At 39.6% G+C, this 60,948-nt stretch overlaps 1 protein-coding gene across 1 annotated transcript; it reads right to left on the bottom strand.

Moving 5' to 3' along the window:
* Positions 1-347: 347 nt before the first annotated feature.
* On the bottom strand, positions 348-28,722 carry alas1.S (5'-aminolevulinate synthase 1). The gene is given in 11 exon segments (NM_001092582.1): positions 348-714; positions 1,669-1,831; positions 3,462-3,730; positions 4,814-4,978; positions 6,592-6,771; positions 11,186-11,370; positions 13,453-13,675; positions 15,667-15,813; positions 17,221-17,406; positions 27,051-27,265; positions 28,713-28,722. Coding segments are annotated over 10 exon segments (1,872 nt in total). The 5' UTR covers positions 27,244-27,265; positions 28,713-28,722; the 3' UTR covers positions 348-553.
* Positions 28,723-60,948: the final 32,226 nt, after the last annotated feature.

Below are 60,948 nucleotides of genomic sequence, written 5' to 3'. Positions count from 1 at the left end.
CGACCTTCTCACTGACCAAAGGGAACATTAGCCACTGTTTATTTCTTTTTTTTTTTCTTTGTTCAAGCCAACAGTCTCTTCACTTCCTTATCAATGTCAATGTCTCATGGATGGGGTGACAAAGTGCATCAGTAGATTAAATTTTCAAACATGTTTGATCAAGTGACCGATATTCATGGCACATAGATATCAGTTTGGATTGTCCAGCCAGCATTAGTACCCAAAATTGGTATGAAATTATTTTATTGTATGAGCAGCTAAACAATCCACTCCCCTGGCCCTGTATCATTAGAATGTTTCTGGATGTTCACTGCATTTCACCAAGCGGAAGAAGAATGACAGCAGAGTTTTCATGGTTTGCCAGACAAATCTTTTTAATTCATTAACAAAAGATAATTGTGCTCTAATAAAATATTTATTATGTAAAACACAATTACAATAATTGGACAAGATACCCAGTGTGACATAAACGTGTATACCTGTTTGACTACAATACATTATTACATCTCTATATAAATGTTTAATTTCTTTTGTTATAAGGACAGGTGAAGTGTCAAGCTCTTGCAGAGATCAGTTTACTCAAGCCGGTGAAATAGGATTTCTCTCGTTCGCTCATCACCTCGAAGTGCAGAGGCTGCCTGCAAAAGTTACATTCGGCTGTAGAATGAGGTTTCAGCTCCAGGTCGACACTCTTCCAGGTGATCAGCAGCTTGTCTGTGGTAGAGAACAGCAAAATAATTGGACTTTTGTCACTCATCATTTTCAGAAGCACACAATTTAACTAATGGGAAATATAGTACAATTAGCACACAAATAACAGAGATAATCAGGAGACATTGGTCTGTTTTAAATAATAGTATGGCAAAAAGGCATTTATTTCCGTCACATGCGATTGTCGCTAGCGTTTTGTCGCGTTTTGTCCGTGTAGTCCTACCCTTACATTGCTTAAAAGGTCACTTCACAGCTTTGCCCATTAATTGATGTGATATAACACAGTTTTGCCCATTAATTGATGTGATATAACACAGGGAGGGTTATTTACTAAAATCCAAATTTTTCTGATTATTTAAATAAACAAAGTCCGACCAAACTAGAATCCACAATTGGACCTTATTTATTGTTTAAAAAAGTACAATTTAATTGGAACGGGGAAAAACTCAATGAAACTGAGTGGAAAAACTGTATCGTACGTTTTTTTTTTTTTTTTTGAGGTTTGCCAGAACTGTACAATTTTTCCAGGCTTTTCCGCTGAAAAGCCTGAATTTTTCAGATATTTGCCCAGATTTTCAGGATTTCAGTGCAAACCACAGAAACTTCCAAACAGGGTAGGGACCTCTCCCATTGACTTATATACAACCTCGGCAGGTCTGAGATGGCGGATTTTCAGATTCTGACTTTTAGCAGCATCGGACTTTAATACATTCTGAAAAATTTTAGTTTTTGTACCAAAAATCGCAACCGGACTTTAGTAAATAACCCCCCATAAACTGCAATAAATGCCTGATATCTGTGTTACAAAGGAAATAACAGCTAAGGAGTAACATATGGTTAAAGTATGGTAACTTTAATTAGAGGTAATGCAATATTCCTGTATTCAGCTAAAAAAATATAAATACTGGGTTAAACAGCTGAAATATATGGATCAAAGCAGTGCAGAAAAACACCTACCCAAGAAATAAGTCATCATCTGAGGATTGTGGTGAGGTGTGGGTGCAATCCTCAGAAGTTCCTCTCCACGTGGAACAGTGGGGTAGTTAATAGCTTGCACATAGATGTTATAATCTCTCATCAGTTTATCACATATCTCAGTATTTTTAGCAGCATCAGAAACCTGTAAAAGAACAAAAGAAAATCTACCTAAACATGTCTTGGTCGTTTCAGAGAACGTACATGTCAGCAAGTGGAAACAGAGAAATAATGTTAAGAGACAGGCACCCTTCATGGGGTAGATACCAAAGGAAAAGAGCAGGGGAAATTAAGTACTAAAAGGGATAGTGTCATGATTTTTATGGTTTAGTGTTTATTTCTAAATTATACTGTTTGCATTGCAATGAATTTACTCTACATTAAAATTTTATTCTTGAACCAACAAATGTATTTTTTTAGCTGTAATACTGGTGTGGAGGCAACTAAAGGTGACCATACACGTAGAGATCAATGTCTCCAAACAAACGGATCTCTCCCCGATATGCCCACATTGAAGTTGGCAATATTGGGCTGATCCGATCGTGGGCCCTAGGGATGGATCATAATGGATCCGATATGGGCGGTCGGATCGCGGGACGACATACACGCACAGATGCTGGCCGGATTTTCTAACCTGCCCAATCAAGATCTGCCCGACTTTCGGCCAGATATCGATCGGGGACGCCCGTCGGATGGCCCCACACAGGCCAACAGGTCTCGGTCTGTCTGCAGCTTGTATCGGCCCATGTATGAGGGCCTTAACTCAGTGCTTTGTGCCTGATCCTGAGCTTTGAAATGGAGCCAGAATTTTAGGATGGAAATGCTTGAGACAGCTATTGTTTCTCCTCTACTTGTATTTGACCACAGCCAATTTTCTCAGTTGGGAGCCTTTCATTCAGCAACCACTCCCAAGCCTAGTGGTATACATGAGAATAACACTCAAGCAGGAAAAAGCAGGGTATTCTCTGCAATCTGGTTTGCTGCCTGTTCCTCATCAGGCAACTTCGGAAAACGAATTGCTCTGAGTGTCATCCCGCCGCGATTTAGATTTTAGCCTGCAGGAAGGCAATTCGGGGAAATTAGTCGCCCCGAAGAAGAGTAGTTCTGTTGCCGGGCGACCAATCTGCCCGAATCTGCCTGTGTGCCCTACACCTTAAAACCTATTAACTGATGCATTTTGGGGAAAAAAACATGTCTTCCTGTAACAGAATCCCTTTAAAAGAGAACGAAAGTCTAAAAAGGAATATGGCTAGAAATGCTTCATTTATTCTACCAGCCCTGGGGTTTAGCAGCCCTTTAACTATACTTATCCAGACATTTAAAGTTGTCCAAAGGAAAACACCATATTGGATTTAGTAAGGCCGTCCTTAGAGTGACAGTGACATTACACATGCTTAGGGTTGCCACCTTTTCTGGGAAAAAAATACCAGCCTTCATATATATTTATCTTTTTTCCCTATTGGGATCAGCCATCATTCTTACCGACCAGGCTGGTAAAATACCGTCCAGGTGGCAACCCTACACGTGCTCTGTGTGGTTTGTGTAGTTCTTGAGATGCTAAACTTAAGGGTTGTTGGAAATCATCAAGCAGAAAATGAGGTTACTCAGTCATAGCAGATTCTACAGGGCTGATTATAACATTTGTAAGCAAGTTGCACTGGTGCCTGTGCTGGCATGTAATGCGACATTCCTGTACTATACTAAAAACATATCCTTATAAAAATAATCCCATCCCACACATGCAAACTGCACTTGTATTTCAATTATACCCTTACCCTAATGGGGATAATATGACTGGGACAATGGACTACAGGGAGCCCCGAGTCCATCAGCATTTGTCTCATGAGCTTAACATTCCTCTGGTGCTGGCGGCGGAGAGCTTGACCTTCTTCACTCTTCAGGACTCTCACGGATGCTATTGCTCCAGAGAGAAGCATGGGGGGTAAAGAGGTGGTGAATATGAAGCCAGCTGCGTAGGATCGAATGGTGTCTATCAGGGCACTTGTACTAGCCACGTATCCGCCAACACAGCCAAAGGCTTTTCCTTTAGTGGGAATAAAAATAATGAAGGAATATCATGTAAATTTGAAACATTTATATCAGTAAAACTAAATTATCACTGAATTCAGTGTACCAGGATGAGTGCTTATGTAGAGCACCTTAAGGGGTTGTTCACCTTCCAAACACTTTTTTTCAGTTTAGGTTTTGTTTCCAAAATTGAAGTTTAAATTTTAGTCTTCATGTCTCTGATGTTTAAGTCTGGCAGCTCAGTGATCCAGGAGCAGATTTTGAACTGTTACAATTTGCTACATTTAGAGGCACATTTGTCAAGGGTCGGATTTCAAATTTATAAACTCCCGTGAACTCGAAATTCGACCAATTGAAATGTATTATAAAAACGGAATTCTTTAAACTCGGGTGAATAGGATTGACCCGAAAAACTCGAATCAAATTAGATTCGAATTTTAAAAACTCGAATGACAGGAAGGCTGCAAACAACTCCTAATTGATCCCTGGATGTCTCCCATTGACTTAAACAGCAATTTGGCAGGTTTCAGGTGGCAAATAGTCTAATTTGAGTTCTTAAAGGTTCAGTGTATGATAAATATAGAAAATCAAATTTTTTGAAAAACTCTAATCAAATTTGATTAACTCCCTAGTAGAATTTGACTGTTTTGAAAACTTGAAAATTCAAATTTTCAATTCGACCCTTGATAAATCTGTCCCTTGGTGGCTACATGAGTTGATACATTTCTCAACAGTATCTGTGGAATATTAACTATTGTATCAATTCTAACAGCTGCCTTTAATGAAACTCAGAGATTCTGCTCAGCAGGGACAAATATATATTAACTTAATGTATCAATTTAGAACAGTTAAAGAGTCGGTGATCCCCCTTCCCAGAGCTGGTTTAGAAGGTGAAAATGACACTTTACACTCCAATATTAGAAAAACAATCACAAATAGAAAATAAAAAGTAATTAGAAAAAGTTTTTATTTCTGATGAACTATCTGAACTGAAAAAGTGTTGGGTGAACAACCCCTTTAATATCCCTCTAGAGACAGTAAACGATACTCTAATACTTATGTAACAGGAAAGGAGGAATATTACAAAAAAACCTCATACCGAGCGTTCCTGAAATGATGTCCATTTTGTTCATTACTCCATCGCGGTCTCCTATGCCTCCTCCCTGCGCGCCATACAATCCCACAGCGTGCACTTCATCAACAAATGTTATGGCTCCGTATTCATGAGCCACATCACACATTTCCTCCAAAGGACAGACTGCACCTGTAGAACAGAATGAGAGAAACCTTAACAAATTGAGCTTAAAGGAAAAGTAAACCTTTAAAATAAGCGAATGTAAAATTAATGAGGGTGCTACTCTAGGATATTTTGCAATGTACGTTAATTATTTATTTTGGTTTTATTCCAAAATATTAAGGGATACATGTACTGTTAATATGAATTAATTTTGTTACAACATCGCCACCTGCTGGTCATTTTCCCACCAGTCTGACCACCAAGTAGTCAAGGAAATTGTCAGGAGAGAGAGAGGCTGCTCTGATGTTCTTCTGCTTAGGAAGGATTTGAGAAAGTTTTTTATTTTTTTTTTCTAAGCAGAAGAACATCAGAGCAGCCTCTTTCTCTCTCTTGACAACTTCCCCCTTGCTTATTGGGTATTATAGATGAGGCAGTACCCCTACAAAAATGCAGAACACTTTTACTATCTATTTTGTTCTAAGCAAAACAGTTAGTAATAATGAAATGGATAAACCCCAACCCCCCTCTACACTTCAGCAATGGATCGACTTAATAAAAGGCACATTGCCTCTAATCAAACTGACGTAAAATGATAAGGGAACACCCGGGACATTTGAGAAGTATGGGAACCTTGTTTAGATGCCAACCCTCATGTATCCCTACCAGAGGACTGAGCTCTAGGTTTGCCCCGAAGCAGTAAAACCCTGAACCAGTAAATATGTTACATGCTCCTCTACGTTTTTAAACTGTCACTATGCATACAACTAGGGTTGCCACCCGGCCGGTATTTTACAAATTTACCGGCAATGTAGCTGCTGGTAAATTTGTAATACGATCAAAAGGAGCCCTCGGCCTGCCCCCTGCAACTTACCTTTTTTTTCCCTCTTCTAGCGTCCGCGGGTCTCCGTCGCGTGGCCCCGCCCCTCTGACGTCACGCCCCACCCCTTTTGACGTCACGCCCACCCCTTTTGAGGCCCCGCCCCCAGCAGCCGGTAAAAAAAATTATAAAAGGTGGCAACCCTACATACAACATAATTGTGAACAGTATTGAAGTAAGTTTGTTGTTTGCTTTATTTTTGGTTTTCTTGTTTTGAAAATGCAAAATAAAAAAACTTTTAAAAAAAAATAAACAATAAAAATCCACAAACTGAAATGTAAAGTCACATGCTCCTAAACACACCTGCCACAAGCCATGGCAGCCACCAACCTCACAGATTAGCTCTGTATTTTTGCTAGGGATGCACCGAATCCAGGATTCGGTTCGGGATTCGGCCTTTTTCAGCAGGATTCGAATTCGTCCGAATCCTTCTGCCAGGCTGAACTGAATCTGAATTCTAATATGCATATGCAAATTAGGGGCAGGGAGGGAAATCACATGACTTTTTGTCAGCAAACAAGGAAGTAAAAAAAAGTTCTCCTTCCCACCCCTAATTTGCATATGCAAATTAGGGTTCGTATTCGGTTCGGTATTCGGACGAATCTTTCACGAAGGATTTGGGGGTTAGGCCGAATCCAAAATAGTGGATTTGGGGCATCCCTTAATTTTTGCAGATGTACAGTGGGAGCAATGCTGCTTGGTGCAGCTAGTGTGCTAGTTCTATTACATTGCCTCCCCAAGAATTGTATCATTAGCAGCTTACCATCCATGGAATGGACAGTTTCAAAAGCCACAATCTTAGGAATGGATGGGTCGGAGTTCTTGAGGAGCTCACGAAGATGGCCGACATCGTTGTGACGGAATACATATTTGGGCACTCGGCTGTTTCGGATGCCTTGGATCATGGAGGCGTGGTTTCCAGCGTCTGAGTAGATCTCACATCCTAAGTTGGAAAGGAAACCAGATGCAGGTTTGAATATTTATAAATATATATAAATGTATTTCTGTCTCTCCTCTACATTTTTATTTATAAATATATTTCTGTAGATATTGTCTCTCCTCTACATTCTTTTCCAGTGTCTGTCTCACAGAACAAGTCACTCATTCAGAAATACTAAAGGTAAAATTGTAATTAACAGCATTACATGACTGTACGGCGAAATCACTTTTGGGACTAGCACAAATGGTTAAACTCTATATCAGACATGTCCTCATACACCTCATCCCTAATTGCACCTTATTTACTGCTCTCTGCTCATTTTTATCACAAAAAAGCAGCAGGATTGTCCTGCTAAAACACTAAGTCAGGATTTGATTAAACTGCTGCAAAAATATAAAATGTGGTAATCGGTATACTAGGAGGTTGTGGAACTTGAACTCTCATGACTTTGCAAGTGTTATATTAATATAATTACTAAAACAGAAAAGATAACTGGCAATACACTCCAAGTTTGCTTTTTGGCTTGGACTTTTTTTTGGGGGGGGCTACAGACGTGGAGGTTCCACCTTTGAAGGAAAAACTTTTTTGAAAATGTTTTTGTTGGAATTAATTTTTTATAGTGTTATGAATTGTGGTCAGAAATGTGCATGAATTTAGGCCCCTCATTTACTGTATTTATGCTGTGTTTATTTACTGTTTTTAATTTTTTATGAATTAGTAGACTGGCCAGTCACTGATTATTTAGGTCATTGATTATATTGAATTAAAGAATATACATTTTAATTCCACTATCTGTTTTAAGTCCTGCTAAAACAAGAAAGGAATAAGGTGTAACCTGGCCATGTTTCTATTCCAAGGTAACCTTTCATGATCAACCACTGGAATCATCCCTGAGCAACTAGTGTGATGGGTTCTGAAATATCCAAGTGCTGCATAATTGCTTACTATATTAAAGTGAGATCTGATTTCTGGGAGCCACCCATAGCTTTAGTGAAACAAACCAATGTAATGTATGTGTAGTAATGAGTTGAGGGGTGTCATTAAAGAAAATATTCCTGTTGCGACCTGTTCACCCTGTTGCCTTGCTGTGATCCAATAGTCAAGTATACTTTTGCACATTATAGTTAAAACAAAACATCTGGAACTTCAAATACTCAGGAGTGAGTCTCTGGGAATCCTCTATGGTTTAAGGGATTCTGTCAAGATTTTTATGGTGTAGTTTTTATTTCTAAATTACACTGCAAATAAATCACTCTACTGTGTAAACTTTCATTCCTAACCCAACAAGTATATTTTTTAGATGTAATATTGGTATGTAGGAGCCATCTCAGGTCATTTTGCCTGGTCATGTGCTTTCAGAAAGAGCCAGCACTTTAGGATGGAACTGCTTTCTGGCAGGCTGTTGTTTCTCCTACTCAATGTAACTGAATGTGTCGCAGTGGGACCTGGATTTTACTATTGAGTGCTGTTCTTAGATCTACCAGGGAGCTGTTATCTTGTGTTAGGGAGCTGCTATCTGGTTATGTTCCCATTGTTCTGTTGTTAGGCTGCTGGGGGGGGTGATATCACTCCAACTTGCAGTACAGCAGTAAAGAGTGACTGAAGTTTAATAGATCACAAGTCACATGACTGGGGGCAGCTGGGAAACTGGCAATATGTCTAGCCCCATGTCAGATTTCAAAATTGAATATAAAACAATCTGTTTGCTCTTTTGAGAAACAGAGTTCAGTGCAGAATTCTGCTGAAAAAGCACTATTTTTTTCCTATGACAGTATTCCTTAAACCGCTTTACATGTTCACATTTAGCTTTCCCATCTCTGAGTTAGTGTAACTGCTGCCAAGGGGCAGATTTATCAAGGGTCAAATTTCGAATTTTCTAGTTTTTTTTTATGGCCAGAACTGTCAAATTCGACTAGGCAGTTATCCAAATTTTATTTGAGTTTTTTTTTTTTTTTTTAAATCAAATTCGATTTTCAAGATTTAGCATACTCTGGCCCTTTAAGAATTCAAATTCGACTATTCGCCACCTACAACCTGCCGAATTTCTGTATAAGTCAATAGGAGAGATCCAGGGATCAATTTGGAGCCTTGCTGACATTTTTCGGAGAAAAAAAACTTGAATCGAGTTTTTAAATCTCGTATCTGAATGGATTTTAATTTTATTAGAGTATTTGGGTCGATCATATTTACCCGAGTTAAGAAAATGCGATTTTAATAATAAATTTAGATTGGTCGAATTTAGAGTTAATGGGAGTTTTAAAACACTCCCATGAATTCTAAATTCGAACCTTGATAAATGTGCCTCTAAATGTTATAGAACAGCAACGCAATGCCCAATGTTGCCATATGGAGGTCAAAAAATGCACGCCTCTGGTTGTAGGATTGCTAATCTATGCAATACTTGGGTGTTTTCAATGCTAGATTGACAAAACGTGTATTTTATTCTTCATCATGTGAACCATAGTGATGACAGGGAGAAAACGATTAGTCTCCGTGTTACCCCTAAAGCTTGTCATCACCAGCTGAATCATAGTGTGTTGTGTATTACAGCTGCTGCAGGCATGTCTTTTTAGGGTAAGAGCAATGCTTTAGCTGGGGTGAGTTACAAAGAATATTGGCAAAATAATAAACTTAAGGTGGCCATACACGGATAGATCCGCTCGTTTGGCGATGTCGCCAAACGAGCGGATCTCCCTCCGATATGCCCACCTTGAGGTGGGCAATATCGGGCTGATCCGATCGTGGGCCCTAGGGCCCAACGATCGGATCCTAGCGTTCGCCAAACGGGCGGTCGGATCGCGGGACCGCATCAACGAACAGATGCGGCCGCGATCCGATGGGATTTTTAACCCCATCCGATCGAGATCTGGCCGACTTTCGGCCAGATCTCGATCGGGGAAGCCCGTCGGGGGCCCCCATACACGGGCCAATAAGCTGCCGACTTGGTCTGTCGGCAGCTTTTATCGGCCCGTGTATGGCCACCTTTAGACAGTGTGTATAAGCTGTGCGCTTTTACAGGTAATTAATATGCAAAAAAGTAGCGCTCAAGCCTCAATGGCCTCATATCCTATGATTAAGTGCCCAGTTAGTTAAGAAGCACATTATGCTTTTTTTTTCCTTTTCTATTCCATTTTCGAATGATATTTTTGGTCAAAACTTACAGGTACAAAATGGGAATAATCCAAACTAGATTCAAATTTTTAGATTTTTCAAACCTTGACCCTGGGAACAATTTGAATTCGACTACTTGCCAAGTTCATGTAGAAGTCAGTGGCAGAGGTGCAGTCACCTATTTGAAGATGTTAAAAACCTTGCTGACGACATTCAAGATTATTTTGGAGAAAAAACTCAATTCGAGTTTAGTCTAATTCAATTCGCTTCGAGTTGGTAATACTGGTATTGGACTTGTTATCCGGAATCATCGGGACCTGGGGCTTTCCGGATAACGGGTCTTTCCGTAATTTGGATCTTCACACCTTAAGACTACTAGAAAATCATGTAAACATTAAATAAACCCAATAGGCTGGTTTTATTTCCAATAAGGATTAATTATATCTTAGTTGGGATCAAGTACTAGCAACTATTTTCTTGCTACAGAGAAAAAGGAAATCATTTTTAAAATTTTGGATTATTTTATTATAATGGAGTCTATGGGAGACGGCCTTTCCGTAATTCGGAACTTTCTGGATAACGGGTTTCCGGATAACGGATCCCATACCTGTATTCATTTGAGTTTTAGACGTTCAAATTTTCTTTAAATAACCTCCCATTTGAATTATTAGAGTAAAAAATAAATTCACATGAATTCGAAAATCTTCCCCTAAATGAATACAGGCCAGAATATCACTAAAGAAAGATATAGCTCCCCCAATTATCTTCCCCTGTGAAACGTGTAGTAAAAAGCCAAAATTGCTCTCCAGATTGCCAAGCGATTGCACATTATAGTAGTGTTGAAGGGTATTGTTGCCAGTAAAACTAGCCATTTCCCTGTGGTCCTCCAGCTGTTACAGAGTATCCACCCAGCATTCTAGGCGGGGCTACTATTATGATTGAAATCTGGGAAGCGGCAGGTAAGGTATTCACAAAACTTTATAGAAATCCCCTAAAGATTTTTCCATATTCATTAAATAATGATTTTCCTCAATTCTGCAATTTTGTACTCTTCCCTGTCTTTTTCTATTGGCTGCCCTCCCTCAAAGGATAACAATATAATAGCTTTTCAGCCATTTCACAAATCTTTATACAACTATTCATGTTACAGTGTGTTTTGCTTGTCTTTAATACTGTTATGCGAGTAATTCACAAGTAGCTCCTGAATTACGCCCATCTGCCTATTCATGTACTGCTCTGTCTCAGGCCCCTGTATCTAACATAACACCTATGCACCATTGTAATGATCTGCAATTATATTCCTTACCAGGCAACATTTTGGCCAGAGTGAAAAGTGTTGAGTCATTGGCAACAAAGCAGGAAGAAAACAATAAGGCGGCATCTTTGCCATGAAGGTCTGCCAGCTCATGCTCTAAATCAACGTGAAATTTACTAGTTCCAGAGATATTCCTGGTGCCGCCGGCCCCCGCACCGTGCTCTTTTAGTGTTTCCCTGCAAAAAAAGATAAGTAGCATTAGTGTTTCTTTATACAGTTATGGAACCTGTTATCCAGAATGCTCAGGAACTTGGGTTGTCTGGATAAGGGATATTTCCATAATTTGGATCACCATACTTTTATTAAAGTTTGAATGCCGAAAACACCAAAAAAAGCTAGAATTTTTAATTTATTAAACCCAGAGGGTGTTAAAAGTCCAAATAAAAAAAGTACTCCAACTCTCAATGAGAGAAATCCAGAAGATATCCTGAATTTGTGCAAGATTTTTTGTGATTTTCGGGCAATAATCCGAAAAAAAAAAATCCATTTTCAGGCGTCAAAACCGGAAAATTGATAGGATTCAAATTTGACTATTCGCTACCTAAAACCTACGGAATTGCTGTTTTAGTCAATGGAAGACGTCCTGGGATCGATTTGGAGTTGTTTGCAGCCTTCCTGACATTTTTCCGAGAAAATCTCAAATAGAGTTTTTAAAACTCGAATCAAATTCGATTCCATTTTCGATTTGAGTCGATCCTATTCACTCGAGTTTTGAAAATTAGATTTTTTTTTTTTTTAATAAATTTCAATTGGTCGAATTTCGAGTTCATGGGAGTTTTTAAAAACTCACATGAACTTTGATAAATGTGCCTCTAAGGGATTAATAATTAATAATTACTGAGAAATCCTGAGTTTTTCTGTGATAAGAGGCAATGACATGAAAATAATGACCCTGAATTACACAGCAATGATGAGAATACAGATATCAGGACTACGTCACCATGGCTGTGTAAACAAATGACAAATCATTAACTTAGGTTATAAATTGGGCCTGCATGCCTGTCATCAGTTGTATATTAGTTTAACTAACCAAGTCACGCAAAGAAAAACATAGAATAAACCAATATTGCACAACATCAGTTTTTGTCCTGCCTTACAATATAGGTATAGGACCTGTTATACAGAATGCTCGGGACCTGGGGTTTTCTGGATAACGGACCTTTCTGTAATTTGGATTTCATACCTTAAGGGGCCGATTCACTAACTTCGAGTGAAGGATTCGAAGTAAAAAAACTTTGAATTTCGAAGTTTTTTTTGGGCTACTTCGACCTTCGACTACGAATCGAAGGATTCGAACTAAAAATCGTTCGACTATTCGACCATTCGATAGTCGAAGTACTGTCTCTTTAAAAAATACTTCGACCACCTAGTTCGCCATCTAAAAGCTACCGAAGTCAATGTTAGCCTATGGGGAAGGTCCCCATAGGCTTGGCTAACTTTTTTTGATCGAAGGATATTCCTTCGATCGTTGGATTTAAATCTTTCGAATCGTTCGATTCGAAGGATTTAATCGTTCGATCGAAGGAATAATCCTTCGATCGTACGATCGCACTATTTGCGCTAAATCCTTCGACTTCGATATTCAAAGTCAAAAGATTTCAATTCCCAGTCGAATATCGAGGGTTAATTAACCCTCGATATTCGACCCTTAGTGAATCAGCCCCTAAGTCTACTAGAAAATCATGTAAACATTAAATAAACCAAATAGGCTGGTTCTGCTTTCCAATAAGGATTAATTATATTTTTGTTTGGATCAAGTATAAAGTACTGTTTTCTTATTACAGAGAAAAAGGAAATCATTTTTTAAAATTTGGATTATTTGGATAAAATGGATTCTATGGGAGACGTAATTCAGAGCTTTCTGGATAATGGGTTTCCAGATAACGGATCCTATAACTGTATTATGCACCTCAGACCAGAACAATAAAATGTTGTACTCTGTACGATTATGTTGAATAGCAGGACACTATTTGGGATTCAACTGGTCAGTATAACAAATCACAGAATGAAAAAATATTATTATTATTATTATTATTAAATTGAAAGCATGGGCACATTTTGATCCAGAATCAAAAACAACGGGGCCATTCAAGACTGACTCCCAATTTTAACTGAATTGTGACAGAGTTTATGGGGCAGATTTACATTACTGTATCCAGCTCTGTAGAATAAACTTCTGCTGGAGACTTGGTAAATGTACTGCAACTTCCTTTGACTTGTTATAACCTGCCCCTAAAGGGGTACAAATGGCCACTTACATCACTGCTCCCACCACCTTAGGATGGCGACTCATTCCCAGGTAATCATTGCTGCACCAAACTGAGACGGTTTTCTTGCTTATTAAAGTGTCTGAATAATCGTCGGCCATGGGGAACACTTCCGCACGCCGGTTGACGGTTTTGAAGACTCGGTATGTATGGTCGTTTTTCTTCTCTTCGATTTTCTTTTCAAAAAATTTGTCATACTTGAAAGTCTGTACAGCTGGGAGGAAAAAAAAACAGTTAAACAAGAAAATTCATCATATGTTAATTGCACTCCGGTGACATGGAATAAACACAAACGAAAGATGAACAGCAATCTACACAGTGTTCTGACAATATTTACTTTGCCAAATACACTTTTACCCAACTTCACATTATTTATTAACAGATAAGAGACTAAGATTCTGGCTTTTCGCCGCATGCACGACAACTGTGCTTGTGCCGAAATTTTCATGACTTTCGGCACGTGAAGTGGTTTGCGACCTGAAATTTACTCCAACTGCGCTGCACCGAAACTTCTGAAAAAGAACGAAGAAAGAAGATGGCTGCCGTGAACTCCAAGACCAGAATCTGCACGGAGGGGTGTGTGATTTGCCCGGGGGGTGCAGGTAGGCTGGGGGGAGGTGGGTCTAACCAGGGTAGGGGAAAAGGTTTTTTTTTTTTTATTACAGATTGAATTCTCCTTTAAGGTTTTATCAGATTAAAGGAACAGTAACATCAAAAAATAAAAGCATTTCAAAGAAGGAAAGGATAAAAGTAAGTAAGCTTTATCAGAAAGGTCTATATAAATACACCAGTAAAGCCTGAAAGTAATGCTGCTCTGAGTCCTCTGTCAAAAGAAACACTGCATTTCTTTCCCTCTATTGTGTACACATGGGCTTCTGTATCAGACTTCCTGTTTTCAGCATAAACCTCCAGGGTGTGGGCTTGAGCATGCTCAGTTTGCTCCTCTCTACCTCCCTCTTCCACTCCCTGCTGTGATCTGAGCACATAACTATGAGTGAGCAGGGAGAGACTCAGGCAGGAAGTGATGTCACACCAAGCTAATATGGCAGCTGCTTTTTAGAAACAAACAGAGAGCTTCTAGATCTGTTTACTCAGGTATGGTAAAGCATTCTGCAGAATAATTATAATGTTCTAGCTTGCACTATTGTGGCTAATTGATAACAATAAACTGCTTTGGTAGCTTTCCTTCTCCTTTTAAGGAATGATAATATATTTTACTGTTCTCTGTGCTCTGCACTGGTAAAAACTGGTATGCTTGCTCCAGAAACTCTACTTTAGTTTGCTGTGTAGCCATCGGGGCAGATGCTAATTGTGCTGGGTTCTGTTCTGCCATTATTTATAAATCAGCCTTGTGTTGTGACATTAAGGGGCCCATTCACTAAGCTCGAGTGAAGGATTCGAATGAAAAAAATTCGAATTTCGAAGTATTTTTTGGGTACTTCGACCATCGAATTGGTTAAATTCGTTCGAATACGTACGAAATCGAACGAATCGAACGAAAAATCGTTCGACTATTCGACCATTCGATAGTCGAAGTACTTTCCCTTTAAAAAAAACTTCGACCCCCTACTTCGGCAGATAAAACCTACCGAAGTCAATGTTAGCCTATGGGGAAGGTCCCCATAGGTTTGCTAACCTTTTTTTGATCGAAGGATTTTCCTTCGATCGAACGATTAAAATCCTTCGAATCGTTCGATTCGAAGGATTTAATCGTTCGATCGAACGAAAAATCCTTCGATCGATCGAACGAACGTTTAGCGCTGAATCCTTCGACTTCGATATTCGAAGTCGAAGGATTTCAATTCGAGGGTCGAATTTCGAAGTATTTTTTACTTCGAAATTCGACCCTTAGTGAATCTGCCCCTAAATGTAGTCAGTATATTTTGCATCTGTCTCTAAGCTCAGTAAGTGACAGCAGCACAGAGCATGTGCATTGATTCAGCAGAAAAAAAGATGGGGAGCTACTAGGGCATATTTGGAGACTCAGATCTTTACTGCTAAAGGACTGTGGTTGCCTTGGGCTGGTACAGAAGCCCAAAACATAATGTACAACATTTCTAGCTACTTTCGTTCAGCTTTCTTTAGTTCAGCTTTATTTCTCCTTTATGAGACAGTTTCTCTTTTTATTATTATTAGTGGTTTCCCTTTTAAGAGTTAAGCATTATTTTTATGTGACTCCCTTTCTGTGGCCAGAGAAATACTTACCTTTGGGCATATTATCCTGGAGAAGGTGGGAAACTATTGCAGGTCTCTGATGAAGCACACTTTCTTGAAATTTTTCCAGGACACTACGGTTATTTTGCAGGGTAGTTTTTGCTGCTCCGGAATCTTTGGTGAGTGGCCCACGCAAATCTAGAATAAGAAAGGTCAGTTCATTTTTGGAAAGAAAATAAGTGTTATCTGCACACTGCACTATGAATTTGATCATATAGCTCAATTATGTACACAGAGCAACAATTGTAAATGTAGTTGTAGTTCTAGATTCTACTCCAGTGGATTTACATCCTTGTAGGCATCTAAAATGCTGTGTTACATCTATAGAAAAGAAAACAATGGAATTTCCATTTATAGTTATTTCATGTCTCCTTGCAGGGCTGTGATTGTGATATAAGGAAGTTATAACATGCAATCTGATATGCCTGTGTGACAATAAGGTTTTCTGCAACAAAGAAAACAAACGCCCTAATGAACCCCAAGCTTTAATTATGACATTGGGTATAATCTGATATGCAATTTTTCCACTGACAAAAAAACGTATTTTTGCCAAGTTGAAGGCTGTCCTAATGAACACAGTGCAGACAGCATCGAGTATATCATATCATAAGCCTGGGGTTAGGAGGAAGATTTCACATGGTGCTTAAAGGAATACTGCTTCATTATGAATTCAGCTATACTGCAGCCAAATAAGTGTGGAATAAGATACTTATTGCTGAATAGTTCGAGGCATTTTCCTCGATACCACTCACTAGTCAATAAGAGAAAAGCAATACTGTAAATTACCATCTTAGAAATATGTTATATCATTAAAGGGGTACTATAGCGAAAATGAAAACGTAATATTAGCTGCAGCATACTGAAATAAGAAACTTTCTACATATAATCAACTAAAAATTCTGTACCGTTTCTGAAATAATCAAGTTTATCTTCTCTATGCCTCTGTTAGCATCTGTTTCTCTTAATTCTCTCTTCATTCAGGAGTTGGGTGTCAGATAATCATTGACAGTTAGATCCAATATTTCTTAAAGGGGGGCTCCTTTTCACTAGAAGATGTATTAGATCTACTCTATTAAAATCACCAGACATCATGTCTCTCTACATGCCGAATTTGTGCAAAAGGCAGTTATTTTGTTAGATTTTGTTTGTACTGGAATCAGTTATTTAAGTGAGCTCTAACTCATCTGCATTTAAAAGGAAGCCCTCCTACAACATACTGTATATTGGGTGTAACTGAATAGTAATGAATATCTGACACCCAACTCCTGCATGAGACAGAATGAAGAAAAACAGATTCTGAGAGAGGGATAGTGAACATAAACTTGATTATTTCAGAAATGATGCAGAATATTTGATTAGAACGTTTCTTATTTCAGCATGATGAAGGGTATATTTCATTTTCATTTTCGCGATTTTCCCTTTAATATATTGTGCTTTATGGAAAGGTGTAATTTTCAATCCTTAAAGTGATCTGAAGCAGCCATTCTGATCAGCACTATAACAAATATAGCCAAGGAACAAGAGCATAAAATCAGAGCAGTATACCTTTTCTCATTGTTTGCATCTTCTGTACATCCTCCTGTGTTTCAGGGCTGGCCTTGCGTATGACACTGCTGTTTTCTTGTATCATCTGGGCCGCCAGAAAAGGACATTTTGATGCACTCTGCCCACTAACCATGCCTGGGTGCACTGGCACTTGGGATCCCTGAACCTGGGGCCCGTTGAGTGGTGCTGAAAGAATTGAAATATAGAATTTAGATAACTGTTGTAAGTATGTCATAGGTAAAGTATAAATATGCAATAATGTTGTGCAAATATGCTAGGGCCAAACACATGGAAAAATGTACAGGTGCATAACTGCATTGGGAAACTAAAGATAAGAAAATATCCCACTATCCCGAATTATTCCAGATCTTCAAAAGTAAATTCATAGGGGTTGTTTGGGCATATTTATTTTATATTATGATCAAGTGAAGTCCTATGTGAATATATTATACCATTCCCCTAAGCTGCTGTAAAATTATTTCAGTGATCACGATGCACATTGTTTATTCACATGGAAAGGAAACAATGTGAGTTTATCAATATATAATACACAAAAGCCATGAATATCCTGTAAATGATATCCTTATAAACGGTGAGTTCTGATGTCATCAGTTATAAACGGTGAGTTCTGATGTCATTTCTGTCACATGACTCACTGAAACTTGTGTATTATAATAAATAAAGTACCCCCAGTTGTAAAATATGAGGATATTATAAGTTACCTCGGAGTTCCATGATCTGTATAAAAACACTCGGCCTTCGGCCTCGTGTTTTTATATGGTCATGAAACTCCTCGGTAACTTATAATATCCTTATATTTTACAAGAGGGGGTACTTTATTCACTATATAATACACAAAAGCCACGAATCTTGTAAATTATTAGGGATGTACCGAATCCACTATTTTGGATTCGGCTGAACCCCCGGATCCTTTGCAAAATATTCGGCCAAATACTGAACTGAATCCTAATTTGCATATGCAAATTAGGGGTGAGAAATGGAAAACATTTCTTACTTCCTTGTTTTTTGACAAAAAGTCACATGATTTCCCTCCCGCCCCTAATTTGCATATGTGGATTCGGTTCGGCTGGGCAGAAGGATTCGGCCTAATCCTGCTGAAAAAGGCAGAATCCTGCCCAAATCCCAAACCGAATCCTGGATTCGGAGCATCCCTATAAATGATATCCTTATAAACGGTGAGTACTGATGTCATCAGTTATAAACGGTGAGTAGTGATGTCATTTCTGTCACATGACTCACTAAAACTTGTGTATTATAATAAAGTACCCCTTGTTGCAAAATATGAGGATATTAGAAGTTACCTCGGACTTCCATGACCTTCGGCCTCGTGTTTTTATATAGTCACGAAACTCCTCCGTAACTTATAATATCCTTATATTTTACAAGAGGGGGTACTTTATTTACTATAGAATCTACTTTTTGGTCATTTCCCTATGGCACCAAACTGTACCTGCAGCTTTCCCTCTGCTCTTCACCCAGATACAGACTACAGGAAAACTATATACATTGATATCAGCAAGGAATACAAACGCAAAACAGATTGATGGGTGGCATTTTATTAAACATAGAGCAAAGCTAGAGATCTTCACAAGGTAGTACATTGCACACAGAAACTGTAGATTATAATGCATAATGTACCCCTACTTTAAATGTATAAAGAGATTAGTAGTCACCTCGGAGTTATGTGACCTTTATAAAAGCATTTGGCCTGCAGCCTCGTGCTTTTATATGGTCACATAACTCCTCAGTGTCTAATAATATCTTTATAAATTCCAGTAGTAACAGTTATATAGTATAAACACTATATAATAGTGTTTATACTATATAACTGGCTTTTGTGTATTATATAAACACTATATAATACACAAAAGCCATGAATATCCTGTAAATGATATCCATGTGAACGGTGAGTAGTGATGTCATTTTTGTCACATGACTCACTTAAACATGTGTATTATAATAAATAAAGTAACCCGTTGGAAAATATGAGGATATGAGAAGTAACCTTGGAGTTCCATGACTTGAATAAATGGTTATGGAATTCCTCGGTGGCTTATAATATCCTTATATTTTACAATAGGGGGTACATTAGTCACTATATTATTTAGTAGACAATTTTTATTCCAAAGCACTGTCTATGAAGGCACATAACATTGACACAGAAACAGAAGGTCCACAAGATAGAGTCCTGCAGCGGGTCGGGTACCCGCGGGTAACCCGCAAAAACCTGCGGTACCCTGTGGGTTGCGTTTAGAAGTTCCAGGTGCGGGTATACCCGCGGGACGGCGGTTCTGCAGGTTGTGGGTCGGGCTGCGGGTCTTCTAAATATCGATATTCACTCCTTTCTTCTGGTCACGTCTACTTCCGATGATGTCACTTCCGGTTTACAATGACAGCACTTCCTGTTTTACTCCTTTTTTCCTGATCACGTCTACTTCCGATGATGTCACTTCCGGATTACAATGACAGCACTTCCTGATTCTTGATGGTCTGCGGGTCCGGGTTGCGGATAAGGTACTTGCCGGTAGGGTCGGGTAGCGGGTCCAAGCGGGTAAGAATGCCGGGTTGCAGATTGCAGGTTGCAGGTACGGGTCGGGTCCCAAAAAATGGACCAGCGCAGGACTCTACCACAAGAGCTGATAATCCACAGTAGTATGTAACTGTATTCACCTTTCCTACGCTAACTCATTCATTTGGTTACAAAAGTCTAGAATTCACATATAGAAGCTTATATCAAAATGACATATTTATTTTCCCAATGTGATCCAAATTTCTACATTGTTGCAAATCTGCTGTAGTGCAGTCTCTTACAACGTAAATTGTAAAGATACTGGTACTTATTCCTCCTTCATTTGATTTAAGTATCGCCGCACCTTGCTTCCATCCAAAGCCAGTAATAGTGGTTCAAAAGAGATAGGTGTCGATACAAAACAGCGCAGAGGTACTGCTGCAAAAGTGCCTTTATTAACACGACATGTTTCGAGCACCAAGGCTCTTTATCAAGTGTATATAAGCCAAACCAGTGTACATCATTAAATACAATAAACCCCACCCACCATCCATCTGATTGGTCACTTCAGCAAGTGCTGAAAGGGTTTGCAGCTTAGCTGCTTTAAGTCAATCAGTCATTAGGAATCCCAGGTGATGAAACCAAAGTCCATGGTTTGTTAACTCCAAGTGAAATAATAAAGTCTTAAGTCGCTGTGTCGTTTCTTTGTGAGGACAAACAGGAGAATCAACTTGTAACACGGTGGGTGTTGTGTACATGTTAAAATGCCCTTGCGGAAAGGTATATGTTGGCCAAACAAAACGACAAATTAAGGCCAGGATTAAAGAACATAGAGGTGACATCAAGAACTTTAAGCCTAATACCTACACTGATACCCCTGTTTCTCGCCATTTCAACCTCGCTAGGCATAATCTGTCACAATTAAAATGGTTGGTCCTGGAGGTTATCCAAGAACCCCAAAGAGGAGGGGATAAAAAGAAGTTACTTCTACAAAAAGAAGCCATTTGGATAAAAAAACTAAATGCTTTGGAACCATTAGGCCTGAACGACCAATGGAATATGGTGTGTTTCCTGTAGAATATATAGTGAATAAAGTACCCCCTCTTGTAAAATATAAGGATATTATAAGTTACCGAGGAGTTTCATGACCATATAAAAACACGAGGCCGAAGGCCGAGTGTTTTTATACAGGTCATGGAACTCCGAGGTAACTTATAATATCCTCATATTTTACAACTGGGGGTACTTTATTAATTATAATACACAAATTTTAGTGAGTCATGTGACAGAAATTACATCACTACTCACCGTTTATAACTGATGACATCACTACTCACCGTTTATAAGGATATAATTTACAAGATATTCATGGCTTTTGTGTATTATAATTTATTAACCTTGTTCCCTTTCCCTTAACAGATAAAGCTGCCATTGAATTTTGAATTGATTCTCCTGTTTGGTAAGATACCATAGTAACTTTTCATAGCTACATTTAATTGCTTGGCAGCATTTTCACTTTATGGCTACATTGTGTAAATAATTGTTAGTATGTTCAACCTTGTAAATTATGTTCCGATTAATGTTGTCTCCAGCAGGCTTTAAGTAGCAGTGCTGGTGCTCATTTGTAAATAGTTCTTATTCATTTTACAGTCCTCACAAAGAAACGACACAGCGACTTAAGACTTTATTATTTCACTTGGAGTTAACAAACCATGGACTTTGGTTTCATCACCTGGGATTCCTAATGACTGATTGACTTAAAGCAGCTAAGCTGCAAACCCTTTCAGCACTTGTTGAAGTGACCAATCAGATGGATGGTGGGTGGGGTTTATTGTATTTAATGATGTACACTGGTTTGGCTTATATACACTTGATAAAGAGCCTTGGTGCTCGAAACATGTCGTGTTAATAAAGGCACTTTTGCAGCAGTACCTCTGCGCTGTTTTGTATCGACACCTATCTCTTTTGAACCAGTCTCTTACAACATTGATGCTTTGTGGCATACAGTGACTGAGAACTATTTGATCAGCTACCAGACACGTGAGGAGTGAATGGAAAGAGACCTTTGTGATCATTTTCAAGCTATTCTGACTCGATTATCTCGATTTCAGACGCACCTTGCTCAGAATAGTCACTCCTGGGATTTTTCCCTTTGCTCTAGTTTCACAAGAGTTTCAGGGACAATTGGAAAAAAAACTCCATTCACCTTGCACACAATGTGCATGTCAATGTGTGTGTGTGCATGACAAGAAATACATCAGGTTAAATAGGAGATGTAATAAAACCTATTTCGTTTTGGTGTGTTTATTATAAGTCAACACAAAAACATCTCAAGAGGAAATGTTAGAAAAGCTGTCGGCTGTAAAGCACATGAAAAGCCAAATACCTGAACATAAAACATGGGAGGAACAGAAGTGATCGCAGCCAGACTGTGAGGGTAATTGAGACTGTGTGTTCTTTGCCAGAAATCATGTTTAAACACAAACGCCTTAGTGATTATACCGCTGGAAAGCCCATTCTGATCTGAGGAGATGCCCTTTCCAATTCTGAATCTGAACTGCTGAAGGGTACTGCCGCACCCAAGAAACAGAACTTACTACTCCCATGGAAGGAGCATCAATTCTTTTATATGCAGTGAAGGACACTTAGGAGGTTACATAGTAAGTTAGTTTGAAAAAAAGACACATGTCCATCAATTCAATCTTTTAAGTCTATATATAACCTGCCTAACTGCCAGTTGATCCAGAGGAAAAAAAAACCATTTAAACCCTCTCCAATTTGCCTCAGAGGGGGAAACAATTCCTTCCTGACTCCAAGATCAGACCAGTCCCTGGATCAACTTGTACTATGCGCTATCTTCCATAACCCTGTACTCCAACTCAGACCTGCCGAGTTCATGTAGAAGTCAATGGGGCAAATTTACTAAAGGGCGAAGTGACTAACGCTGGCGAAAATTTGCCAGCGTGGCGTCATTTCGCAACTTCGACGATTTACTAACGGTCGCTGGCGTAACTTCACTAGCGAAGGAGATAGACTCTAGCTGTACTTCGCTCCCTAACGCCAAGCGAATTTGCACACTGTCGAATGGACGTAACTACGCAAATTCACCAAGATGCAGATTTTACTGAACGTTACCTCTTGCGCCAGACTTGCCTTCGCAAGCTCAGACAAGGCGAAATTCAATAGAGTTGATAGGACTTCCTCAAAAAACGCTAGCGTCTTTTCCTTTTTTCAGGGTGATAGGCTGCAAAAGAGCGTAAAATATTTTTGGGCTAACCGGCTTCCCCCCTACATTTCCTAACATATGGCACAACTATCATGTGTAGGGCATTATAACAACTTTATTTTCTTTATTAAGGTCGTGTAGTGTAATGTATTTGCTGCAACATATACGTCCATTTAACTTGAACTTCCCACCGTATGCAAATAAGTCAATGCTAGCGTAACTTCGCTTTGCTTGGCACAGTAATGCTAGCGCAACTTCACAAGCGTTCGGCGTCCTGGATGCAACTTCGGATTTTAGTGAATTAGCATTGTCCTGGCGAATCTACGCTTGGCGAAGTGTTGCGCTGTGAGGGAAGCCATCGCTGGTGAATTTTCAGAGGTTAGTAAATTTGCCCCATTGTCGGATGTCCTGTTGACATTTTGATGATATCCTGATCTACGCTGGAATCCGAAGATTTTGTGGTTTTGGGTGTCAAGTCCAAAAAAAAGTAACATTTTTTGGCAACAAAGCCGAAAAAAAAACCTGATGATTTGGATTTTTTCACAATATTATCGAGTCTTTTTCCCCCAACAAGAAACTTTCATGAAAATGTATTGATGAATATGGGGGAAAGTGTGTGCGGATATGGTTGGATGTATATGGTTTTCAGAAACAGAAAATTTCGGATTTCGATAAATAACCCCCTTAGTGTAGTGTTCCGTGCACTTATCCACAGGCACAAACACTAAATATTTAGGTAACCACAGGAAGCGGGGCAATACACACATCAATGGGGTAATTAACTGACCAGGGCATATACTCTGGGAACATTGAGAAGAATATGTTTGTGAAGATTCTCAATCAACAAGGTCATCCAACCAGGGCCGGGCCAAGGTATTTTGGCACCCTAGGCAAGGGCTTCTACTCTACCTGTACCTAGTTCAGGCCCTGCATCCAACTAGCTTTCTCAATTCAAATCAAATTGAGAAAGCCAGTTGTGTGACACAGCAAGTCCAGTTGATTTGACTTATTTCTACAGATATTTACAAGAATAAAAAGATAGTTTTGTATGTTGTGTTGCCTTACTTAAAGGGATACTGTCATGGAAAAAAATATTTTTTCAAAATGAATTAGTTAATAATGCTGCTCCAGCAGAATTCTGCACTGAAATCCATTTCTCAAAAGAGCAAACAGATTTTTTTATATTCAATTTTGAAATCTGACATGGGGCTAGACATATTGTCAATTTCCCAGCTGCCCCAAGTCATGTGATTTGTGCTCTGATAAACTTCAATCACTCTTTACTGCTGTACTGCAAGTTGGAGTGATATCACCCCCTCCCTCCCCCCCCAGCAGCCAAACAAAAGAACAATGGGAAGGTAACCAGATAGCAGCTCCCTAACACAAGATAACAGCTGCCTGGTAGATCTAAGAACAACACCCAATAGTAAAAACCCATGTCCCACTGAGACTCGTTCAGTTACATTGAGAAGGAAAAACAGCAGCCTGCCAGAAAGCATTTCTCTCCTAAAGTGCAGGCACAAGTCACATGACTTGGGGCAGCTGGGAAATTGACAAAATGTCTAGCCCCATGTCAGATTTCAAAATTGAATATAAAAAGATCTGATTGCTCTTTTGAGAAATGGATTTCAGTGCAGAATTCTGCTGGAGTAGCACTATTAACTGATGCGTTTTGGAAAAAACATGTTTTCTGATGACAGGATCCCTTTAAGGAAAGAATAATCACAACACATAGCTTATACATTTGGCAGGGCCAGTATAAGAAATCTAATTTTCCCAGTGGGCCCTGTACTGGTGTAAAATCAAACAACATGAAATGTAACTTTATAGGCCACTGGTATAACTGAATCCTTTAACCTCTCTACTGTTTTATAGTCGTCCTGACTTTTGGCAGTACCCACCACGCTTCCCTGCCACAGGCAGAAAAGTTATTATATTTACAGTACATGCCATTCTGACTCTCACATTTCTTTTGACATGATAGCGCCATGTTAAAACCAACACAAAGGCTGGCAAGTTACAACTAAATCAAACAGACACCTGATATAAATACCACGAGTCTTCCCAATGCATTCATTATACATTATTATGTACATAACGAAGTTGTGCCCGACTCATACATACGGTAATATTAGATGGGAGAAGCTAGAAAAAGTTCAGCAAATCTGTTTAGAATCTAAAGCAAAATGCAAAACAGTAAAGAGACCTGGGCTCTGGCCCATTTAGGCCACATTTTAAATGTTTCCTTTGTTTTTAGTGTGTAAGTGATTATTATCTGTACCTTAGTCCTGAAAACTGTCTCAACTAGAGGACACATTCCTAAACACGAAATGTCAGGTTATGAAAGCCAGAGAACGTTTAACTTATGGGCATAAATGAGGAATGAAAGGAAGTTGTGTACATGGGGACCAGCACCCCAGTAGAACTGCAGTAGAACAGACACAATTAAGTTCACAATAACACTGTGAAACTGGGTTAAAAAAACGGGGTTCATTTATGCACGTAACCCAGAAATTCTTGGTGACTTACCCCTAGGTATTAGGAGTATATTTTCTGAACACTGGCTTTAGGGCAGAGAATAATGATTACGTTTCTACAACTAGAGACATCTCCCACTTAGATTGTAAGCTCTGAAGGGCAGAGACCTTCTTTATCTTATCTCTTTAACACTCAGCACTTCATTTTGGATGTAACAACATTCGTGCTATATAAACATACATACATTTGTATTTATTTATTGTGATTGTACTCTGTTATATATTGTTCCAGTGCACAGTGCTGCATGTATAAGTGGTATTATATAAATACATACAGTTTTAAACTACCAACCTCTAGAGCATGGTGGGATTTGAGTACCCAGCTGCTTAAAGGAGAACTAAACCCTAAAAAATGATTATGGCTACAAATGCCATATTTTATATACTGAACTTATTGCACCAGCCTAAAGTTTCAGCTTGTCAATAGCAGCAATGATCCAGGACTTCAAACTTGTCACAGGGGGTCACCATCTTGGAAAGTGTCTGTGACACTCACATGCTCAGTGGGCTCTGAGCAGCTGTTGAGAAGCTAAGCTTAGGAGTCGTCACTAATTATCCAGAAGAAAATGAGGTTGGTCTGTAATATAAGCTGATGCTACAGGGCTGATTATTAAATTCTGATGCTAATTGCACTGGTTTCTGTACTGCCATGTAATAATTATCTGTATTAATTACTAATCAGACTTTTATATTCTATGTGTACTGTATATTGTGAGTGGGTCCCTAAGCTCAGTAAGTGACAGCAGCACAGAGCATGTGCAGTGAATCAGCAGAAAAGAAGATGGGCAGCTACTGGGGCATCTTTGGAGACACAGATCTTTACTGCTAAAGGGCTGTGGTTGCCTTGGGCTGGTACAGAAGCCCAAAACATAATGTACAACATTTCTAGCTTCTTCTTTAGTTAAGCTTTAGTTCTCCTTTAAAGGGGTGGTTCAGCTGTAAGGTAACTTTTAGTATGTTACAGAATGTCAAATTTCTAGCAACCTTGCAATTGGTCTTCATTATTTATATATTATAGTTTTTGAGTTATTTGACTTCTTCTTCTGACTCTTTCCAGCTTTCAAATGGGGGTCACTGACCTCATCTACAAAACAAATAATCTGTAAGGCTACAGATGTATTATTATGGCCACTTTTTATTACTCATCTTTCTATTCAGGCCTCTCCTATTCACAATCGAGTCTCTTATATTCAGATCAGTGCATGGTTGCTAGGGTGATTTGGACCCTAGCAACCAGACTGCTAAACTTGCAAACTGGAGAGCTGCCTATAACTAAAAAAAACACAAATATTAAAAAATAAAGACCAATTGCAAATTGTCTCAGAATATCACTCTCTATATCATACTAAAAGTTAATTTAAAGGTGAACAACCCCTTTAAGATATATTATAATTGATATATGTATTAGCTACACCAACCCTAGCCACTTACAGAACACACACACGTTATTTCCTGGGGCCTCAGATGCCCTTCAAAACGGACATTGGCAAAAGGCAAAGTAAATGGACCGAGTAATTTCTGAAACTGATTAACTTACTCTTGGAATCTGATGTCTCCTTTGTCTCTTGCTGATGAACAGCCGAAGTGCTCAGCTGAGCACATGACAAAGGCTTAGTGCCCATCATCACGGGGCAGTTCTGAGCATAGGTGACCAAAGATTTGCCTGCTTTCTGCAGAAAAGTCTGGGAAACACGGGAGAGAAAGGGACAGCGGCGCACAATGGTTTCCATTCTGGATGAAGATTCTTCTAATCTGCAAAGAAGGAAATAAAAAAAATAATCACTCGTTGATGTTTAAAGTCAAGTGTCATTGGAATGCATTCTCAGATACCTGCCTGGGACCTGTTGTTATCTGAATATGGGATCGGTCCATACTTTGGATCACAATATTTAAAGATTAATAACACAACAACAGGACGGGTTTGCCAATAGGATGTGTTAGTACATCTTAGTATGATTAGGTACAAGGTTCTGTTTTATTACTACAGAGAAAAAGGAAATCCGGCACAAAATAATGTTTGCTTAAAGGGATTGTTCACCTTTGAGATAACTGTTAGTATGATGTAGAGAGTGATATTCTGAGACAATTGGCTATTGGTTTTCATTTTTTAATTATTTGTGCTTTTAGCGTTATTTAGTTTTTTATTCAGCAGCTCTCCAGTTTGCAATTTCGACAATCGGGTTGCTAGGATCCAAATTACCCTAGCAACAATACATTGATTTGAATGAGAGACTGGACTATGAATAGGAGAGGCCTGAATAGAAAGAGGAGTAGCAATAACAATAAATGTGTAACCTTACAGAGAATTTGTTTTTAGATGGGGCCAGTGACCCCCATTTAAAAGCTGGAAAGAGTCAAAAGAAAAATATCTCAAAAATGATAATATATAAATAATTAAGACCAGTTGTAAAGTTGCTAGGCATTGGACATTTTGTAACATACTAAAAGCATTTTTTTTTTTACATGGGGTCAGTGACCCCCATTTGAGAGGTGGAAAGAGTCAGAAGAAAAAGGCAAATAACTCAAAAACTATAATATATAAATAATTAAGACCAGTTGTAAAGAACTGGACATTCTGTAACATACTAAAAGCATTTTTTACATGGGGTCAGTGACCCCCATTTGAGAGCTGTAAAGAGTCTGAAGAAAAAGACAAATAATTAAAAAACTAAAGAAAAGAAAAAATGAGGGCCCCTTGAAAAGTTGCTTCGAGTTAGCAATTCTATAAAATACTATAAGTTCACTTAATGGTGAACCACCCATTTAAACAGGGCTCTACTGGAAGCCTTCTGAATGATGGGTTTCTGGATATCAGATCCCATGCAAATATATCAAATCCTGAGAACAGTTATAGAAATTGAAAGAGGCTTTTACACCACAGTCAGACTTGTCATTGGTCCCAGAACTGATGCTGTTGGTCTATCCCTGAACTAAACACCCACCAGCTCTGTATATGGCTGTCTATTAGAGAAGCATCAAGTTCCTCTTATAATATAATGACACCTATACACAAACAAGCCCTACAGGCTAGAGGTAAGGAATCTTCAACATTCCAATTGTTGCAGGACTACAACTCCCAGCATTTCAAGCAGAGCTGGTAAAACACTTATGAAATAACCTCTGCTCAAGTAATGAGGCGCAGGCGCGCAAATAACTTCTACTGAAGAGCAGAAGAGAAAGATATCTGCCACTCACTCACCAATAGCGTGTATGACAGTGAATGAGAACGGTCACCCTGGTTTTTTCCCTTCCCACCAGCTAGCGCCGCAATGTCACCCGGTAGAGTGAGAGCTTCCGGCTACTGCCGAGCCAAGTCCTCTCGCGGCTCTGCCACGCTATTGGTTAGATGTATAGCCCGCCCTTTCTGCTGACCAATCGTGTAATGGTAGTTGTATTGAGAAATACTCTCAATGCCCCTTATGCCCTTAACACGCAAGCTACTGATGTCATTGCACGCCATGAGTTTCTCACAGACATTTCCCGTTTGATTGTGTAAGAGGCTGGGGGCAGCCAGTGGCTGTACTTTTAATAAATCTTAAGTATATTATTATGACAGGAAGCAAAGGTTTCACAGAAAATAAATAAAAATTGTCTATTTGACGACATTCTTAGTAACCAAGGCCACCTAAGAGAATAAAAATAAAATATGAGGGATACACCTCACAAAGTCTGTAAATCTGCTAAATAAAGCGAAAGTAAACTCACAGAGGCCCTGGTACTGAACTTTTGCCTAAAAGGTGGCCATAGACCCACAGATTCTATCATACGAATCGAGGATTCGTACGCAATGTCGGACTGGCCCACAGGGATACCAGGAAATGTCCCGGTGGGCCCAGGTGTCAGTGGGCCCTCATGATGCTAAACTTTTGGCCTATTTCATGGCCATTCCCTATGCGAACAAAGAGGCTAAATAGGTGGAATAATAGATTATAGTATGTAAAGAAAAGAGACTAGGAGAATAGAGGTTGAGTGAGGAGAGGAAGAAAATAGCACTGAGGGTGGGCCCCTGGTCTAAAAACTTTTGGTGGGCCGCTGGTCAAATGTTTTTTGGTGGGCCCCTGGTGTCCCAGTCCGACACTGTTCGTACGATTTTCGGATCGTGTGTGGCATGTGCCGCCATCTTTCGTCCGGCGGAAATCGGTCGTTTGGTCGATCGGTCAGGTTTGATTTAGACCCGACCGATCCGCCGGAGCCCACGGCACATCGTAATCGGATCAGATTACACCCGATATAACCATGTTTGTTAAGGGCATATCGGGGAAAGATCCGCTCGTTTGGCGATGTTTCCAAACGAGCGGATCTTTGCATCTATGGCCACCTTTAAGTAGTTTTTATTCATTGTACGACAACAGAGTGACAACCCCCTCCCCTACAAAATCTTCTGCTCTGTCCCCTGGTCTCCCATTACTCTTATGTGTTCAGAGTCGGACTAGGCCGGTAGGACATCTGGAAAAAACAGTGGGCCCCCCGGCCCTTGTAAAAAATACCGCCCTTCCTATATTCTTGCCGTTTTTTCCTAATAATGACATTGGCATCAAGCATAATTTTTACCAGCTAGGCCGTTAAAATACCGGCCAGTTGGCAACCATACCCTCATGGGCCCCCGCTGGCCCAGACCTGCTCCCCTGATTAGTGCAGAGCTGTTCGCGCATGCTCGTGAGGGGCATAGATTAAAAGTCGGGAGGAGGCCCAGTAGGGCCCTTTTTGTTGCAGTCTAGGTGGGTCCCCAATGCTCCAATCCGACTCTGTATGTGTTTTCCAGATTTCGGAAGATTTTCAGTGATTTTCAGGCAAAAATCTGATAAGGGCGGTTTCTGTGGCTTCAGGAGAGGTTGTGCGCATGAATGTGACATCTCTTTCACTGACGTCACAAACCTGGGAACATTTTGTCGCTTGGTTTGAGAAGGTTGAGAACGAACGCTTGGATATCACTCGTTCATTTCAATGAAACAATCTAAAACGAACTGTTCCGATTTAAGTTGGAGAAATTAAAGTAGGAAAAGTAACAAATCAGACAGTGTCCGGGCCATTAATTTACAGGCAGCAATCGTACTTACGTACGTCCCGGAAATAGGGTTGCCACCTTTTCTGGAAGAAAATACTGGCCTTCCTATATATTTATCTTTTTTCCCTATTAATAACATAGGTATCAACCATCATTTTTACTGGCCAGACTGGTAAAATACCAGCCAGGTGGCAACCCTACCCGGAAATAGTATCACTCATGGATATGGAAAGATAGCAATATATGCAAAGATATTATCTTTATCTGACAGAAATTGACAGAAATTGTTGGGACAATTATTTGGAGCCCACACATGGTCTGAAAATTGTACAAAGCTTTGTTTCGCATCCCCCAGCAGTTTTCAGTTGGGGAATTTCAGAATGATTGGAGCATAGCAGTTTGGACAGCTTCCGACCCCAAGCCCCGTACCAGCAACAGATTTTCAGACAGAATGTGGTGGTGCAGTTTGAACGTATATTAAATGTATACTATTATAGTCTTATTCTAACTGCCATAGGCCACCCTTTCGGATCAACATATTCTTCATCAGGTGCTACTTAGTTGATGAAGGGTATGTTTATCCGAAACATGTTGTGATGGAATAAACACACTAAACTTGCTGTGGTTCTCCAGAGTTATCTTTATTGTATGCTGATCTTGGATTTGTTGTGGCCTTGACGGTGCCATCTACTCTGTTGAAAAGAACCCTAATACTTTTTGGAGTGAGAAATTTATACAGCACCCTTTTGTGTTCAAACTGTAATTCAGCATTATACATTCAGGCAGGTAGAATTCTCTTAGCATCCTTCAAACCCAGGCTCATTCATCAGACAACCTTTATGCAACGTCAGCCTTTGATTGGTATAGAGTATTGTATGCGACTGCTGGCCCATAAAAAGCCCCTGCTCCTGACGAGTAGCTCTTATACTGTCATTCCAGAGACAGCTTGGAACTCAGCTCCTAATGTGTTCCAACTGAGAATATTGTATTTTAAAAAGGGGTTTCCCGATACTTTTGGGCCACAGAGTCCGTCCAAATAAATTTGGCCACATAGTGTATATTTTATGTGCCTTACATCCCAAAAACTCCATTACAAAATCTTACTACTAAATGTTTATTCTTACCACTTAAGTCAACATTGCTTTGCAGACTGAATTATAAAGGATTTAATGCATATTGGACAATTTTATTCTTTGACTAAAGCATACTCTCACTAATACCTACTTCTATGTGTATTTACATGCAAACCTACATCAGAACTTAAATAGGATTAAACAACTTCTGCGCCTCCTAATTGGCACATTTCACAGATGTATGGAGGGTACTCAGTAACCAAAAACATTTAAAGTGCACATTCATTGTGCCACTCAGGTGGGAGGTATTACATTATTTTATTACAGTGACAGAAATTTAAAAATGTACCTACTCTGCAAAAAACCTTGCCTTGCCTTGCATAGCCTGCCATCAGCTTAGGGAAAAACATATAATCACTGAAAGAGAAGAGACCAGGCAGTTTTTTGTCTAGCCTTAATGGGTGCATATACCTCTGCAGTATCCCAGCTCTCCTATAGCATTGTAAGTACACTGACACTATGCACATACACAGACCTCACTATAGCACATCACAGTGGGATATCATAACTGGAAGGGTGTCCAAGCAGCTACACTGCAGTCAGTAGCAGAACTGCTGCCAACATATAGGCTTACAAGGTACAATGGATCAGGAGGGCCCACAAGCAGCTGAGCCCACTGGGAGTTTTCATGGTATCCTGTTTGGGCAGTCCAACACTGATGGGGAAGATATTTTGGGGGGGGGGGAGGTGTTGATGGTATTCCAATTTATTCTTAGGGTGGCCATACACAGACATATTTAAACTGTCAATTCGGGTCCTTTAGACCGTTTCGGCATCTTATCTGCGTGTGGGGCCTTATAATATGATCGTTTGGCCCTAGGGCTCAACGATCGGATTAGCCAGATATTGCCCTGCTTTTGGTGGGCATATCGGGAGAAAAAAACGCTTGTTAGACGACCTCTCAAAACGAGCTTATCTTATAGTGTATGGCCACCTTAAATCATCTCCTGGTTCTGCATAATTCTGCCTATTGACAATGACACAGTAGTGAATCGCTCCCAAGTAAAGGTGGCCATACACGGATAGATCCGCTCGTTTGGCGATGTCGCCAAACGAGCGGATCTCCCTCCGATATGCCCACCTTGAGGTGGGCAATATCGGGCTGATCCGATCGTGGGCCCTAGGGCCCAACGATCGGATCCTTCACGTTCGCAAACGGGCGGTCGGATCGCGGGACCGCATCAACGAACAGATGCGGCCGCAATCCGACGGGATTTTTAACCCCATCCGATCGAGATCTGGCCGACTTTCGGCCAGATCTCGATCGGGGAAGCCCGTCGGGGGCCCCCATACACGGGCCAATAAGCTGCCGACTCGGTCTGTCGGCAGCTTTTATCGGCCCGTGTATGGCCACCTTTACAATACCAACCCCTCAAATTGTTGCTTTATCGTGCAATTATGCTAGATTGCCAGCTGTAAAGGCTTTTAGATGCAGCAATTTTAATGCATCTAAAAAGCAAGTATTTTCAGTTTCATCACCATGGGAAAATGTGATTTCCCATAAGTTATAAAGCTCCACATATATCATTGCCACATAAAAAAAAATTCTGGTCAGAGTTTTAAAGGGGAAAAAAAGTTTTCATAGAAAAAAAACCTTGAATTTGTCATGATTTATGAAACCCCGATGATTTTAAAAGTCTGAATAAAAAAGTACTCCATCTGAAACCTGCAGAGGTCATGTACCAGTCAATGTCAGATGTCCTATTTACAGTTGGAAGATATGATCTGCACTGAGTTTCGAACAGTAATCTGAATAATTTGTGGTTTTTGGGAGATAATCCAAAAAATTCAGATTTTTTCACGATTTTATCAAGTCTTTTCCTGCACCACATTTTTTTTTATTAAATTCATTGATAAATACAGTAAAAATGTGCACAGAAGTTTGGTCAAAATGGTTTTAAGAAAATTGTTAGAATTTTTCAGATTATAGTAAATAATCCCCTTAATGTTGCCCTTTAAGCAAGTGAAAGATTCAACATCCAACTTAGATGTCAGAGAATCACTTCCATGCAATTTTCCCCCTATCTTTCTTCTAAGGGTAGGACTACACGGGCGTTTTCTGTGCGATCTGACGCGCTGCTTAAAAACGCAGGCGTCAAATCGCATGCGATGGAAATAAGGTAAGTGAATGCATTGTCAGATGGTGTTGCAGCATTGCTGTGTCTGCATCCGACAGTTGTTTTGCATCTGATCAATGCTGCAACATCATCCGACAATGCATTCACTTACCTTATTTCCGTCGCAGAAAACGCCTGTGTAGTCCTACCCTAAATATATTGCATTTTTTTGCATTCTTGTAAAAAAAATCCTAAATATTTTAATTTGAAAGGTTTTCTTGATATTATGTCTGAAATGTGAAAATAGAAAAAGAGAACAATTTGGGTGATAACTACAAAGCAGGACTATTGGTCTGTAGAAATGGATCGAAGGGCTACTGTGCCTAATTACTGCTCCTGATAACTGCAATTCATTCCATACCTGATAAAGATCAGGTAATAAGTATAGGGTGTTGAAAGCATGCATTCACCATTGTGGTACCAGAAATGTTTTTGCTTACTGTGCTTAAATAAATTGCATGTCTAATGGGTAATCAGCTCCTATTTCTGTTTTCTTCCACTGCCTTCTGTGCAACCATGTGGTATTCAGTGGAAGTCATTGGCCCTGCAGCATGTGTATTTTCTAGTGATTGCCTTTGTAAGCCTAACTTTTTATAACCTTGCACCTACAAAATCTCCATTTTGCACGGCTAACCAGTAATTTGTTTATATGTGCCCTTCATGGAAACCAATGCGGAATGCAGATTTTGCTGCTAAATAAATGAGAGACCAGCATATAGAATTTTCTCACTTTTATCTGGTCTGGATTCAGTCAGGTCACTGACTAGGAGGCCTCCTATACTATGGTTGAAACAGCAAGTGTTTTTAAAGGCTTCCTCAACATAGTCTAAGCTCACACCAAACCATATCCACAGTAGACAATGAACTATCAGATATTTTTCCTTAATTCCCCCCCCCCCAGGCTTAGATTTCTGCAGATGTGGTTTGGTTACAAATGGCTTCCATGTAGTATATCTAAAATAAAAAAATCATTGTGGCACTCCTGACAGAGTTGAGACCGATTCACAGAAGTTAACTAGAGATGCAACTTTTAATATAACACTTCGCTCAGTTCACTCTGCAATGAACTAGACTCAACCCTGCCCAAGGCCAGATTCCTGACACAAATCACTGCTCAAGGTTGGAAGAGTGGGTGGGCAGGGTGCTGCCAGAAAAACATTATGGATGACTCAGTATTACTTATGATTACTAGGCTCAGACCTTCCTGCCTGTCTCAAGGCTGCCTAATCTAGTAAGGTTAGGAGATAATTTAAGAAATCAGGGACTCTACATATAAATACAAGTTTGTTGAGCTGTGTTGATAGCCTTTTAATTAAATTCAACCAGTGCAACCCTAGCTGGATTTTTACACATTACTTGGTAACCTAAGTGTATAGGCCATTGTTCCCCAACCAATGGCACAACCAACATGTTTGAAAAAGAGAGAGAAAGATAGTAAACCCCCACACTCTCTAATGATATTAAGTATCATTAGAGAGTGTGGGGGTTTACTATCTTTCTCTCTTTTTTTTTTAAATAATTGATATCAGTAATATTGTAAACCTAAAAGACTGCCTTTTTTTGTTTTCTCACAACCAACATGTTGCTCACCAGCCCCTTGGATGTTACTCTCAGTGACCTTAAAGCAGGTGCTTATTTTTAAGCTCCTGGTTTTAATGAAAGCTTTGGTTGCATAAAAACCATGTGTACTGCCAGCAGCTCCTTTAGGCTGTCAGTCCACATAAGGACAGCCAAAAGCCAATTACAGCCAATATTTACACCCCACAGGAACATTTTGCATGCTTATGTCGCTCTCCAACTTTTCTTTATACGAATGTGGCTCATGGGTAAAAAGGTTGGGGACCCCTGGTATAGGCAGTGGGCAGTGGGATGCTCACGTAACCTATAGGCTGCTGCAGAAATGCAAAGTTGAACCTGTCTTAGTAGAAGAGACCCATGATCTCAGATTTATATTAGCCCTGTGTGAATGCCATTTGAACAAAAATGATAAAATAGAAATTCTTGGGTAAAATGCTAACAAACTTTTGAGGGAATGTAATATTGGTCGCTAACGGAAAAATCATTCATAATTAGTTCGCAATGCGAATAACTGCTTGCAAAGTCAACAATTTTACCTTTGTGAACAATTTGCCCCTCACGTGGCAATAGGATAGCGTTTGCGAATTTTATAGTTTGCAATAGTGCGCAGTATATGTAATAAAACTTCTTAATGAAAAAGTTCTTACATTTGCTCCTAAAGTTTACCGAACTTCAGCCAGGTCTTAAAGGTTTGTATTGTGCAATTAAGATTCACAATGTAATAAATGCCTAATGAAAAATAATACATTGTGACATGCAAATTTTTATTTGCAAATGAGTTCTCTTTTAGAATTTTATTACATTTTCCCCTTTGTGTGTAATACATCAGTTTCAGTGTCAAACAAAGAGCTTAGCACACTGGGTACTTGAATGCCTGGCACTGATTGTACTTTCTGTTATTCAGGGGCAGAAAACTGAGTCCAGCATTCTTTTGTATGATAGTAAATCTATTTCAGTTTAGGTTTAAAGGAACAGTAACAGCAAAAAAAGTGTGTTTTAAAGGGGACCCGTCACCCAAAACAATTATTCAAAATCCTATTTTATCACATTAGTCAAGCAAAATGAACTTTAATTATACAATATAAATTATTTGAATCTTGTTTTCTTCAGTCTGGGAATTCATAATTATAGCAAGCAGGCAGGAGCCATTTTGTGGACACAAGCCTTGCATCATCTTAGAATCCTGTTTGTGCACCAGAATGGGGGACCTGATGTCCATCCCCATGCACTGGTTACACAATTAAACGGTGAAGAGAACGGGGGAATGTGTGGAGAGCAGTGACACCTAGGAAGTGCTGAATGGAAAGTGAAAGTAATTGTCTGGCCCGTCTCTATGCCTTAAGCTGGCCACAGACTCAAAGATTTGCTCGTTTGGCGACATCGCCAAACGAGCGGATCTTTCCCCGATAACGGCATGGCTATATCGGGGGTAATTCGAACGTTCGGCCCTATGGCCGAACGACCGAATTACGATACGCCAAGGGGCTCCGACAGGTCGGTCAGTTAAAAATCAAACCTTCCCGATCAATATCGTGGCCAGATATCGTTCGGGAAGACCCGTCCGAAGCCCCGTCCGAAGCCCCATACACGGGCAGATAAGCTGTCAAATTCGTTCAAACGACTGATATCGGCAGCTTTATCTGCCCGTGTATGACCACCTTAAGGCATAGAGGAGGGGCAGACAATATTTGATTGACAGTTGAGATTTTTAAATGAGTTTACAGCTATGAATGCTTTAATAAAAAATAGAAATTGAATTTCATGTTTAATTTGAAAATGACTTTTATTATACAGATTTTTGTGTCTGGGTGACAGGTCCACTTTAGGAAAGAAAATATAATGTACTGGTGCCCTGCACTGGCAAAACTGGAGTCTTTGCTTCAGAAAAACAACTATAGCTTATATAAACAAGCTGCTGTGTAGCCATGGGGGCAACCATTCAAGCACAGGAAACTCCATAGATAACAGAATTTCTGAAGAATCCCATTGTATGCTAAAGAGCTTATCTGTTATCTGCTGTGTATCCTGTGCATTTTCTCCTTTCTCATATTTGAATGTCTGCCCCCATGGCTACATAGCAGCTTGTTTATATAAACTATAGTATTGGTTCTGAAGCAAACACACCAGATTTACCAGTGCAGCACAACACTACATTATATTTTCATTACTTTAGAACACTTTCACTTTTTGGTGTTACTGTTCCTTTAACTTTCTTGGGCAGATTTTTATAGACATTTATTTGGTGCATGAAAAAGCAAACACAAGAGTGGAAGACTTTTTGTAAGACTACCTTAATATAGCAAATAAATTAAGGTAGCAAATAAATTAAGGTAGCAAATAAAAACCACTGTACCATTTGGTTTATAACAGAAGCGGCAGAGGGGTCTCTTACTTTCTTTGATGTACAGCTCACAATAAATAAGGTAAAATCTGTACAGACCTGAAGAATCAACGCACAGACCATAACAACCACTTAAATGCATCCATTTTCATCTGTAAAGTGTAATGCAGGCCCAGACTGGCCATCTGTGAGTTCTGGCAAATGCCAGAGGGGCTGCTATAAGTTGCCATAGAAAGTCACTAATTAGTGGGCTGGTGGGGAGCTGATTGGGCCTCTGTGTATCTGAAATGCCAGGACCTATTTTGACTCCCAGTCCAGACCTGGTGTAATGGCATCCTTAAGTACTGCAGATTTTCAAAGAAGTTGTAAACCAAGAAATAAATTATTATTATTTTGAACATGTATTTATAAAGCTTGAAAATATGCTGCAGCGCTGTACAAATGAATGGGTTTAAACATGGAAAATACAGAATAACAAAGAAAGCAACCAATAACTGATTCAATGAAGAGGGCCCTGCCCAAAATCTGCAGTAAATAAGTAAACTTTACAAGATGCAATATAGTTTCATACTGCTCACTGTATTTAATATATAATCCTTTATATAGCGGAAACACATTTACACAGAGATTGTCCATCATTCAATTAATAAATGGGAAATACACTTCCACATGTCTAGTTGTCTGCTCTGCCTTTCTTTCTATCAATCAGTCTGTTACCTATTAATCTGTCCTATCCTCCATCTATGGCAGTGGCGTAACTAGATGTTACTGGGCCCCACAGTAAATTAATTTTAGGGTCCCAAACATATCCAGAGGTTGTCCTGTTCTACCAGTGAAATTGCTCATTATTTCGACCTTGTGTGGACCCCTGTACTTCCTTGCCCCTCCCTGCAACTGCAGGGTCTGCTTTCTCTATAGTTATGCCCCTGATCTATGAAGCATCTCATATTTTTTTCACTTAATATGACCTAATATCTTGGACTCAAGAAAGACAATAGTATTGTGAGTTCATTTTTCATTGAACCCATTGTAATTATATTTATTATTAGAGTTCTGTCTTCATTTGTGGACTCCAATATGTTAGGGGGTCATGTCCTGGGCACCCGCAGTGTGCAAAATGCCCTGAAACTACCACCTTGTTTAGAGGTGGCACTTGTTCTAGGGTTCACTGGCATGAATAGGGCGAATTCAGAACAGGAGGCATAAAGGATCAAGCAGTGCTGCCAAGCGCAATTATACGGAGTGCAAAGAGTGTCCTTTGAGCAAGTACCTTTACTGAATGGGATATTTTGCCCAAGTGACTGTGATAGCGGATATAAATTACTCCTGTTGTGTTGGTGCCTTTTAGTGAGCGCTGAAGTAAGTGGCGAAAGCACAATGTTATTTTGAAAACATTGTGAAAAAGTAGTGAATAGCAGACCAGTATATTTACTGAGAGAGCTGAAAAAAATCCTGTATTACGTTGACTGTTTAATTTCCCAACCAGATGGCTGTCTTGAATAGCTACAAAACACAGCTAGAAGCAAAGCATCCCAGTGACAATGGCTTTCCATCAATAGAAAAAAACAAAACAGCTTCATAGTAATCATATTATGATCTGAAATAAGGGATACACCGAATGCAGGATTTATTTTGATTGTTTTTGATTCGAAAACAAGATTTAAATTGGGCCAAATCCAGGTGCCTGGACGAATCGAATCAAATCCTTACAATCACACGTCTTACATATAAAGAAATTGTAATTTTTTTTTATGCACATGGTCGTTGTTATCCCTTCCTTGGCTTGTATTAGGATTCAGTTTAGGATTTGCCTAAATTCTTCATATAACATAGTATCATAGTAAGTTAGGTTGAAAAAAAATCACATCAAGTCCATCAAGTTCAACCCTAAGTCTATTTATAACCTGCCTAATTGCTAGTTGATCCAGAGGAAGGCAAAAAAAAAAGTTTGAAGATTTGGGGTCTGATTTGGGATTACATGAATGTCATGTAAAAGCAGAGTGTGATTCATCTAAATTGATTTGACATACAACTAAATGTAAGGATAATCTCAGATGTCCAGTTAGACTAGTGCTGTCCAACTTCTGTGGAACCAAGGGCCAGAACTTTTCTGGATGTACATGGCGGAGGGCCAATAATGGAAGCCAGTGTAAGACACTCCCTGTTTTTAGACCACACCCACTTTAAACCACACCCATGTTACCACAAGACCATGTCCACATTAATAGCACACCAAAAAAATGGTTGGTGCTCACTGCAGGGATGTCACTCATATGTGAAAAAAGTTTAGTCATTTTAAGACATACCCTTAAATCCACATGCCTCCTCCCCTGTGTATAATACAGTACCCCAGCATATGATTAAACACCTTAGGGGCCCCTAACAATAATTTCAATGCTAACAAAACCCCAGAACAAATACCAGGATTTTGTTAATAGTGAAAAATTTGAATCTTTTATCATTTTTGGGGTTTTCTGCCCTAAAACTCTGAATTTTTTTTGGATTTTTGCCCGAAAACCACAAAATCTTTGGACTATTGCATGAAACCCAGTGCAGATCAGGATATCATCAGGACTTCACCCATTGACTTATATATAACCTTGGCAAGTCTGAGATGCCTGTCGAGGTTGCATATAAGTCAATGGGAGAAGTCCCAATGATTTTTTTATGTGTGCTGGGTTTCGTGCAATACCCCGAAGTTTTCAGGCAAAACAGCATAAGATATCGGAGTTATCGGCTGATAAATCCGAGACAATCGGGAAAACTATTTTTTTCTTCAAAAAATTTTTCGGGAAAATGTAACAATAAATAAGCATAAAAAAACCCGAGCGGATTTGATCGGAGTTTGTAGCAGAAAATGTTGAGATAAAATTGCACTTTGATAAATAACCCCCTTAATTTATTACCTTCATATAAGAATCCACGCTTTAATTAGCCCTGTTCAAGCTGTATCAAACCTGTTCTCTGCTCACTGTAAAATTGCTGTAGAATTTTGCACTGACTACAAGATCAGTCTATTAACAAAAACAGCTTTACACCAGATAGGCCAATGTATATAGGGACTTGGTCAATCAGTTCATACACCTATAAGACATGAACACTAAGGTCAGCAGCACTATCCTCAGAATCCCACTGAAATGATTGTGTTGGAACTATTACTGCGCCAGAGCTTTGACTGTTAAATAAGCACCTTCTCTAGAAACCTTTAACAAAACAGAAATTAAAAGCATTCTTTTTACATAGTTATTGAAATATAACTGTATTGATTGTGAAGCTATTCTTTTATACTTTTGTATTGCGGTTTTGTGAACTTTGTTGACTTCCACCCAAGTGGCACCTGCATAGCAGCTGCTGCAACACAGTGAAGGTGTGGGATATCCGCATGAATAAACTGATCCAACATTACCTGGGTAATTCAATTCAGATAATGATACATGAACAGCATATTCATTTAAAGGACCAGTAACATGATTTTTTTTTTTAAAGGTTTAACTTTTAATTTGCAAAGCTTTTATTAAGAAATTACTTACCGCTTCTCTGCACGCGCTCCTCTTCAGAAATGGTGACAGGGCGACGATCCATTGTGCGGTGCTCGATTTCTCCTCCCTGCCTTCTATAGGAGATAGCCAAGGAGGAGAAATTGAGCGCCACGCGATGCAGCAGGGCATGTTTCCTGAAAGCAGTGAGGGTCCATGGGACTAAAACCTCTTCTTTTCTCCAGCATCTGATTTAGTTCTGAAAGTGACAGATATGTAGCAGCGGCAAGGGTCGCCATGTATCCTCAGCAGAAACACTTTGGGGTACATGTCAATCTTTGTTTCTGCTTCACTTTTTAGCCCAGCATTCATGACGGCAGCTTTAATTTTGAAAGTGTAAGTAAAAAACGCCTTTAATAGGAAATTGACCAGGTATTTTTATTTTCCTTTGTCCCAGAGAAAAAAAGTTGACTGTATTGGAGAGGCATGCTGTATAGCTAAGGAGTTATGTCTACCTTGGTAGGAAAATTGACAATACATTAAAATTAATTATAAGAGTAAAGGGGAAATGTAATTATTTTAGGTAGGGTTATAGCTGTTCATACACATGTAGATCTGCTCGGTTGGTGAGGCTATTTAATGAGCAGATCTTTGCCCAATGTGCCCATCTTGTGTTGCGCAAACAATCCTAGCAGGTGCCTATGCATTCCATTGCATGTGATCCTCTCCCAAAAGGATTTTTAAACCTGTCCAATAGATATCTTGATGGTTTTTGGCCAGATACCTGTTAGATAGGTGTTCAGGGCCCATACATGGGCAGATAAGCTGCTGACTGGGTCTGAAGGGGCCAAATGGGCAAGGTAAATTTTTTTCTACTTGTTTATGTAACTGAATGGCACAAGCAAAACAACAGTGCCCACTAGTGGCCAAAGGGTGATTATGTTTTAAACAATACAAAAAAAGGTATAGTACAGTATAACTCCAAATTTGCATCCCCAGATTTAAAGTTTTCCCACATTTTACTCTTTTTTGCACTCCCAACCAATGCATTCCTATGTTATTCCTGTGTATTATGTTTTGTTTTCCTGGATTTTACATCAAAACCAGCAAGCTGCAGCCATGCAGGAGAGCAGTACACATGTTTTAAATACATTTCTGACTCCTGTACTTATTTTCTTTGTATACTTTACATTTAAGGCTCTTTAACTCATTTAAGTTTTACATAATTTTTCCCTGGTCCCCTGAAAAACGTAAAATGGGGGTTCTACTGTATCTCTTATCCAGACAATTATTATTGAGAAAGCACCAAAAATATCTGAATCCCAAAGCCCTTTTTAAGAAAACGTACCCTGTAACTTAAGTTTATGGGTAACAGAAAGCAACATTTTTGAATTTGCTCTTATTTGTAAAAAATACCAGCGAAACTGCACCTTTTGTTGAAATACTTCCAGATAACTTGTCAAAAATATATTAAAGGAAACAGAAGTTTTATATAAAATTTTTAATGAGGTAAAGACTGGACTCTTTTTTACAATAGCTTTATATAATCTATGGCATTTCATTAACTAACGTGTATAATTTTTTATGTGTGATAGAGCAATAAAGTGTTCTCTGCAGACTGCAGATATTAAGCAAGCCATAAGATAACAGAATAGTAAGAGAAAATAGACACCGTCATGTGCATATATTTCTTAATCACCAAGATCAGTGCAGTATTTAAAGGGATCCTGTCATCGGAAAACATGTTTTTTTCAAAATGCATCAGTTAATAGTGCTGCTCCAGCAGAATTCTGCACTGAAATCCTTTTCTCAAAAGAAATCTGGCATGGGGCTAGACAATTTGTCAATTTCCCAGCTGCCCCCAGTCATGTGACTTGTGCCTGAACTTTAGGAGAGAAATTCTTTCTGGCAGGCTGCTGTTTTTCCTTCTCAATGTAACTGAATGTGTCTCAGTAGGACCTGGATTTTACTATTGAGTGCTGTTCTTAGATCTACCAGGCAGCTGTTATCTTGTGTTAGGGAGCTGCTATCTGGTTACCTTCCCATTGTTCTTTTGTTTGGCTGCTGGGGGGAAAAAGGGAGGGGGTGATATCACTCTAACTTGCAGTACAGCAGTAAAGAGTGATTGAAGTTTATCAGAGCACAAGTCACATGACTTGGGGCAGCTGGGAAATTGACAATATGTCTAGCCCCATGTCAGATTTCAAAACTGAATATAAAAAAATCTGTTTGCTCCTTTGAGAAATGGATTTCAGTGCAGAAAGCAGAAAAAAAAATTCCCATGACAGTATCCCTTTAATCACTTAAAAGAGAATGAATGCTACAGAAGCATTTTATTGCCAATACATTAGCAAAGATTTTGCTTCCATTTGAATCACTGAACTAATATTTAGTTGTATAATCAGTGTTTCTGAGAACTGCTGCACATCTGTGTTGCATGGAGTCCACCAACTTCCGGCATCTGTAAATAAAAAATAAATATATATATATATATACACACAAATTATCTACCTGGAGCATTCCTTATATATGTCCAGTGCCTAGGTGCAGGTTATATAGTAAATACAAAAATAACAAATGAAGCGCACACTGGGTCTTTTTAAAGTGAAAAAATCAAATGGTATTTATTCCAACGTTTCGGTTCCTAACTCAAGCCGTCCTCAGGATTTTTGTTGTTCTGTGTGGACTGGCAGCCTACATGGGTCTCTGTTCTGCTGTAAACTTGTCTTTTATGCAACCAAAACTTGCCACCAAGCCAGGAATTCAAAATAAGCACCTTCTTTGAGACCACTGGGAGCAACATCCAAGGGGATGGTGAGCAACATGTTGCTCACGAGCCTCTGGGGATCATTGCCTTTGTGATTTCACCTTAATTCTCCATTATAACATAAGACTACTCACAGATAGAGCCCTGGTGAGAATCAAAATGCAGCACTGCAAGGCAGCAGTACCAATCACTTAAGCTGGTCATAGATGCAAAGATTAGATCGTAAATCTCCGTTTAGTACAATTTTTGGGCCGTATGTGGAGTGTCCCAAAATTTTTTGTGAGATAACGATCGGTCGTTCAGTTGATTTGACAGGTTAGAAAATTTCTGTCGGCTACTGATAATATCTCTGCATGTATTGCTGATCTGACGATATCACTGGGAACTGTCACCAGCTTTTGTCTGGCATAACTTTCGTATGATTGCTGTCAGGGGCAGAACATTGTCTGATCTGTTCTTTTAAATAATAAATAAATATTTGGGGAGATTAGTCGTCCAGCAACAAATTGCCTCTGGGTTGTAGTCCTTTTTCAAACCCCTCTTGAAGAAACTGCAAGACTTGTGGAATATCTCCATCTTTTGCAGACATATTTTTTTGAAAACACCATTTATTGTAAGCCCTCCAAACTCTCTCATAAGAAACTGATGTGGACTTCTTTCTGGACGATAACAAGGTTTCCACCACTTTCTGAGAAAAACTTTGATCTAATAACTCTGAGCGTTCAGCAGCCATGCTGTCAACTTCAACCTGCTGAGGTCTGGAAACAACATTCCTCTCTGTGTGATTAGATTCCTCTTCAAAGGAAGTATCCAGTAATTTCCTTGAGAAAGATGTAGCAGTTCTGGAAACCAAGCCCTCCGAGGCCATCCCGGAATTATGGCAATCACTTTTGCTTGATCCTGCTTCACTTTCTTTAACACCCTCTGAATTAGAGGCACTGGGGGAAATATGTACGCCAATTGAAACTTCCATTTGATGGAAAACGCATCCAGATGTGTTGGTCTGTCTTTCTGGAACATTGAACAAAACCTCTTGCATTTGGTATTCTCCCTGGTCGCCATTAGGTCTATTTGAGGAAATGACCATTTCCTTGTCAACTGAAGAAACATTTCCTGGTCCAAAGAACACTCTCCCGGAATCACCGTCTGTCTGCTGAGCTTGTCCGCCCATTCATTGTCCACTCCTCTTATATGAATAGCCGAAATGTGTGTCAAGTTCTTCTGAACCCACCTCATCATCTTGGCACATAACTCGATTAGTTTCATCGACCTCGTGCCCCCTTGATGATTTATATACGAAACTACCGTTATATTGTCCGACTGAATTAACACATTCCGATTGACAATCTGGTCTTGGAATTTTTTCAATGCTTTCCATACTGCTTTCATCTCCCTGTAATTGGAAGATGCCACTTTGTCTCTCTGAGACCACAGACCTTGGACTGACTGCTTCTTCATATGAGCACCCCATCCTTGCAATGATGCATCCGTCGTTATCACCACTGGTGACGGGAGATGGATAACACAACCTTTGTTCAGGTTGTGACTGTAAGTCCACCAACTCAAAGATGTCTTCAGCCCTTTCGACACTTTCATATTCTTGTCCAGCCCCGAAGACTGCCGATTCCAAGCTTTTAATATGTGAGACTGAAGACACCTCATCCGAGCTTTGGCCCACGGTACCGCTTCTATTGCTGCCGTCATAAATCCCAAAACCTTCATCGCTTGGCGAATTTTGACTGTTCTGTTTTGCCTCATCTTTCGAGCTTCCTGAATCATTCTTTCTACTTTTTCTTGAGGAAGAAATACTTTCATTCTCCTGGAATCGATGACAAATCCTAAAAATTTCGCGCAAGTCGAGGGAAGTAGATTGGATTTTTCGGTGTTTAGAATCCATCCATGTGTCTTCAAAAAACGTAAAGTTATCGCTAAGTGACTTTCCATTTCCACCCGGTTTGATGCTTTGATGAGCCAATCGTCCAGGTAAGGAATGATGTAAATTCCTTCTCTTCTTAGAACCGCTGCCAAAACCACCACAATCTTCGTAAACACCCTTGGTGCAGATGTTATTCCAAATGGCAGCGCTCTGAATTGAAGATGTTTTAATTTCCCTCTGACCTGGATAGCCACTCTTAAGAACTTTTTGCTTTCTTGATGTATCGGCACATGCAAGTATGCATCTTTTAGGTCTATTGTGACCATAAAATCTCCTTTGTTGAGTATTCCTTGTACCGATTTGATCGATTCCATTCGGAAACTCCTTTTTTGAATGAACCGGTTTAAATATCTGAGATCCACTACTAACCTCATCTGTCCTCCTTGCTTGGGTACCAAAAACATCTCTGAATAAATTCCTTGACCAATTTCCGAACTCGGAACATTCTCCAGAACCTTCATCTGAATAAAGTTTTCCACATGTTCTTGCAATTTGGTATCTCTTTGTGATGATATCAAGAACCTTTGAACAGGTTGAATACCAAAATCTATCCGATAACCGTATTTTATCAAATTTAAAACCCATCTGTCTGTTGTAGACTTTTCCCATTGATCGTAAAAATGGAACAGTCTTCCGCCGACTTCCCTCGGAAACCTGGCGTCAGAAATCCAATCTTCTATTCTTGGGATTTTTGTTCTTATTATATCTGTTCTTATCCCAGTCAGTAATCCTGGATTGCTTAGGTCTTCTGAAAAAATCCTTATTTCTGTTAGGATATCTGGACTGCTTTGCCCTAGGAGATCCACTTCTCGATCGACGGCGAAAAAAGGGTCTTTTTGCTGCTCTTGGTTTATCTTGCGGCAGAATCTTTGCTTTATCTCCCTTAAGATTTCCAATCAAAGAGTCCAGTTTCGTTCCAAATAATCTTCCTGGTTCAAATGGTAATGAGCATAAACTATTTTTGGAAGATGGATCTGCATTCCACGCCTTCACCCATAAGGCTCTTCTACCTACTGATGACAACGCCATCAATCTTGCAGATAGTTTGACAGATTCCACTGCTGCATCACATAGAAAGTCCGTAGCCATCTTCACATATCTTAATTCATCCAATAAATCATCTCTTGAAACACCACTGTCAATGTCTTCTTCTAAATTATTGATCCAACATTTCAATGTTCTAGAGACTGACACTGTTGCTATTGCTGGTTTCGACATTGCTGCTGCTGCCATATAAGATCTTCTTAAGGCTGTCTCTGCCCTCCTATCCATAGGATCTTTGAGCCCGGATGTTTCTTCCACTGGTATCGTGGTCCTCTTAGATATTCTGGCGAAATATCAACTTTGGGAGGTTCTTCCCATGAAACATCTTGTTCATGTAGCGTAAACATTTGTTTAAATCTTTTTGACACCTCTGGTTTTTTAGTAGGGTCCTTCCATTCTGCCTCCATCAACTCCTTTATTACTGGATTTAATGGAAATTTATCAGGTCTTTGCTGAGAAAAAAACAGAAGAGTATCCTTCGCATTATCCTGCTTCTTCTTACCTTGATCTTCCATTACTTTGTTAACTGCCTTAATTAATTTTTGTGTTTTTTCAGGAGGGAACAAATAAATACCATCTCTTGTTTCTCCTTTAATTGAATCTGATGAGGAAGAAGCTTCTCCTGATTCAGACTCCCCCGAAATTTGATCTAGAATGATAAAATCATCTTTATCACCGGGAGATGAAGGCGCTACTGCCTGCTTCATTTCGTCAAATGTTTGGCTCATCATATTTTTAAACCAGTCAATGAAGCATTCTGACTGCTTGACTTGATCTTCTCCTATAGTTGCTTTCATACATTCCATGCACATCTTCTGATTATGATCATCTGGCAATGGCTGTTCACATGCAGTACATACTCTATGCTTCATCTTGTGCAAACGTTTTGCAGGAGATTTAGACATCTAGCCAAAATGGAATATACAAAAAAACAATTGTAAATACTTCTGAATTAATATATCATTTGCATAATGGCACCTACAGGCAAGACGCCCTTACCTTGTCCCCTAAAGCACAGTCTTCCAGCCTGGTATAGAACCTTCAATAACAGGACTGTGGTCAAAGACAAAAATCCCTTTACACAGGAGTTTAAATACCTTATTTCCTTAGAATCCAGCTTGAAAGGGAACCACGCGCACCCCAGCGCCATGATCGCGCGCGCGCGCCTTGTGATGACGTCATCCTCTTCGCCGAACCCGGAAGTACACGCTATGCATAGCGCATCTACGTTGAGCCGCACAGAGAGCAGCCTGTCGGCTCCTGAATACATGTGTTCGGCTATGCTGCCTACCATCCTCCAAGGGACGGTACTATACCTGGGAACTCCGTGTTTCCCTCAGGAGCTCACCTATCGGTAGCTGCCTGAACGGTCTTCAAGCTCCTCAGAGCCTGGATCTTCATCCGGATTTCTTCACTACCGTCCTCAGGTAGGACAGGAAAAAAACATGGTGTGGGAGGGGTTTCCAGGGGCTTTTATAGGTTAAAGATTGATTAATTGTTTTGCTACCTGTCCTACCAGGGAGATTCGGGGAGTTAACCCTTCATGTGCTGCCTGTAGGACGGAATGGAAGTTGATTTACAGTATGTGAACTGTATATTGTAGAAGGAAATGCATTATTGTAACCCCTGGCTCTTCTCTTTCTCCTGTAATGGCTATTTTTTATATCTTGAATATAATTTCTAAGTGACTTAAAGGAACATTAACTCCAAAAAAGTGTTTTAAAGTAATGAAAATATCATGTAGTGTTGCCCTGCTTTGGTAAAACTGATGTGTTTGCTTCAGAAACACTACTATAGTTCATATAAACAAGCTGCTCTGTAGCAATGTTGGACATTGAAAAAAGGCTATATGGCTCAGGTTAAATAGGGGATAACAGATAACATCATTATGTTCTACAGAGCTTATCTGCTATCAGCCGTGTAACCTGAGCTTTTTCTCCTTTGAATGGCTGCCCCCATTGCTACACAGCAACTTATTTATATAAACAATAGTAGTATTTCTGAAGCAAACACAGCAGTTTTAACAGTGCAGGGCAACACTGCGTTATATTTTTATTACCTTAATAAAATTTCATTTTTTATTTATGTTACTCTTCTTTTAAACCTGTACTGAGTGGGACCTTAAAGAAAAAGTAAACCTTTCTCTGTTATTCTGGGGGCTATTTAGAATAATTTTAGGGGATTTTAAAAAGAAAGGCTTACCTATAAAAAAAATTCAAATGGAAAAGGTGTGTAGAGTTTTATTGTAGAGATGCACCGAATACAGGATTTGGTCTTTTTCAGCAGGATTTGGATTCGCCCGAATCCTTCTAGCCGAACGAACTGAATCGGAATCTTAATTTGCATATACAAATTAGGTGAGGGAAAATGCATGTTTTTTTGTCACAAAACAAGGACGTAAAAAATGTTTTCCCCTTCCCACCCCTAATTTGAATATGCAAATTAGGATTCAGATTTGGATTCGGCTGAATCTTTCGTGAAGGATTTGTGGGTACGGCAGAATCCAAAATAGTGTATTCGGTGCATCCCTATTTTATTGTAATATATACTGTATGAATGAGTGGCCAAATGTGTTTGTTTACAGGTAGCTGACCTAGAGCCTCACAACACTGAGATGTCTGTAAAGGATAGAAGTTCTCCACTTCGTTATACATCCCATTCTGTTGATCAGCCTCCTCCGCGGGCAGAGGATGGAAATCTTTGTACTGTTGCAAGCACTTTGGAGCATATTGTTGGACAGTTAGACATTCTTACACAAGTAAGTACCTTGAGTTTAAAGGGGTGGTTCATCTTTAAGTTAACTTTTATTATGTTATGGAATGGTCAGTTCTAAGAAACTTTGCAAATGGTCTTCATTATTTATTTGTTATAGTTTTTTTAATTATGTGCCACCTTCTTCGGCCTCTTTCCAGCTTTCAAATGGGGGGTCACTGACCCCATCTAAAAACAAATGCTCTGTAAGGCTACAAATCTATTGCTATTTTTTATTATTCAGATTTCTATTCAATTCCTGTCCTATTCATATTCCAGTCTCTTATTCAAATCAATGCATGGTTGCTAGGGTAACCAGATTGTTGAGATTTCAAACTGGAGAGCTGCTGAATAAAAAGCTAAATAAGTGAAAAACTACAAATCATAAAAAATAAAAACCAATTGCAAATTGTCTCTGAATATGACTCTCTACATCATACTAAAAGTTAACTCAAAGGTGAACAAGCCCTTTAAGTGCTGAATCCTTCCAAATCTGCATGAACACATAAGTATTGTTGTACTCATTATTGTGTTGAGCACTCATAAACCCAGTGTCTTTTCTAAGGCTAGGGCCACATGGAGCCAAAATCAGCCTGTTGATATCTGCTGGCAAATTTCAGCCCCTACCAAAGAAAGTAGCCTCCTCCTTCTTTTGCATCTGAAACCCTTGGGTCGATTCCGGTGTGATCACAATCTGCAGATTTCAGATCAAAATGCAAAGGCTTGTGTTTCCTGGTCAAAATCTGCCAAGTGTGTTAGTGCCGGAGCCAACAGAGTGGTTTCAGAGTCTTAACAGAAGGGGAGGTTACTGCCTGCAGTACGGGCTCAAATCGGCCTGCAGATTTCAGCAGACTAATGTCGGCCCTGTGTATCCCTAGCCTAACTCAGTCATTAGTCAAATGGAGATATTGAACTCTGTATAAATAAACTTCTCCCCTCTTTAAGCTGCAGTTTTGTTAAGCTTTTAAGCTGGACTGGTTATTTGTTTTACTGCTCACTCCTCTGCAAACAGTGACTTGGCAAAACCAAGAAGTGAGACAGGTTGTTAAAAAGAGAAAGCAGGAAAATAAAGTATGTTCACTATAAACCCCATACTTATTGCAGCCCAATGAGAAGGATCCACAAAGGGACTGGATTTTTTTTTCCTACTAAACGACTGTAAAGTAATTTATTCATCTTACACAATACTGTCATACTCTTACTTTCACTTAAAGGTACATCTCATATTTTTTCATGTTAAGGATTAATGGATAGTTCACTATGGCATCTCCTCTCCATTGTAAACAATGGCGACTTGGCCAGCCCAGTTAAATACCGAAGATTTTAAATTATACACATAAATAATCTTGCTATCCTGTGTCTGCTCTTACCCCATATAAACTTAAACAAGGTCACTTGGAGATCATTGAGGGTCTTTCTGGGAACTGCCTCCAGGAGGGTCTCAAACAAATATAAGATCTTAAGTAGAATTGCCATCTTGAGTACCGTAATGCATCTCAGCCAGGATATTGTGTAGGAACTCCATTTAAGCAGTGACAACTTGATTTTCTGTATGATTGGGGGGAAGTTACTTTTATAAAGTTGGCTGTATGTTTTGGTTGATTGAATGGCAAGTTATTTGAGGGAATGGGTTCTCCACCTGTAGTGTCATTTTGATGCCAAGGCTTCTTTAAAATGTTGGCGAATATTAAGGGGTAAGGCTTCAGTCTTGTCTAAGTTTAATTTATATCTTGAATATTCACTGAATTGCGACAAGAGGGTATGTAGGTTAGGCAGAGATACTACAGGGTTTGTTAGGGTGAGAAGGATGTCATCAGCAAACAGGGAAACAACAAACTCCTGGTGCTGAATCTTAGGCCCAGTTATATCTTTATGGTTTCTATTGGCTGAGGCTAAGGGCTAAGGGTTTGATGCTCAATGCATATAGCAGGTGTGACAGAGGGCATCCCTGTATGGTTCCATTATGGTTCCATTATGAATGGGGATCTGTTTGTTGTAGGCTTCTGGCTATTTAAGGCCATTTAAGTGTAGCTGGGGTTGGAGTAAAAGTTTTGGATAGCTCTAAGCAAGGGACCCCTAATACCTAGCTGCCTGAGTAGGTTGAACATATAATCCCAGTTTAGATAATCAAAAGCCTTCTCGGTGAGCAAACAGAGCAACAGGGTTGGGGTCGTAGTTTTGTTGACAGTGTCCGATTAGTAGCCCTGTTAGTATTGTCCCCTGCCTGCCATATATAAACCCTACTTGATCTAGATTAATGAGCTTAGGCATGAGGGGGCCCAGTCTATTTGCCAGGAGTTTAGTGAATACCTTAAGATCTGAATTTAAGAGAGCTAATGGCCTGTAGCTAACACAGAGATTTGGATCTTTGCCTTCCTCGTGAAGGAGGGAGATATAGGAGGCAAGCATAGTATTGGGATCGTAAGTTTGGCAATAAAAGAGTTAAGAGTTTAGTTACATGGGGAGTTAAAAGTCCAGAGATAATAATTATAAAAGATAATTTTTTATAATATGTGTATGTGTTGCCATCTGTCCCTGGGGCTTTTGAGGTAGGAAAGGACTTGATTGTAATTTTAACTTCTTCCTCTGTAATTATTTTATTCAGGGCCTCTAGGTCAGTTTGTGAGAGAGTCGAGTGAATATTACCAGCGAGGAAAAGCTTGCCTGGAGGATGTTGCACTACAATGTGTGTAGTCATCTTGGAAAACTGTTGCGATCTCCTTGAGTGAAAATGCTTCCCCACCTTCAGGTTTATCTAGTGAAACTAAAGCTGAATCTGCTCTTTGTTTTCTGGCTAGCAGGGAGTGTGGGTGATCTCCCATTTCATAGGATTTCTGTCGTGTCCACTTTAAGGCTTTTTCAATATCTCCTGATGTGAGTAAAGGTGGCCATAGACTCACAGATAATATTGTATGAAACTAATTTTCGTACGATATTCGGTGCGTTTATGGTGGGTAAAGAGCCGGCTGAAATCGGCAGAAGACTTGGATATCGGTCAGCTCTTCGATCGGGCTGGACGGACAATTTTGATTGGAAGCCTTTCAAGGCAATTGAAAATCGTCCATTGTTAGTGCTACATCGTCAGATACAGGTAAAATTCTATTATTTCTATCTGTATATCTGATGATTCAGCTCTACACGTGTGTATTGAAACAAACTATCTTTCTTGGAAAGATCTTTTCCAAGAAAAATCTTGATTGTTACACCTTTGGCCACCTTAAGTTCCCTGTGAACCTCAAGGATCTCCTTGCGTAATTTGGTAGTTGGGTTGGAGTGTGCCTTACGTTCCAAAAGGCTAAGTTTATGTTGCATGGTTATCTTCGTGAGTGTCTTCCCCTTCTTCTTGGCTATGAATTTGCCTCTTAATACCGCTTTATGTGCTTCCTATAAAACAGAGATCTTCCCACTGATTGAGAATCATCTATGAATACAAGTGGTGGCAGAGTAAAAGGTATAGGCTTTCTCATTGGTGTGATGTATTCGCTTCAGGTCCCTTAGATCTAGTCTACGGATCAGTTGATGAAACCTCTGGTATTGGGATTTATATTGTTTGAGTAGAGAAGGGGGTGAACGGTCTCTGTTCTCAGATAGGACTAGCACACTTTGGTAGTCACCTCTAACTTTGGAGAGAGTCTCTGCACTATTAAGGGGTTGTCATTAGTGATATGTGCGCTGCCCACGGTTCGGGCCGTCCTTGCACGCTTCTTCACTGGTGGAGGGCAGGTGTGGGTTGAGCTCTTCTCCTGCTCTCCCCGCCCGCCACCCTCAAATGCCGACTTCCGGGTTAGTCTTTTATAGACGTTGCGCTTGCCCCTTTTGTGACGTCATCGGCGGGGCGGGATGGCACGGGTCTAAAAAAGCAACCCGGAAGCGCGGGCTAAGGGAGGGCGGATTAGGGTCAAGTGCGGGAAATTCTGACCCACACATCACTATTCATGACAGAAGGCTCAGCACAAGGGAAATGACAGCTCTGTGTATGTCACATTTTCCTTCACAGCAAATGGGTTAATCATATTTGACTTTTATAGTGCTGATCTTTTCTATGGTAACCTATTCTTTTGAACACTTATTTAAAGTACATCCTCTCTAGGCAACAAGATCTACATATAAAGCTCGCTAAAAACAAGCCTCCTTTCTTTGATATTCTTTGTCTTCTAGTCCTCCGTTCTTTGTCTGGACCGTTAATGACTGAGCAGGGAAATTAAACTGTTCTGCAGTGTAGTCACCAGTAGGAAACATACCTGTTGTTATACTAATTAATTACTAAATAAGCTGTTTACATCTCCTGCTTCATATGTGACTGGTTAGAAAACCCCAGAAGTCTCGTCAAATCGAGCCAAGATCTGCTTGTGTCACAAGGTCATCAAATGAACAGATGTGACGGCATGTCCCCAATGTTAGTCCCTGATAGGGATATATTCCATCAGGTAGAACCAGAACTAACCACCCAAAGCATGAGGTGCTCATGGGGTGGTGGGAAAGGGACAATGCACAAAGATTTTAGCGAATCGGCTGGCCCCAATACTCCCTAGAATGATCCATGGAGATCAAGTAGGTTTCATTCAGGGACGTCAGGCAGGAGATAATACTAGGTGTATTATAAACACTATAGAACTTCTGCAAAGGCAGAAATATCCCATTATATAGTGAATAAAGTACCCCTCTTGTAAAATATAAGGATATTATAAGTTACCGAGGAGTTTCATGACCATATAAAAACACGAGGCCGAAGGCCGAGTGTTTTTATACAGGTCATGGAACTCCGAGGTAACTTATAATATCGTCATATTTTACAATTGGGGGAACTTTATTAATTATAATACACAAATTTTAGTGAGTCATGTGACAGAAATTACATCACTACTCACCGTTTATAACTGATGACATCACTACTCACCATTTATAAGGATATAATTTACAAGATATTCACGGCTTTTGTGTATTATAAGATAAATATAGCTAAAACTGAGGCTTTTCCTATTCATATGCCAAGCGCAATGTATAGCATTTTACAATCCGCCTATACTTACAAATGGAAAACGGATTACATTACATATTTAGGTACTAAAATCACCCCTACATACAAAGACTTGTTCACACAGAATTTTATCCCGCTAGCTAAAACAGTCAAGTCTCATCTGGGCAAATATGGCTTTTTCCTGGTTCGGCAAAATTGCCTCAATCGGAATGAATGTCCTTCCTAAATTCCTGTATCTTTTTGAAACTTTGCCAATTGAGATTTCTACGTATTTTTTTAGAGACTTTCCAAACTACCTTGCTCAGTTACGTCAAGTGTTTGCTTGGACACATTGGTCCTCCGAACTAGTCTGGGTAAGAATTGAAAATGCACAGTTTCAACCGTATCACCCCAATGCGTGGTTCTGGGCACCTTTGAAAATTCTAAATTTAGCAATCCCAATGCTTAAAACAACACTGGTTACTATAGCAATTTGGAATAGGACAAAATTGAAGTTTAAACTGAGCTCTCCTTATTCCCAGCACTCTCAGGAAATCCCTTGTTTTCCCCGGCCATATCTGCTCCTTTTAACATCCTAGGTGACAGCACATCTCTATTCACAGTCAAAGATGCATCAGATAATACCTTGCCAGGCAAACTTAACTATGAAGATGTCAAATCAAAGCTCCCTAATTGCCAATTACATTGGTTTATGTACTTCCACATTAGTCATTATATAATACCATTTAATCAATATTTCAAAAGCAACTCACCAACTAGCTTTGAACAAATAGGTCTTCCACAAAAGAAGCTGATATCTAGAATATATTCACTCATTAATGACCCCTTTTTAGTAAGAGATTATAAACATTCTTACATGGTATAATGGGAGGAAGTATTGAACATGGAGATTGCAAAAAAGGACTGGGAATTCATTTGGAAAAATGCAAAGTGCTGTGTTACATGTACTAAGCAAAGGGAAAATATTTATAAAATATGAATGCATTGGTACCTAACCCCAGTTAGATGACATAAAACATTTCCTGCAGTTTCACAATTATGTTGGAGATGTGGTGAGGCTCCAGGAGATGTACTTCATATGTTCTGGAATTGTGCACTGATTCAGCCATTGTGGGACGACATTCTAAGCCTTATAAGGTGTTTTACACGTGACAATATACAGAGAGATATCCTTACATTCTTACTTGGTAAACCTGTAATAGAGCTTGCTAATGCTCAACAGAGGTTACTAATCATCATGTACTTACTATAGCTAGGATATACATTGCTGCTAAATGGAAAACATCAAACATCCCCTCCCTAAGGGAAATTTATAAGAAATAAACAGTAATAAAAACTTTGAACATAGGATTTCACTTATCAATAACACAGTGTCCGATCTCCTGAAGAAATGGTCAGCATGGGAACTCATTTCAATTGAACAGACATTAGAATGATAAATGTGTCAGGGAATAATGGTAAATAGGAAGCATGGTTATAACAAACGACTTGTTACCGTTGTTTATGGATAAAAGTTTTGACCTTATTGTTTTGGTTATATATAGAGCATAAAATTCCCTGTTATTATGTATATGTACCTTCCTTTAACATCTCTAACCAGCCTTATGAGTGAGTGTCTACTGTTAATTAAGAATTTTTGTTAATTCTGGTTTGGAATAAGCAATGTGTGATCAGCTACTGAGCTAAAGTATAATATGCGGAAGGTATTGTATAAAAGAAAGACACAAAATACGAAATGTATGATATTTTATTTATGTTTTATTAGAAATGATATTACAGTACATTTTTATTACATGATTTAAAACAGGATTTATGTCTCTTTCAATGCGAATGCTTTTTGGTAAAAACAAATAAAAATAAAAGTTACAAAAAAAAAAAAAGGTTTGCTCGGCTTAGGGGGAAATTTACTAAAGGGCGAAGTGGCGAAAGCTAGTGAAAATTAACCAGCGTTATGTCATTTTGGCACTTCGCCGATTTAATAACGGTCCCTGGTGCAAATTCGCTAGCGAAGTAGACAGACTCTAGCGGTATGTAGCTCCCTTACGCCAGGGGGAGTTGCGCTCTGGTGAAAAGACTAATTCACTAAGATGTGGATTTTACTGAACGTTACCTCTATCTCCAGACTTTACTTCACCAGCTCAGACCAGACGATGTGCAATAGAGTAGATAGGAGTTTCTCTATAAATAGTTGAATTTTTTAGTAAGTCCCAAAAACACTGGTGTCCTTTACTTTTTACAGGGTGATTGGCTGGAAAAGATTGTAATTTTTTTGGGGTACTCTCCTTCCCCCCTACATTTCCTAACATATGGCACCTAAACTATACAGTGGGCACATGTGTCGGACAATAGAACACCTATATTTCTTTTTATTAAGGTTTCCCAGGCTTGTGTAGTGTAATGTATTTGCTGCAACATATACGTCCATTGTACTTTAACTTGGCGCCATATGCAAATTAGACATCGCTAGTGTAACTTCGCTTTGCTTGACGAAGTAACGCTAGCACAACTTCGACACCTTTTTGCTCCCTGGACGCAACTTCGGATTTTAGTAAATTTGCGCTGCCCTGGCGAATCTATGCCTAGAGAAGTGTTGTGAAGTGATCGAAGCTGTCGCAACTTCGGAGATAAGTAAATTTGCCCATTAGCCTTTGAGCCGCTCAGCGCTTTTTACCTACTACTTCTTAAAAGGAGAAAAGTCAAATTAAGATAGACTCGGCCGAGCCTTTGTGCCCCCAGGTTTTTTATTATTTTACTTATTATAAGGAAAAAAGTGAAATTAAAGGTAGGCTCGGCCGAGTCTATGAGCCGCTCAACGCTTTTTACCTACTACTTCTTAAAAGGAAAAAAGTCAAATTAAGGAAGGCTCTCCGAGCCTTTGAGCCAATCAGCCCTTTTTACCTACTACTTTTTAAAAGGAGAAAAGTCAAATTAAAGGTAGGCTCGGCCGACTCTAGGAGCCGCTCAGCGCTTTTTACCTACTGCTTTTTAAAAGGAGAAAAGTCAAATTAAAGGTATGCTCGGCCGAGCCTTTGAGACGCTTAGCGCTTTTTACCTACTACTTCTTCAAAGGAGAAAAGTCAAATTAAATGTAGGCTCGGCCGAGCATTTGAACCAATCAGCCCTTTTTTTACCTACTACTTCTTAAAAGAAGAAAAGTCAAATTAAATGTAGGCTCGGCCGACTCTAGGAGCCGCTCAGCGCTTTTTACCTACTACTTCTTAAAAGGAGAAAAGTCAAATTACAGGTATGCTCGGCCGAGCCTTTGTGCCCCCAGGTTTTTTACCTGCTACTTATTATAAGGAAAAAAAGTGAAATTAAAGGTACGTTCGGCCAACTCTAGGAGCCGCTCAACGCTTTTTACCTACTACTTCTTAAAAGGAAAAATGTCAAATTAAGGAAGGCTCGGCCGAGCCTTTGAGCCAATCAGCCCTTTTTACCTACTACTTCTTCAAAGGAGAAAAGTCAAATTAAATGTAGGCTCGGCTGACTCTAGGAGCCGCTCAGCGTTTTTTACCTACTACTTCTTAAAAAGGAGAAAAGTAAAATTAAAGGTATGCTCGGCCGAGCCGTTGAGCCACTGAGCGCTTTTTACCTACTACTTCTTAAAAGGAGAAAAGTGAAATTAAGGTAGACTCGGCCAAGCCTTTGAGCCGCTTAGCGCTTTTTACCTACTACTTCTTAAAAGGAGAAAAGTCAAATTAAGGTAGACTCGGCCGAGCCTTTGTGCCCCCAGGTTTTTTACCTGCTACTTATTATAAGGAAAAAAAGTGAAATTAAAGGTACGTTCGGCCAACTCTAGGAGCCGCTCAGCGCTTTTTACCTACTACTTCTTAAAAAGGAGAAAAGTCAAATTAAAGGTATGCTCGGCCGAGCCTTTGAGCCACTTAGCGCTTTTTACCTACTACTTCTTAAAAGGAGAAAAGTGAAATTAAGGTAGACTCGGCCGAGCCTTTGTGCCCCCAGGTTTTTTACCTACTACTTATTATAAGGAAAAAAGTGAAATTAAAGGTACGCTCGGCCGAGTCTATGAGCCGATCAACGCTTTTTACCTACTACTTCTTAAAAGGAAAAAAGTCAAATTAAGGAAGGCTCGGCCGAGCCTTTGAGCCAATCAGCCCTTTTTACCTACTACTTTTTAAAAGGAGAAAAGTCAAATTAAAGGTAAGCTCGGCCGAGCCTTTGAGCCGCTTAGCGCTTTTTACCTACTACTTCTTAAAAGGAGAAAAGTCAAATTAAGGTAGACTCGGCCGAGCATTTGTGCCCCCAGGTTTTTTACCTACTACTTATTATAAGGAAAAAAGTGAAATTAAAGGTACGCTCGGCCAAGTCTATGAGCCGCTCAGCGCTTTTTACCTACTACTTCTTAACAGGAGAAAAGTCAAATTAAAGGTAGGCTCGGCCGACTCTAGGAGCCACTCGGCCAAGTCTATGAGCCAATCAGCCCTTTTTACCTACTACTTTTTAAAAGGAGAAAAGTCAAATTAAAGGTAAGCTCGGCCGAGCCTTTGAGCCGCTTAGCGCTTTTTACCTACTACTTCTTAAAAGGAAAAAAGTCAAATTAAGGAAGGCTCGGCCGAGCCTTTGAGCCAATCAGCCCTTTTTACCTACTACTTTTTAAAAGGAGAAAAGTCAAATTAAAGGTAAGCTCGGCCGAGCCTTTGAGCCGCTTAGCGCTTTTTACCTACTACTTCTTAAAAGGAGAAAAGTCAAATTAAGGTAGACTCGGCCGAGCATTTGTGCCCCCAGGTTTTTTACCTACTACTTATTATAAGGAAAAAAGTGAAATTAAAGGTACGCTCGGCCAAGTCTATGAGCCGCTCAGCGCTTTTTACCTACTACTTCTTAACAGGAGAAAAGTCAAATTAAAGGTAGGCTCGGCCGACTCTAGGAGCCACTCGGCCAAGTCTATGAGCCAATCAGCCCTTTTTACCTACTACTTTTTAAAAGGAGAAAAGTCAAATTAAAGGTAAGCTCGGCCGAGCCTTTGAGCCGCTTAGCGCTTTTTACCTACTACTTCTTAAAAGGAAAAAAGTCAAATTAAGGAAGGCTCGGCCGAGCCTTTGAGCCAATCAGCCCTTTTTACCTACTACTTTTTAAAAGGAGAAAAGTCAAATTAAAGGTAAGCTCGGCCGAGCCTTTGAGCCGCTTAGCGCTTTTTACCTACTACTTCTTAAAAGGAGAAAAGTCAAATTAAGGTAGACTCGGCCGAGCATTTGTGCCCCCAGGTTTTTTACCTACTACTTATTATAAGGAAAAAAGTGAAATTAAAGGTATGCTCAGCCGAGTCTATGAGCCGCTCAACGCTTTTTACCTACTACTTCTTAAAAGGAGAAAAGTCAAATTAAGGTAGACTCGGCCGAGCCTTTGTGCCCCCAGGTTTTTAACCTACTACTTATTAAAAGGAGAAAAGTGAAATTAAAGGTACGCTCGGCCAAGTCTATGAGCCGCTCAGCGCTTTTTACCTACTACTTCTTAACAGGAGAAAAGTCAAATTAAAGGTAGGCTCGGCCGACTCTAGGAGCCACTCGGCTCTTTTCACCTACTACTTCTTAAAAGGAGAAAAGTCAAATTAAGGTAGACTCGGCCGAGCCTTTGAGACCCCAGATTATAAGGAAAAAAGTGAAATTAATGGTATGCTCGGCCGAGTCTATGAGCCGCTCAACGCTTTTTACCTACTACTTCTTAAAAGGAGAAAAGTCAAATTAAAAGTAGGCTCGGCTGAGCATTTGAGCCGCTCAGCGCTTTTTACCTACTACTTCTTAAAAGGAGAAAAGTCAAATTAAGGTAGGCTCGGCCGACTCTAGGAGCCGCTCAGCGCTTTTTACCTACTACTTCTTAAAAGGAGAAAAGTCGAATTAAGGTAGACTCGGCCGAGCCTTTGTGCCCCCAGGTTTTTTACCTACTACTTATTAAAAGGAGAAAAGTCAAATTAAAAGTAGGCTCGGCCGAGCCTTTGAGCTGCTCAGCGCTTTTTACCTACTACTTCTTAAAAGAAGAAAAATCAAATTAAAGGTATGCGCGGCCGAGCCTTTGAGCCGTTTAGCGCTTTTTACCTACTACTTCTTAAAAGGAGAAAAGTCAAATTAAATGTAGGCTCGGCCGACTCTAGGAGCCTCTCAGCGCTTTTTACCTACTACTTCTTAAAAGGAGAAAAGTCAAATTAAAGGTATGCTCGGCCGACCCTTTGAGCCGTTTAGCGCTTTTTACCTACTACTTCTTAAAAGGAGAAAAGTCAAATTAAGGTAGACTCGGCCGAGCCTTTGTGCCCCCAGGTTTTTTACCTACTACTTATTATAAGGAAAAAAGTGA

This window comes from Xenopus laevis, chromosome 4S (assembly GCF_017654675.1).
Source record: "Xenopus laevis strain J_2021 chromosome 4S, Xenopus_laevis_v10.1, whole genome shotgun sequence".
NCBI lineage: Eukaryota > Metazoa > Chordata > Amphibia > Anura > Pipidae > Xenopus > Xenopus laevis.
Note: the sequence above shows the minus strand (reverse complement) of the source record. Positions and strands in the feature narration are given on the sequence as shown.